Here is a 58595-nt window from a genome sequence, read left to right as displayed (position 1 = left end):
TCCCCGTGAAGAAAAGCTGTTTTCACGTCCATCTGGAATAAGTCCATATCATCATGTGCAACCAAAGCAAGAACAGCCCTCAATGTAGTCATTTTGACCACAGGTGAGAAGATCTCATCAAAATCAATCCCCTTCTCTTGCTTGAAACCCTTTGCAACCAACCGTGCCTTATACTTAGGTGAGGAGTCTGCAGGTGCTACCTTAAGCTTGTAAACCCATTTGCATGGCAATACCTTCATCCCTGCAGGAAAAGACACCAAGTCCCATGTTGCATTTTTTTTCAGAGAGGCCATTTCAGATTGCATGGCTCTCTCCCACTTCAAATGATCATCCCTCTGCATAGCCTCCTTAAAGCATGAGGGCCCTCCACAATCTATAAGCAATACAAAGTCAACCCCAGGAACAAACCTGTCTGGAGGACGAGTTGGTCGTGTAGATTTTCTGACCCATGGAGCACCTGAAGCTAGCTGTCCAGCCTGCTCTTGTGGAAAAATAGGTGGATGTACCACCCCTTCCTGCTGTATTTCCATGTTCTGTTGCTCAATATTTTGTGGCTAAATTTGAGGCAACACTTCTGCCACCTCTTGAGGTTCAACATGAGCCTTTTCTACAGCATTTCGGGGCTGTTCTTGGGGCTGTATTTGCTGCTGTACAGCCCTTGGATTTTGCTGTCTATGATGCACATCATCTTCATCAATAACCCTTCTGAATTCCTGAGTCTTTGGGGCTGTTTTATACATGCATGTTTCATGAAAAATGACATCATTACTGCGTATAAGCTTTTTAGCTTCGGGATCCCACAATCTATAACCCCATTCACCACTGTCACCATAGCCCAAAAAGATGCATCTGCGAGACGTGGGATCAAGTTTGGTCCTATCTTCCCTGCGTATGTGCACAAACGCAACACAACCAAACACTCTCAAGTGCTTATATGAGGGAGGCTTTCCCGTCCATAATTCTTCAGGCACTTTGAGTCCCACTGTCCTATTAATCAAGTGAACAGCTGTTTGCACAGCTTCAGCCCAAAACCCATGGGGTAACGCAGCATGTGATAACATACTTCGAACCTTCTCTTGAATGGTTCGATTCAAATGCTCTGCAACACCATTTTTGGGGGGATTATAGGGAGGAGGTAACTCCCTTTTGATACCCTTACTATCACAAAACTCTTGAAAAGCATTTGACATGTATTCCCCACCATTATCGGAGCGTAAACACTTGAGTTTCTTGCTGGTCTAATTTTCAACCATAGCAAGAAACCTCTGAAAAATACCAAATACCTCACTCTTCAAGCGAAGAGGGTATGCCCACACCTTACGGGTGGCATCATCAATAAAAGTCACCATATAACGAGCTCCCCCCAGGGATGCCCTGAGAATGGAACCACTGCCATTCTTCTTGAATGTAAGAGAGAAAGGCAGTGATGCCATTCCCCCCTTCATGGTGATGGGATGCCTTGAGATTGGCACTAGTGTCATTCTTTCTTGAATGCAAGGGAGAATGGTAGTGGTGCCATTCTCCCCTTCCAGATGATGTGATGGGAGGCCTTGAGAATGGCAGTGGTGCCATTCTCTCCTTTTAGGTGATGGGGGTCCTTGAGAATGGCACGGGTGTCATTTTACCCTTCAATCAAGCTAAGCTAATGGTAGGCCTTAAGAATGGCATCACTCCCATTCTTCCTTAAATGTAAGGGAGAATGGTAGTGGTGCCATTTCCCCCTTCAAGGTGATAGTAGGCCTTGAGAATGGCACCACTACCATTCTTCCTTAAATGTAAAGGACATTGGGAGTGGTTCCATTCTCTTCTTCAAGGTGATGGGATGAGAGGCCTTGAGAATCGAAACAGTACCATTCTTCCCATTAAGGTGATGCCTAAGAATGGCAGCGGTGCCATTTTCCCCTTCAATCAAGGTGATGGGAAGCCTTGAGAATGGAACCACTGCCATTCTTCCTTGAATGTAAGAGAGAAAGACAGTGGTGCCATTTCCCCCCCCCCCTTTCAAGGTGATGGGATGCCTTGAGAATGACACCAGTGCCAATCTTCCCTTAATGACAGTGGTGCCATTCACCCTTTCGACGTGATGGAAGGCCTTGAGAATGGCACCACTGTCATTCTTCCTTGAATGTAAGGGAGAATGACACCACTGCCATTGTCCCTTACGTTGAAGGAAGAATGGAAGTGGTGCCATTCTAAAGGCCTCCCATCACCTTGAAGGGGTGAATGGAACCACTACCATTCTCCCTTACATTCATGGAGATTTGAATGGTAGTGGTGCCATTCTGAAGGCACCCATCATTTTGATAGAAGGGGAGAATGGCACCACTGCCATTCTTAGGGCCTCCCATCACCTTAAAGGGGAGAATGGCGCCACTACCATTCTAAAGGCCTCCCATCCCATCACCTTGAAGAGGTGAATGGGACCACTTCCATTCTCCCTATTGTTATTTGAAGAATGATGGTGGTGCTGTTCTCAAGGCCTCCCATCACCTTGAAGGGGAGAATGGTACCACTGCCATTCTCCCTTACATTCAAGGAAGAATGGCAGTGGTGCCATTCTAAAGGCCTTCCATTACCTTGAAGGGGGGAATGGCGCCACTGCTATTTTACCTTACATTCAAGGAAGAATGGCATTGATGCTATTCTCAAGGCCTCCCATAAGCTTGATTGAAGGTGAGAATAGCACCGCTGCCGTTCACAGGGCCTCCCATCACCTGAAAGGGAGAACCATTCTCAAGGCTTCCCATCCCATCACCTTGAAGGAGAGAATGGCACCACTGTCATTCTTCCTTAAACACATTATTCCTTGTGTTCAAGGAAGAATGGCAGTGGTGCCATTCTCAAGGCCTCCCATCACCTTGAAGGGGGGAATGGAACCACTGCCATTCTCCCTTACATTCAAGGAAGAATGGCAGTGATGCCATTTGCAAGGCCTCCAATCACCTTGATTGAAGGGGAGATTGGCACCACTTCCATTCTCAAGGCCTCCCATCCCATCATCTCTTGAAGGGGAGAATGGCACCACTGCCATTCTCAAGGCCTCCCATCCCATCATCTCTTGAAGGGGAGAATGGCACCATTGCCATTCTCCCATATGTTCAAGGATGAATGGCAATGGCTGCGATTCTTGAGGCCTCCCATCACCTTGAAGGGGAGAATGGCAATGGCTGCGATTCTTGAGGCCTCCCATCACCTTGAAGGGGAGAATGGCACCACTGCCATTCTCCCTTACATTCTTCCTTCTCCTTTTGGGCTAGCTCTCTTTTTTCTTTTTTTCTTTTTGGCTTGGCTAAATGACTAAGCTTTGGTTCATCTCAACAATGACATCCATTTTAGCTATTAACTCAGTGGGAGGAGGGTGGTAACATGTATCTTTCTGTAATTTCTCTCCCTTGAGCTTGTGATGTGCATCGAATGCAGCAACATAGTGCAGCAATAGTAGTCATCCTTTCTTGTAGCCTTTTTTGATGATTGGCTACATAACACATCTTTGCCATCTTTAAGGATATTCCTTAGTTTTTTAAGAATGTTCATTCCTTTCTTTAGATTAGGACTCAGTGTTGGTTTCATACCTGTTAGTCTCTGTGTTTTAGTTTCACTTCCCTAGGTATCTTTAGATATTGTTAGTTGTGTTTTGTTCATGGTTTTTGCAAAGTCAGTGTCACTTTTGGTTTTTATTTTAGACTCATCACCCACCGGTGCACTTATGTTAGAGTCATCCCATGTGGATTCAAGCTCACTATATCCAATCCCTTCAATATCAGAGTGTAGAGCACAAATCATTCGTTAATGCCACAACCTTTGGGAGTTCTTCACCATCATGTGTAACCCACATAGACCCTCTTGTTCCCCAACTATCAATTGTGGCCATCATGTGTATCTAATTTAGATCATCTTTAGGTTCTATGGGGCTTATTTTTCACCATCCTTATGGTGAGTCCTTCCCCACATCGGTCTCTTCTCTACAACTATAACAATATTTTAATGGATCTGAATGGATGGTGGTGTCAAAACAATTTTCCAATAATCCTCCATTACCCATAGGATGTACGCATCCCCGATAACAAGATCAACCCTAGTGATTGAATCATCGAATTAGAGGTAGACATGGTTCTTAGACCAGTCATGTACTGTCTTGGCTTCTCTCATGAAAGGACATCTTTCATAAGATTCAAGTTATTTACAAAAGTCCATAACAATAAAAGTATGTTTAACTCAATGTTTAAGCACCTTGATCTTAAGATCTTACAACAATCCAATAGATTTGGCAACCGTTCCATTAGCCATCTTGACAATAATATATAAAACTTCAATAATACATGCGACTTCACGATGCATCTTGCCCATCTTTTCCCATAATTTTTTGGTAATTATGCTTACTCCCTCACCTCCATCTAGGACTCCCATTCCTGTGATGCCGTTGGTAGACTGGTAGCAATGCATTAGACTCAGTTTATTGAGTGTAATTTTAACACAGACTTGGTGTTTTCTTCTTCCACTGGGGGTTTTGATACAGGCATGACTCAAGGTGTTTCCATCGCATAACGGGGGCATGCCTTATGCATGTCGGCCCGTGAATGGTGGTAATCCCATGTTGAGTTCTCCATTAAGAAGAGCTTTCATTACTAAAACAACTCGAGATCTCCACTCAACTGGGTGGTTATAATTGTGCTTATCTATGGAGCCATAAAATCTAAGAGTTTAGGGATGTTTAGAGGCAAACCCATCACCCCCTTAAGATGGTGGTGAAATTCGAATATCCATCTTTGAGATAAGCTCAGGGTTATCATACTCTGATTGTCCCTTGAACCAATTAGGAATCAAACTATGAGTAGTGGATGCCTTAGTCTCTGCTATGATGACACTTGGCACTTTTAAGGGTTTGTGAGTCAGGTATTAAGGTGCTAGGGTGCATAGTGTCTGAGACTCTCTTCTATTTGGGTTTTGGTTCTAATTCTTCCCATGTCTTAGTAACTAAATCACAAAGCTCTTGGACTTGCTCAATCTCCTTTTCAAGGTCAAGATAAGAACCTAGTTTTACTTTACATGATTTAGTTTCAAGAGCTCTAGTTTCCTTTAGTGTTTGATTTTTTGTTTCCTTGGTTTTGGGTTGTCTATGTTCAAAATCAGCTCGTGTATCCAGGGAATCTAAGTCCTCATCTAGGCCCCTTATGAAGACTAGCTCTTATGGTGTTTTCAAGTTTTTTGTTTTCCGTTTCTCCTACTTTCCCATTCTTAAACCGATTTCTTTCTCCTATAGCTCTTCTTCTTTTTAGACCCTACTACCAAGGTAATGGATCGTTGGTCAAGTACATGTTGATTCTGAGCTTGTAGCCAAGTGATAGCATTTCAGGGTGTAAGATCAGATTTTTTTAAGGATTACCTTTTTGTTTGATAAATCACTCCAATCATGTTGAGTGGTGTAATGATGGGTCCCATTTGCAGATTTGCTATCATAGGTTTTTTGGGGTAGTTGTAATCCAATGAACTATGCCACAATGATTACAAGTGGCAGGTGGCATGTTTGAGGATGCAGCCTAGTTAAGTTGAGAAAACTTTATAGAGCACTTTGAGACTCGATGGGACCTTGGCAGTGGTAACACTAAAGAGGTATCCTTTTTCCTATAGCATTTATGTCCCAACCCCTTCCTACATTGGCACAAGCTAGTAAACTAGCTTGACTCCTCCCCTCCGATCAACTACATAATTGTCAGGGTGAAGTTTTATGGGATCCTCAAAGAAGTGCGTGATGGGTTTGATGTCAACCTCATATTCTTGATAATAATCAGTAGGCTCTTTAAATCTTACTTGTTGAAGTGGTGTAACACTTAGTGGTGGTGGTGGCTAAGGTCCTAAAACTAGTGGAGATAATGGTATGTTGGATGCACTGTTCAGGCTCTTGAATATAAGTTATTGTTCGGGATGCTTAACAATGGCATGATTTATTACAAGTACTAGGGCTAATGTTTGTGGTGGTGCTGGCAAGGCTAGCTATAATTTGGTTGTGTTAGAGAAATATCCTATAGATGGGTTCAACAATCTTGAGCTTCATGACCATATCACCCATAGAAGCTAGAGTTACCATTGTAACAACCTCTTAGAATAAGACATTCACTTGTGGTATTCCCTTCATGCGGTGGATCAAACACACCGGTGAAGCTCTCTCCTTGGGTACATGTGTCTATTATTAGGAGAGCATGAGCTTTTTAGTCTTCATTTCCTCTTGCAAAAAGCATGAGCTTTTTTAGTCTTCATTTCCTTTGATAAGTTAGTCCAAGTAATTTTCACTAAAGTACTACCTTGAGCTATAGATTTTACATTTATGGTGCTTTGACCACTGGTAAACAAACTTAGAATCTGAAGCTTTAACTCCCTTTATCATTAGATTATCCTCTAGCTAGATGGCATTAGTTGTGACTTCATCCTGCATGGTGATATCTCTAATGATCAAGCCATTATAGATATCCTTATGCTTAAGCCCATGGGAACCGCTCATGTAGTGCACAGTGAGAGTTCAAATGCTTAAGTCAACTAATAAAATCTCTCACTAACTCATCTTATTCTCTCTCACCTTTGTATAGTTGTGAAGCCACACTCCACAAGGCTTCTTTACGCACAAAATGCTATAGGAATAACCTTATAAGATCCGTAAAGTTCAGACACTCCAAACTCTCAGGGTTTGATACCAATCATCAGCCTTGCCATTTAGTGTAGGTGTTGGTCTTTGCAAGCTCATTCCTCTCACCTAGGGCTTCTTTACGCACAAAATGCTATAGGAATAACCTTCTGAGACTCGTAAAGTTCAGACACTCCTAAACTCTCAAGGTTCGATACCAATCATCAGCCTTGCCATTTAGTGTAGGTGTTGATCTTTGCAAGCTCATTCCTCTCACCTAGGGCTTCACAAACTTGATCAAAAATTTCAAGGTGTCTTCTAGGATTGCCCTCTTTGTTAAGTTTATGCATGAGCTTCATAATTTATGTAGGCTTTCCAAATCTACTCCGTTCATTATCTCGTACAGGCGTTATTCTCACAATGCTTGTGCGAAATCTACTGGATCGGTTGGTAGTGCAATTACTAGAGTAATTGGTATAAAAGGTGCAACATGTGGTATGAAGGGTGTTGCTTGCGGGCGGGGGGCGGGTGTAGTGGCATGAATCCAGATGGAGTAACATGATTGTGATAAGTGGAGGGTCATATAGAAGCTCCAATGGGTGCTGGTGAAATATGGGCTAATCATGCCAATGGTCTAGTTGTTTGCAAATATATGCCCCTTTCTCTTGGGTGCATTTGTGGCAATGGCAAAGTAGAGAGAGATGTAATTAATAGAGGATATAGCGTGAAGGCTTCTCCGGTGGCCCTAGTAGGTAATATGGATGTGTTAACTAGGCCTGGAGCTGCAGAGCGATCGTGGTTTCCACAATTGTGATTGAGGGCATGAGACTAATAGGTGACGTTGTGGAGGTGGTCACGACTGTTGTTATGAGTGGTGTAGTACTCAGCACCATAGGGTCTAGAATGGTGCTAGCAGTATCTTATGTAGGAACATCTCTACACTCTAGAAACAGGAAGCTCATGCTCTTTCACGGTCTTGGATCCCTATGTGACCTTATGGGAAAAAAACTGAAACTTGGGCTATTGTGTAGCTAGTGCAAAGGCATACCTTGAAAAGTCCAAAAGCATATGACTAGAAAGTCGAAGAGCTTTCATTGAAGCCTACACACATTCTCTAATTCCAATCTATAACCCAACCCACATTTTTTGGAGTACAGACGGTATATAGAGTCCATTCCAAGCTCACATGCAACCACATCAATATATTCCCAACTCATTTTAATTCAAGGGGGGAACGGCACCACTGCCTTTCTCTCTTATATTCAAAGATGAATGGCAGTGGTTCCATTCTCAGGGCATCCCATCATTTTAATTCAAGGGGAGAATGGAGCCATTGCCATTCTCAGGGCCTCCCATCACCTTAAAGGGGAGAATGGCATGACTGCCATTCTCAAGGCCTTCCATCCCATCACCATGAAAGGGAGAATGGCACCATTTCCATTCTCCCTCACGTTGAAGGAAGAATGGTAGTGGTGCCATTCTCAAGACCTCAATCGCCTTGAAGGGGGGAATGGCACCACTGCCATTCTCCCTTACTTTCAAGGAAGAATGGTAGTGGTGCCATTCTAAAGGCATCTCATAATTTTGATTGAAGGGGAGAATAGCACCACTGCCATTCTTAGGGCCTCCCATCACCTTAAAGGGGAGAATGGCACCACTGCCATTCTAAAGGCCTCCCGTCACCTTGAAGGGGAGAATGGCACCACTGCCATTCTAAAGGCCTCCCGTCACCTTGAAGGGGAGAATGGCACCACTACCATTCTCCCTTACATTCAAGGAAGAATGGCGTTGGTGCAATTCTCAAGGCTTCCCATCACCTTGATTGAAGGGGACAATGGCACTGCTGCCATTCTCAGGGCTTTACATCACCTTTTGATTGAAGGGGAGAATGGCACTGCTGCCATTCTCAGGGCCTCCCATCACCCTAAAGGGGAGAATGGCACCACTGCCATTGTCCCTTACATTCAAGGAAGAATGACAGTGGTGCCATTTTCAAGGCCTCCCATCACCTTAAAGGGGGAAATGGCACCACTCTCATTCTCGCTTACATTAAAGGAATAATGGCGTTGATGCCATTCTCCCATCACCTTGATTGAAGGGGAGAATGGTACCGTTGCCATTCTCAGGGCCTCCCATCACCTGAAAGGGGAAAATTGGCACCATTGCCATTCTCAAGGCCTCCTATCCCATCGTCTGGACGGGGTGAATAACACCGTTATTACCATTCTCCCTCTTACGTTCAAGGAAGAATGGTAGTGGGTGGCTGCCATTCTCAAGGCCTCTGATCACCTTGAAGGGGAGAATGGTAATAACACCGTTATTACCATTCTCCCTCTTACGTTCAAGGAAGAATGGTAGTGGGTGGCTGCCATTCTGAAGGCCTCCGATCACCTTGAAGGGGAGAATGGCACCACTGCCATTCTCCCTTACATTTAAGGAAGAATAGCACTAGTGCCATTCTCAAGGCATCCCATCACCTTGAAGGGGGGGAACGGCACCACTTCCTTTCTCTCTTATATTTAAGGAAGAATGGCAGTGGTTCCATTCTCAAGGCACATCTCATCATTTTAATTGAAAGGGAGAATAGGACCACTCCCATTCTAAAGGCCTCCCATCACCTTAAAGGGGAGAATGGCACGACTGCCATTCTCAAGGCCTTCCATCCCATCACGTTGAAGGGGAGAATGGCACCATTTCTATTTTCCCTTACGTTGAAGGAAGAATGGTAGTGGTCCATTCTCAAGGCCTCCCATCACCTTGAAGGGACGAATGGCACAACTACCATTCTCCCTTACATTCATGGCAGAATAGCAGTGGTGCCATTTTGAAGACACCCATCATTTTAATTGAAGGGGAGAATGGCATCATTGCCATTATTAGGGCCTCCCATCACCTTAAAGGGGAGAATGGCACCACTCCCATTCTAAAGGCCTCCCATTCCATCGCCTCAGGACCACTGCCATTCTCCCTTATGTTCTTTGAAGAATTGCAATGGTGCCATTCTCAAGGCTTCCCATCACCTTGAAGGGGAGAATGGTACCACTGCCATTCTCCCTTACATTCAAGGAAGAATGGTAGTGGTGCCATCGTCAAGGCCTCCCAGTGGCATAAGTATGGAAGCTATATATCTCAACATCATTGTTAGTATTATATGTAATGAAGAGGAATGTATTTCCTTTGAGGACATATAGAAAAATGAAAATGATGATTGGATGCATGCCATGTAGGATAAGTATGCCTTAATCCTCACTTAGGCTCAAGAGAAGGGCATGGATTATGATAAGATACCTTTACACCCACATCTCGTATGACTACAATCAACTGTATTATTGCATTGACAGCGCATCCTCCTAACTTAAATATCTAACTCTCAATGTAAAATATAAGAGAGGTTAATGAATTACCAATTGTTGTTATACTTGTGCAAAGAAGTATGACACCTAGATATGCACAATCATATGCTCTTATCCACACTAGCTTCTCCGGATACATATTGCAAAATGACCATATAGCTTGAAGATAGGCAGACGATATCAAGTCTTTATCAAATAACTGCATCATCTTGAATCTCGAGTCATCATGACTCAGGATGAGAGAAAAAAGTAAGCGACCTGACGAGACAAGAGAAACAAGTATGCAACATGATCATAATCAAGGAACTAAGTACATCCAAGCTAAAGTTAAAAGAGGTAAGAGAGCTATCGGGTAGTAACACGCATCGCTACCCAAGAAGAGAGCTAATTTGGTGTTCGATATATAGATACAATCATATGAGCACTGAGTGCTTGCATTTGTGACTCAAGCAAATTCTCTACTGTGCTCATTGTATGCGTTTAAGGAATCATGATTTCCCCATGTATAGGCTCCCAAGACTATAACCAGTGCCCTTGCATATGCCAAGGGAAAATTTAGCACTCCTTGTTATATGTATACAAGCTACATAAAATCCACCTCCGCCGTTATATCCTAAGGCAGCATGCCCCTATTAATGATAAATTATTGCATCCTTCATTGCTTGTATTTAGTGTGTGTTTAAATCAAAACAATTGCTCTATAACGTAGTGTGCTGTTGAGTCACAATTATTGTGGTCATAACTTAGTGTGCCTTTGAGCCGACTATTGGTCATTTCTTCCACAACCTCTTTCCAATTATATTGGGTGCTTTTACAAGAAGTTGAGATACCCCTACGTAAGGAGAAGAGCCAAATGCTCAATGTGTTAAAAGAGAATCCTAAGAACAATGCTGAGCTTCTGTGGAAGTGATGGGGCTTGGCTAAGGAGATTTAATTATTATAACAATTATGATAAAAGACAAAATTCACAATTCTTAGCATGTGTTTCACCAATAAATGTAGTCCTAGATTTAAGTGGCACTCTACACAAGTTCTATTGGGGACTCATACTACATAATTTTGTAAGAGAGCAAACAAACATTGATGTTGCAAAATAACCTCTTCAACAATGCATCTATGTGTTTCATATGCAGCATAACAATGCCATCATTACATTGCCAAAACTCAATGCCCAAGTAATAGTGCAACGATCCAAGATCTCAAAAGACTTCTCTAAATCAGCTAAAATATGATTATCATCATTAGGCCCTGTGATGAGCAGCATGTCATCAACGTATAAAACGATGACCAATAAAATAATCCTTAGTTCCCTTAATATAGAGGGTACTGTTTCAGTAGTTGGGCTGTTGCAAAAACCCTATGCAACCAAGTATGCATGTATCTTTTCATACTATACTTTGGGAGCTTGCTTAAGGCCATATAAAGCTTTCTTCAATCTGCATACTTTTGATTCCTGACTTTTCTAAACAAAACCACAAGGCTGAGATACATAGATCTCCTAATGCAAATCTCCATTCAAGAAAGCACTTTTGATATCTAACTGACGTACATTCCAATCTTTATGTGCTACAAATGTAATGATAATCTGCATGGTAGTCATACGACATGTGGGTGGTGCAAAGGTTTCACCATAGTTAATGCCTTTCTCTTGTGCATAACCCTTTGTAACAAGACTAGCTTTGTATCGCTCAACACTGCCATCTGCTTTACGTTTGAGATTATAAACCCATTTCGTGCCAATGGCCTTCTTGCGCCAAGAGGCAAGTTTACCAAATCCCTTGTATCATTTTTTAGTATCAAATCATACTCAGATTGCATAGCACTCATCCAATTTTCAGATTTCTTTGTGTCATCAAAGGAGACAGGTTCCTCTTCATCACATGAACTAGCAATAAGAGCATAACCTGCGTCAACAAGAGATGCATGATGAGAGCCTGCACGTGTTTTGCTAGGTGAAGGAATGGCCAATTTGTTGTCACGTAGTACTTGCACCAGCCATTTTGGCATACTTTTAGACTCCATAATTTCCCTTCTTTCTTCATCAATTACATCATCCACATTTGCCTCATCAATAGGCTGATCTATGAGCTCAAAAACATGCTAATTTGTAACCTGTGTGGGCTGATTTTCAGCATTCCTTGGATTACCCAAATGCTCTATATCAATGCATCCTGCGTGAAACAATGGAAGGAGAGTGGTGAATATGTCATGTGAACATAAATTTTGCTATTTTTTACATGAAAGCAAGGATTGAATTGCATCTTTCACAAATACAACATCTCTACTCACAAGAATCCTACTTGGTAGCAGGATGATAGAGACGGTAACCCTTACTTTTCGAGCTCTATCATCCTGCTTGGTAGCAGGATGATAGAGATGGTAACCCTTACTTTTCGAGCTCTATCATCCTGCTTGTTGGTAGCAGGATGATAGAGACGGTAACCCTTACTTTTCGAATTGTATCCCACAAAAATATATTTAACAGTTTTATCATCAAGCTTGCTACTACCAAGTTGCTTAGACGCAAGTGCATAAGCAAGACAACCAAAAATGCGTAAATGAGTCACATAGCGCTTTCAGCTCTTCAAAAGGCATAATTGAATGCAAAGCCTTTGTAGGACACCAATTCAAGACATATGTTGCACACATGGCTACTTCTAGCTCTAGAAACTATGAGGTAACTCCTGACCTTTGACCATACAACGTGCCATCTCCATGAGAGACCTGTTTTTACATTCCATCGTTTTGTTGAGATGCGTAGGGCACAGTACATTGGTGTTTTATCCCATTCTTAGACATGTATGCATGAAACTCCTTATACATATACTCCCTCCCCCCCCCTCGATCAGTACACACAGTGTACTAATCTTACATGCAGAAGCATTTTGAACCATAGCAGCAAAGTGCCTAAAGCACATAAGAACCTTTGATTTTTGTTTCAATAAATATACCCAGGTATGCCTAGAATAATCATCAATAAATGTGACAAAATAGAGGTGGCCCCCAATAGATGGTGTCCTCATAAGACCACATACATCACTGTGTATAAGCTATAATTTTTGCACAGCTCTAAATGAACCATCTTTGGATATGATGCCCGCTACATTTTTCCAAGAATACAGCCCTCACAAACATGTTTGATAGGGGCTTCAAGATGTGATAGCTCATACACCATGTCATGTTATGCAAACGTAGCAAACTATCAAACTTCAAGTGACCAAAGCGTGCATGCCACAACTTAGCATCGCCCATTTCTAATAATACCCAAGCAAGTAATCACGTAACCTGCAAAGTGTTGAGTGCTCTTTAATGTAACGAAGGTGGTTGCTAATAAGGTTGTTGACAATGGAGACCTGAAAGGTGTATGAAAGGAATGCAGAGTATAGTGAGTAGAAATTTTACTTGCAAGATGTAGAGATCGATGTCGTTGAAGTGAAGCCCATAGATGCTTTCTCATATATCTGCACGCCCGTCTATAGTAGTTCTGATGAAACTACTCTAGAATTTGATAAAGAACAATGTAAATTTGGTCCTCAAAGATGTCTGCAAAAAATCAAAAACCACGCGAACGATCCCCAAAACACACCCAGAACAAAAATTTGATTGAAAAAATCAGTACCAATACAAACTACTACACACTTCACAATCCTCTTTCTTCTCCCAAAAGGGCTCCTTGATCCGATTTAAGAAGACAGGTAACTTGGGGTAAGGGGTAGGTAATAGCACAAGGGCAAGGACCGTGTATGCTCTGATACCAAATGTTGGAAATAGGGTTGCAAGAATGCACGCATGTGCGCCCGCGCACACACGAGGCACACACACACACACTCGAGAAGCTCAAGCGAGCACATAATGAGATGATAGATAGATAATGAATGTGTGCTTTTCAAAGAAGATAAGTATACCCCAAGATGGGTGTATACTAGCATGGGGGAAAAAACCTCCTAAAGAGGGAAAAAGTGCCTTGGTTGGTCCTAGTGTGCTATACAAAGAAGATAAGTATACCCCAAGAAGATGGGTGTATACTAGCATGAGGGAAAAAGTACCTCGGCTGGTCCTAGGTGTTCACACACATCAATACCAAATATGGCTACACAAACACTTGGATAATGGGCATGGTCATGCAAAATGCACACTCTATGTAGGTATGTGTCCAAGGTTGCTTTAAATGAATATATGGCCAGCTACCTATCAACCCATTCTATTAGTCTTTGTGTGTAATATAGATGGTGTGGGGCTCTTGACACTCTCGTTTTATTTTTTAATGGGTTACATCGATGGATACTGACTATAAATTTACCTCTAATACAAATGTTAAAGGGCAAAGTGTCAAAAGGCATGCATTAAATACGGTGGTGACTAACTTTTCCCTCTATTCTCTCAATCAAAAAATTAATCGTGGACAAATTTATGCACTAGGAAGGACAAGTTAACAGAGTGATAGAAGGTTTTGCATGGAACAAATGATAATCCTACAAATGCACGTTGAACAAACACATGTGATAGAGATACTGTAAATAAGAAGTTCAATTCTTACAACCAATGAAATTAAATTGCTATGTAAAATACACATAAGTGGAGTGATAAATGCATAAAATTGTAATCTCCCCACCTGTGATCATCTACTTCACTACCACCTCTTACCTCACCACCTACCTCACCAACAATTGCAACTCCATCTAGCAACACAAGGAGGTTACCCATGATTGTGGAATCTCCACTAACACTTCATTGACACTCTTGATCTCTCCACCCTCATCTCCTTGGGTAATTGGAGATCCTTTAGTTTATAATTAGTTCATAATGTAGTGCAGTATGTCCTCTCTATTATAGTATGCAAAGTCTAGTATCATTACTCTTTTCTCTTACCACTTTTGTGTGCTCCTCTCGTTAAAATTATGTGTATGCTTGACATTCCATCATGCTCATCTAGATTGACTATGTGTAGGACTTTACAAAGGTTGGGATTGTCTCATGCATATGTAGGTCGTTGATAAAATTTTAATCAATTTTTTTTATCACATTAAGACACTCCTATATAAGGAAGGGTTGGAGCATTATATGGTAGTGTTGTGTGTGAACACACTTAGGACTGTCGGGGCACTTTTTCTCTCACTTTTTTTCCCCGTGCATATGTACACCCTCTTACCTACCCATTTTGGGGTGTGTACTTATCTTTTGTATCTGGCACACATTTGTTCATTCTAATCTAGTGAGCTTGTGTGCTCTCAAGCTTCTCTATCTTGTGTGTGTGCATTGTTGCAACCCTAACCCTAATTCCAACAATTGGTATCAGAGCTAGCTTCCAGTCAGTTTGGGGAGCCATCCAAGGTTGCGTGAATACTGAGTACTCATAGTGTGTTGAAAGATTTTGCATTTGCTAGAAAGTCATGGCTGGCACACTAGTGATGTATTCAACATGTTGTTTGTTGAGAACAAGCTTGATGGGACTAACTACCCATTGTGGTCGAGGCATGTATTGGTTACTAAATGCCTTTGGAATGTGGTAATTATGGTAGTGAAACTCGTCCTGTTTCACAACTGCCAGTGCAACCAAGTGCTGCGTAAATACATTTGAAGTAGAATCTGATACAGATGTGGCTCCTCCACATGCACCACCAGTACCTCCTACTGCTGCTCAAACGAGATGGGATGGAAGAGATGCACAAGCACATACATTGCTTGCACTTTCTATGAAGCGAAGCATTATTGCTCATATTCAATCATGTAAGACTTCAAAACAGGCATGGGATGCACTTGCTGCATTATACCAGTGCGCAATGAAGCATGTGTTGTATACTTGTGCAAATAGGTGGAGTCTGACCACATGAATGCGGGAGACTTAATGGACATCTTCTTGACCAAGATCAAAGATTTAAGGAGTAGCTTGCTAGTGTGGATGAGATATATCCTGATAGTACATTGGTGTCCACAGTTCTCAATGCATTGCCAGATTCTTATCAGAGTTTTGCCTCTACCCTTAGATTCATGATGAAGGGAAACAGTACCATTCTTCCCATTAAGGTGATGCCTAAGAATGGCAGCGGTGCCATTTTCCCCTTCAATCAAGGTGATGGGAAGCCTTGAGAATGGAACCACTGCCATTCTTCCTTGAATGTAAGAGAGAAAGACAGTGGTGCCATTTCCCCCCCCATTCAAGGTGATGGGATGCCTTGAGAATGACACCAGTGCCAATCTTCCCTTAATGACAGTGGTGCCATTCACCCTTTCGACGTGATGGAAGGCCTTGAGAATGGCACCACTGTCATTCTTCCTTGAATGTAAGGGAGAATGACACCACTGCCATTGTCCCTTACGTTGAAGGAAGAATGGAAGTGGTGCCATTCTAAAGGCCTCCCATCACCTTGAAGGGGTGAATGGAACCACTACCATTCTCCCTTACATTCATGGAGATTTGAATGGTAGTGGTGCCATTCTGAAGGCACCCATCATTTTGATAGAAGGGGAGAATGGCACCACTGCCATTCTTAGGGCCTCCCATCACCTTAAAGGGGAGAATGGCGCCACTACCATTCTAAAGGCCTCCCATCCCATCACCTTGAAGAGGTGAATGGGACCACTTCCATTCTCCCTATTGTTACTTGAAGAATGATGGTGGTGCTGTTCTCAAGGCCTCCCATCACCTTGAAGGGGAGAATGGTACCACTGCCATTCTCCCTTACATTCAAGGAAGAATGGGAGTGGTGCCATTCTAAAGGCCTTCCATTACCTTGAAGGGGGGAATGGCGCCACTGCTATTTTACCTTACATTCAAGGAAGAATGGCATTGATGCTATTCTCAAGGCCTCCCATAAGCTTGATTGAAGGTGAGAATAGCACTGCTGCCGTTCACAGGGCCTCCCATCACCTGAAAGGGAGAACCATTCTCAAGGCTTCCCATCCCATCACCTTGAAGAAGAGAATGGCACCACTGTCATTCTTCCTTAAACACATTATTCCTTGTGTTCAAGGAAGAATGGCAGTGGTGCCATTCTCAAGGCCTCCCATCACCTTGAAGGGGGGAATGGAACCATTGCCATTCTCCCTTACATTCAAGGAAGAATGGCAGTGATGCCATTTGCAAGGCCTCCAATCACCTTGATTGAAGGGGAGATTGGCACCACTTCCATTCTCAAGGCCTCCCATCCCATCATCTCTTGAAGGGGAGAATGGCACCACTGCCATTCTCAAGGCCTCCCATCCCATCATCTCTTGAAGGGGAGAATGGCACCATTGCCATTCTCCCATATGTTCAAGGATGAATGGCAATGGCTGCGATTCTTGAGGCCTCCCATCACCTTGAAGGGGAGAATGGCAATGGCTGCGATTCTTGAGGCCTCCCATCACCTTGAAGGGGAGAATGGCACCACTGCCATTCTCCCTTACATTCTTCCTTCTCCTTTTGGGCTAGCTCTCTTTTTTCTTTTTTTCTTTTTGGCTTGGCTAAATGACTAAGCTTTGGTTCATCTCAACAATGACATCCATTTTAGCTATTAACTCAGTGGGAGGAGGGTGGTAACATGTATCTTTCTGTAATTTCTCTCCCTTGAGCTTGTGATGTGCATCGAATGCAGCAACATAGTGCAGCAATAGTAGTCATCCTTTCTTGTAGCCTTTTTTGATGATTGGCTACATAACACATCTTTGCCATCTTTAAGGATATTCCTTAGTTTTTTAAGAATGTTCATTCCTTTCTTTAGATTAGGACTTAGTGTTGGTTTCATACCTGTTAGTCTCTGTGTTTTAGTTTCACTTCCCTAGGTATCTTTAGATATTGTTAGTTGTGTTTTGTTCATGGTTTTTGCAAAGTCAGTGTCACTTTTGGTTTTTATTTTAGACTCATCACCCACCGGTGCACTTATGTTAGAGTCATCCCATGTGGATTCAAGCTCACTATATCCAATCCCTTCAATATCAGAGTGTAGAGCACAAATCATTCGTTAATGCCACAACCTTTGGGAGTTCTTCACCATCATGTGTAACCCACATAGACCCTCTTGTTCCCCAGCGATCAATTGTGGCCATCATGTGTATCTAATTTAGATCATCTTTAGGTTCTATGGGGCTTATTTTTCACCATCCTTATGGTGAGTCCTTCCCCACATCGGTCTCTTCTCTACAACTATAACAATATTTTAATGGATCTGAATGGATGGTGGTGTCAAAACAATTTTCCAATAATCCTCCATTACCCATAGGATGTACGCATCCCCGATAACAAGATCAACCCTAGTGATTGAATCATCGAATTAGAGGTAGACATGGTTCTTAGACCAGTCATGTACTGTCTTGGCTTCTCTCATGAAAGGACATCTTTCATAAGATTCAAGTTATTTACAAAAGTCCATAACAATAAAAGTATGTTTAACTCAATGTTTAAGCACCTTGATCTTAAGATCTTACAACAATCCAATAGATTTGGCAACCGTTCCATTAGCCATCTTGACAATAATATATAAAACTTCAATAATACATGCGACTTCACGATGCATCTTGCCCATCTTTTCCCATAATTTTTTGGTAATTATGCTTACTCCCTCACCTCCATCTAGGACTCCCATTCCTGTGATGCCGTTGGTAGACTGGTAGCAATGCATTAGACTCAGTTTATTGAGTGTAATTTTAACACAGACTTGGTGTTTTCTTCTTCCACTGGGGGTTTTGATACGGGCATGACTCAAGGTGTTTCCATCGCATAACGGGGGCATGCCTTATGCATGTCGGCCCGTGAATGGTGGTAATCCCATGTTGAGTTCTCCATTAAGAAGAGCTTTCATTACTAAAACAACTCGAGATCTCCACTCAACTGGGTGGTTATAATTGTGCTTATCTATGGAGCCATAAAATCTAAGAGTTTAGGGATGTTTAGAGGCAAACCCATCACCCCCTTAAGATGGTGGTGAAATTCGAATATCCATCTTTGAGATAAGCTCAGGGTTATCATACTCTGATTGTCCCTTGAACCAATTAGGAATCAAACTATGAGTAGTGGATGCCTTAGTCTCTGCTATGATGACACTTGGCACTTTTAAGGGTTTGTGAGTCAGGTATTAAGGTGCTAGGGTGCATAGTGTCTGAGACTCTCTTCTATTTGGGTTTTGGTTCTAATTCTTCCCATGTCTTAGTAACTAAATCACAAAGCTCTTGGACTTGCTCAATCTCCTTTTCAAGGTCAAGATAAGAACCTAGTTTTACTTTACATGATTTAGTTTCAAGAGCTCTAGTTTCCTTTAGTGTTTGATTTTTTGTTTCCTTGGTTTTGGTTTGTCTATGTTCAAAATCAGCTCGTGTATCCAGGGAATCTAAGTCCTCATCTAGGCCCCTTATGAAGACTAGCTCTTATGGTGTTTTCAAGTTTTTTGTTTTCCGTTTCTCCTACTTTCCCATTCTTAAACCGATTTCTTTCTCCTATAGCTCTTCTTCTTTTTAGACCCTACTACCAAGGTAATGGATCGTTGGTCAAGTACATGTTGATTCTGAGCTTGTAGCCAAGTGATAGCATTTCAGGGTGTAAGATCAGATTTTTTTAAGGATTACCTTTTTGTTTGATAAATCACTCCAATCATGTTGAGTGGTGTAATGATGGGTCCCATTTGCAGATTTGCTATCATAGGTTTTTTGGGGTAGTTGTAATCCAATGAACTATGCCACAATGATTACAAGTGGCAGGTGGCATGTTTGAGGATGCAGCCTAGTTAAGTTGAGAAAACTTTATAGAGCACTTTGAGACTCGATGGGACCTTGGCAGTGGTAACACTAAAGAGGTATCCTTTTTCCTATAGCATTTATGTCCCGACCCCTTCCTACATTGGCACAAGCTAGTAAACTAGCTTGACTCCTCCCCTCCGATCAACTACATAATTGTCAGGGTGAAGTTTTATGGGATCCTCAAAGAAGTGCGTGATGGGTTTGATGTCAACCTCATATTCTTGATAATAATCAGTAGGCTCTTTAAATCTTACTTGTTGAAGTGGTGTAACACTTAGTGGTGGTGGTGGCTAAGGTCCTAAAACTAGTGGAGATAATGGTATGTTGGATGCACTGTTCAGGCTCTTGAATATAAGTTATTGTTCGGGATGCTTAACAATGGCATGATTTATTACAAGTACTAGGGCTAATGTTTGTGGTGGTGCTGGCAAGGCTAGCTATAATTTGGTTGTGTTAGAGAAATATCCTATAGATGGGTTCAACAATCTTGAGCTTCATGACCATATCACCCATAGAAGCTAGAGTTACCATTGTAACAACCTCTTAGAATAAGACATTCACTTGTGGTATTCCCTTCATGCGGTGGATCAAACACACCGGTGAAGCTCTCTCCTTGGGTACCTGTGTACATTATTAGGAGAGCATGAGCTTTTTAGTCTTCATTTCCTCTTGCAAAAAGCATGAGCTTTTTTAGTCTTCATTTCCTTTGATAAGTTAGTCCAAGTAATTTTCACTAAAGTACTACCTTGAGCTATAGATTTTACATTTATGGTGCTTTGACCACTGGTAAACAAACTTAGAATCTAAAGCTTTAACTCCCTTTATCATTAGATTATCCTCTAGCTAGATGGCATTAGTTGTGACTTCATCCTGCATGGTGATATCTCTAATGACCAAGCCATTATAGATATCCTTATGCTTAAGCCCATGGGAACCGCTCATGTAGTGCACAGTGAGAGTTCAAATGCTTAAGTCAACTAATAAAATCTCTCACTAACTCATCTTATTCTCTCTCACCTTTGTATAGTTGTGAAGCCACACTCCACAAGGCTTCTTTACGCACAAAATGCTATAGGAATAACCTTATAAGATCCGTAAAGTTCAGACACTCCAAACTCTCAAGGTTTGATACCAATCATCAGCCTTGCCATTTAGTGTAGGTGTTGGTCTTTGCAAGCTCATTCCTCTCACCTAGGGCTTCTTTACGCACAAAATGCTATAGGAATAACCTTCTGAGACTCGTAAAGTTCAGACACTCCTAAACTCTCAAGGTTCGATGCCAATCATCAGCCTTGCCATTTAGTGTAGGTGTTGGTCTTTGCAAGCTCATTCCTCTCACCTAGGGCTTCACAAACTTGATCAAAAATTTCAAGGTGTCTTCTAGGATTGCCCTCTTTGTTAAGTTTATGCATGAGCTTCATAATTTATGTAGGCTTTCCAAATCTACTCCGTTCATTATCTCGTACAGGCGTTATTCTCACAATGCTTGTGCGAAATCTACTGGATCGGTTGGTAGTGCAATTCCTAGAGTAATTGGTATAAAAGGTGCAACATGTGGTATGAAGGGTGTTGCTTGCGGGCGGGGGGCGGGTGTAGTGGCATGAATCCAGATGGAGTAACATGATTGTGATAAGTGGAGGGTCATATAGAAGCTCCAATGGGTGCTGGTGAAATATGGGCTAATCATGCCAATGGTCTAGTTGTTTGCAAATATATGCCCCTTTCTCTTGGGTGCATTTGTGGCAATGGCAAAGTAGAGAGAGATGTAATTAATAGAGGATGTAGCGTGAAGGCTTCTCCGGTGGCCCTAGTAGGTAATATGGATGTGTTAACTAGGCCTGGAGCTGCAGAGCGATCGTGGTTTCCACAATTGTGATTGAGGGCATGAGACTAATAGGTGACGTTGTGGAGGTGGTCACGACTGTTGTTATGCGTGGTGTAGTACTCAGCACCATAGGGTCTAGAATGGTGCTAGCAGTATCTTATGTAGGAACATCTCTACACTCTAGAAACAAGAAGCTCATGCTCTTTCACGGTCTTGGATCCCTATGTGACCTTATGGGAAAAAAACTGAAACTTGGGCTATTGTGTAGCTAGTGCAAAGGCATACCTTGAAAAGTCCAAAAGCATATGACTAGAAAGTCGAAGAGCTTTCATTGAAGCCTACACACATTCTCTAATTCCAATCTATAACCCAACCCACATTTTTTGGAGTACAGACGGTATATAGAGTCCATTCCAAGCTCACATGCAACCACACCAATATATTCCCAACTCATTTTAATTCAAGGGGGGAACGGCACCACTGCCTTTCTCTCTTATATTCAAAGATGAATGGCAGTGGTTCCATTCTCAGGGCATCCCGTCATTTTAATTCAAGGGGAGAATGGAGCCATTGCCATTCTCAGGGCCTCCCATCACCTTAAAGGGGAGAATGGCATGACTGCCATTCTCAAGGCCTTCCATCCCATCACCATGAAAGGGAGAATGGCACCATTTCCATTCTCCCTCACGTTGAAGGAAGAATGGTAGTGGTGCCATTCTCAAGACCTCAATCGCCTTGAAGGGGGGAATGGCACCACTGCCATTCTCCCTTACTTTCAAGGAAGAATGGTAGTGGTGCCATTCTAAAGGCATCTCATAATTTTGATTGAAGGGGAGAATGGCACCACTGCCATTCTTAGGGCCTCCCATCACCTTAAAGGGGAGAATGGCACCACTGCCATTCTAAAGGCCTCCCGTCACCTTGAAGGGGAGAATGGCACCACTGCCATTCTAAAGGCCTCCCGTCACCTTGAAGGGGAGAATGGCACCACTACCATTCTCCCTTACATTCAAGGAAGAATGGCGTTGGTGCAATTCTCAAGGCTTCCCATCACCTTGATTGAAGGGGACAATGGCACTGCTGCCATTCTCAGGGATTTACATCACCTTTTGATTGAAGGGGAGAATGGCACTGCTGCCATTCTCAGGGCCTCCCATCACCCTAAAGGGGAGAATGGCACCACTGCCATTGTCCCTTACATTCAAGGAAGAATGACAGTGGTGCCATTTTCAAGGCCTCCCATCACCTTAAAGGGGGAAATGGCACCACTCTCATTCTCGCTTACATTAAAGGAATAATGGCGTTGATGCCATTCTCCCATCACCTTGATTGAAGGGGAGAATGGTACCGTTGCCATTCTCAGGGCCTCCCATCACCTGAAAGGGGAAAATTGGCACCATTGCCATTCTCAAGGCCTCCTATCCCATCGTCTGGACGGGGTGAATAACACCGTTATTACCATTCTCCCTCTTACGTTCAAGGAAGAATGGTAGTGGGTGGCTGCCATTCTCAAGGCCTCCGATCACCTTGAAGGGGAGAATGGTAATAACACCGTTATTACCATTCTCCCTCTTACGTTCAAGGAAGAATGGTAGTGGGTGGCTGCCATTCTCAAGGCCTCCGATCACCTTGAAGGGGAGAATGGCACCACTGCCATTCTCCCTTACATTTAAGGAAGAATAGCACTAGTGCCATTCTCAAGGCATCCCATCACCTTGAAGGGGGGGAACGGCACCACTTCCTTTCTCTCTTATATTTAAGGAAGAATGGCAGTGGTTCCATTCTCAAGGCACATCCCATCATTTTAATTGAAAGGGAGAATAGGACCACTCCCATTCTAAAGGCCTCCCATCACCTTAAAGGGGAGAATGGCACGACTGCCATTCTCAAGGCCTTCCATCCCATCACGTTGAAGGGGAGAATGGCACCATTTCTATTTTCCCTTACGTTGAAGGAAGAATGGTAGTGGTGCCATTCTCAAGGCCTCCCATCACCTTGAAGGGAGGAATGGCACAACTACCATTCTCCCTTACATTCATGGAAGAATAGCAGTGGTGCCATTTTGAAGACACCCATCATTTTAATTGAAGGGGAGAATGGCATCATTGCCATTATTAGGGCCTCCCATCACCTTAAAGGGGAGAATGGCACCACTCCCATTCTAAAGGCCTCCCATTCCATCGCCTCGGGACCACTGCCATTCTCCCTTATGTTCTTTGAAGAATTGCAATGGTGCCATTCTCAAGGCTTCCCATCACCTTGAAGGGGAGAATGGTACCACTGCCATTCTCCCTTACATTCAAGGAAGAATAGTAGTGGTGCCATCGTCAAGGCCTCCCAGTGGCTTAAGTATGGAAGCTATACCCAGGCAGGTCATTAATGTCCACTGTAACACTAGTTGAGCTCGATATCTCAACATCATTGTTAGTATTATATGTAATGAAGAGGAATGTATTTCCTTTGAGGACATATAGAAAAATGAAAATGATGATTGGATGCATGCCATGTAGGATAAGTATGCCTTAATCCTCACTTAGGCTCAAGAGAAGGGCATGGATTATGATAAGATACCTTTACACCCACATCTCGTATGACTACAATCAACTGTATTATTGCATTGACAGCGCATCCTCCTAACTTAAATATCTAACTCTCAATGTAAAATATAAGAGAGGTTAATGAATTACCAATTGTTGTTATACTTGTGCAAAGAAGTATGACACCTAGATATGCACAATCATATGCTCTTATCCACACTAGCTTCTCCGGATACATATTGCAAAATGACCATATAGCTTGAAGATAGGCAGACGATATCAAGTCTTTATCAAATAACTGCACCATCTTGAATCTCGAGTCATCATGACTCAGGATGAGAGAAAAAAGTAAGCGACATGACGAGACGAGAGAAACAAGTATGCAACATGATCATAATCAAGGAACTAAGTACATCCAAGCTAAAGTTAAAAGAGGTAAGAGAGCTATCGGGTAGTAGCACACATCGCTACCCAAGAAGAGAGCTAATTTGGTGTTCGATATATAGATACAATCATATGAGCACTGAGTGCTTGCATTTGTGACTCAAGCAAATTCTCTACTGTGCTCATTGTATGCGTTTAAGGAATCATGATTTCCCCATGTATAGGCTCCCAAGACTATAACCAGTGCCCTTGCATATGCCAAGGGAAAATTTAGCACTCCTTGTTATATGTATACAAGCTACATAAAATCCACCTCCGTTATATCCTAAGGCAGCATGCCCCTATTAATGATAAATTATTGCATCCTTCATTGCTTGTATTTAGTGTGTGTTTAAATCAAAACAATTGCTCTATAACGTAGTGTGCTATTGAGTCACAATTATTGTGGTCATAACTTAGTGTGCCTTTGAGCCGACTATTGGTCATTTCTTCCACAACCTCTTTCCAATTATATTGGGTGCTTTTACAAGAAGTTGAGATACCCCTACGTAAGGAGAAGAGCCAAATGCTCAATGTGTTAAAAGAGAATCCTAAGAACAATGCTGAGCTTCTGTGGAAGTGATGGGGCTTGGCTAAGGAGATTTAATTGTTATAACAATTATGATAAAAGACAAAATTCACAATTCTTAGCATGTGTTTCACCAATAAATGTAGTCCTAGATTTAAGTGGCACTCTACACAAGTTCTATTGGGGACTCATACTACATAATTTTGTAAGAGAGCAAACAAACATTGATGTTGCAAAATAACCTCTTCAACAATGCATCTATGTGTTTCATATGCAGCATAACAATGCCATCATTACATTGCCAAAACTCAATGCCCAAGTAATAGTGCAACGATCCAAGATCTCAAAAGACCTCTATATCAGCTAAAATATGATAATCATCATTAGGACCTGTGATGAGCAGCATGTCATCAACGTATAAAACGATGACCAATAAAATAATCCTTAGTTCCCTTAATATAGAGGGTACTGTTTCAGTAGTTGGGCTGTTGCAAAAACCCTATGCAACCAAGTATGCATGTATCTTTTCATACTATACTTTGGGAGCTTGCTTAAGGCCATATAAAGCTTTCTTCAATCTGCATACTTTTGATTCCTGACTTTTCTAAACAAAACCACAAGGCTGAGATACATAGATCTCCTAATGCAAATCTCCATTCAAGAAAGCACTTTTGATATCTAACTGACGTACATTCCAATCTTTATGTGCTACAAATGTAATGATAATCTGCATGGTAGTCATACGACATGTGGGTGGTGCAAAGGTTTCACCATAGTTAATGCCTTTCTCTTGTGCATAACCCTTTGTAACAAGACTAGCTTTGTATCGCTCAACACTGCCATCTGCTTTACGTTTGAGATTATAAACCCATTTCGTGCCAATGGCCTTCTTGCGCCAAGAGGCAAGTTTACCAAATCCCTTGTATCATTTTTTAGTATCAAATCATACTCAGATTGCATAGCACTCATCCAATTTTCAGATTTCTTTGTGTCATCAAAGGAGACAGGTTCCTCTTCATCACATGAACTAGCAATAAGAGCATAACCTGCGTCAACAAGAGATGCATGATGAGAGCCTGCACGTGTTTTGCTAGGTGAAGGAATGGCCAATTTGTTGTCACGTAGTACTTGCACCAGCCATTTTGGCATACTTTTAGACTCCATAATTTCCCTTCTTTCTTCATCAATTACATCATCCACATTTGCCTCATCAATAGGCTGATCTATGAGCTCAAAAACATGCTGATTTGTAACCTGTGTGGGCTGATTTTCAGCATTCCTTGGATTACCCAAATGCTCTATATCAATGCATCCTGCATGAAACAATGGAAGGAGAGTCTTGAATATGTCATGTGAACATAAATTTTGCTATTTTTTACATGAAAGCAAGGATTGAATTGCATCTTTCACAAATACAATATCTCTACTCACAAGAATCCTACTTGGTAGTAGGATGATAGAGACGGTAACCCTTACTTTTCGAGCTCTATCATCCTACTTGGTAGCAGGATGATAGAGACGGTAACCCTTACTTTTCGAGCTCTATCATCCTGCTTGTTGGTAGCAGGATGATAGAGACGGTAACCCTTACTTTTCGAGCTGTATCCCACAAAAATATATTTAACAGTTTTATCATCAAGCTTGCTACTACCAAGTTGCTTAGACGCAAGTGCATAAGCAAGACAACCAAAAATGCGTAAATGAGTCACATAGCGCTTTCAGCTCTTCAAAAGGCATAATTGAATGCAAAGCCTTTGTAGGACACCAATTCAAGACATATGTTGCACACATGGCTACTTCTAGCTCTAGAAACTATGAGGTAACTCCTGACTTTTGACCATACAACGTGCCATCTCCATGAGAGACCTGTTTTTACATTCCATCATTTTGTGGAGATGCGTAGGGCACAGTACATTGGTGTTTTATCCCATTCTTAGACATGTATGCATGAAACTCCTTATACATATACTCCCTCCCCCCCCTCGATCAGTACACACAGTGTACTAATCTTACATGCAGAAGCATTTTGAACCATAGCAGCAAAGTGCCTAAAGCACATAAGAACCTTTGATTTTTGTTTCAATAAATATACCCAGGTATTCCTAAAATAATCATCAATAAATGTGACAAAATAGAGGTGGCCCCCAATAGATGGTGTCCTCATAAGACCACATACATCACTGTGTATAAGCTATAATTTTTGCACAGCTCTAAATGAACCATCTTTGGATATGATGCCCGCTACATTTTTCCAAGAATACAGCCCTCACAAACATGTTTGATAGGGGCTTCAAGATGTGATAGCTCATACACCATGTCATGTTATGCAAACGTAGCAAACTATCAAACTTCAAGTGACCAAAGCGTGCATGCCACAACTTAGCATCGCCCATTTCTAATAATACCCAAGCAAGTAATCACGTAACCTGCAAAGTGTTGAGTGCTCTTTAATGTAACGAAGGTGGTTGCTAATAAGGTTGTTGACAATGGAGACCTGAAAGGTGTATGAAAGGAATGCAGAGTATAGTGAGTAGAAATTTTACTTGCAAGATGTAGAGATCGATGTCGTTGAAGTGAAGCCCATAGATGCTTTCTCATATATCTGCACGCCCGTCTATAGTAGTTCTGATGAAACTACTCTAGAATTTGATAAAGAACAATGTAAATTTGGTCCTCAAAGATGTCTGCAAAAAATCAAAAACCGCGCGAACGATCCCCAAAACACACCCAGAACAAAAATTTGATTGAAAAAATCAGTACCAATACAAACTACTACACACTTCACAATCCTCTTTCTTCTCCCAAAAGGGCTCCTTGATCCGATTTAAGAAGACAGGTAACTTGGGGTAAGGGGTAGGTAATAGCACAAGGGCAAGGACCGTGTATGCTCTGATACCAAATGTTGGAAATAGGGTTGCAAGAATGCATGCATGTGCGCCCGCGCACACACGAGGCACACACACACACACTCGAGAAGCTCAAGCGAGCACATAATGAGATGATAGATAGATAATGAATGTGTGCTTTTCAAAGAAGATAAGTATACCCCAAGATGGGTGTATACTAGCATGGGGGAAAAAACCTCCTAAAGAGGGAAAAAGTGCCTTGGTTGGTCCTAGTGTGCTATACAAAGAAGATAAGTATACCCCAAGAAGATGGGTGTATACTAGCATGAGGGAAAAAGTACCTCGGCTGGTCCTAGGTGTTCACACACATCAATACCAAATATGGCTACACAAACACTTGGATAATGGGCATGGTCATGCAAAATGCACACTCTATGTAGGTATGTGTCCAAGGTTGCTTTAAATGAATATATGGCCAGCTACCTATCAACCCATTCTATTAGTCTTTGTGTGTAATATAGATGGTGTGGGGCTCTTGACACTCTCGTTTTATTTTTTAATGGGTTACATCGATGGATACTGACTATAAATTTACCTCTAATACAAATGTTAAAGGGCAAAGTGTCAAAAGGCATGCATTAAATACGGTGGTGACTAACTTTTCCCTCTATTCTCTCAATCAAAAAATTAATCGTGGACAAATTTATGCACTAGGAAGGACAAGTTAACAGAGTGATAGAAGGTTTTGCATGGAACAAATGATAATCCTACAAATGCACGTTGAACAAAATCATGTGATAGAGATACTGTAAATAAGAAGTTCAATTCTTACGACCAATGAAATTAAATTGCTATGTAAAATACACATAAGTGGAGTGATAAATGCATAAAAATTGTAATCTCCCCACCTGTGATCATCTACTTCACTACCACCTCTTACTTCACCACCTACCTCACCAACAATGGCAACTCCATCTAGCAACACAAGGAGGTTACCCATGATTGTGGAATCTCCACTAACACTTCATTGACACTTTTGATCTCTCCACCCTCATCTCCTTGGGTAATTGGAGATCCTTTAGTTTATAATTAGTTCATAATGTAGTGCAGTATGTCCTCTCTATTATAGTATGCAAAGTCTAGTATCATTACTCTTTTCTCTTACCACTTTTGTGTGCTCCTCTCGTTAAAATTATGTGTATGCTTGACATTCCATCATGCTCATCTAGATTGACTATGTGTAGGACTTTACAAAGGTTGGGATTGTCTCATGCATATGTAGGTCGTTGATAAAATTTTAATCAATTTTTTTTATCACATTAAGACACTCCTATATAAGGAAGGGTTGGAGCATTATATGGTAGTGTTGTGTGTGAACACACTTAGGACTGTCGGGGCACTTTTTCTCTCACTTTTTTTCCCCGTGCATATGTACACCCTCTTACCTACCCATTTTGGGGTGTGTACTTATCTTTTGTATCTGGCACACATTTGTTCATTCTAATCTAGTGAGCTTGTGTGCTCTCAAGCTTCTCTATCTTGTGTGTGTGCATTGTTGCAACCCTAACCCTAATTCCAACAATTGGTATCAGAGCTAGCTTCCAGTCAGTTTTGGGAGCCATCCAAGGTTGCGTGAATACTGAGTACTTATAGTGTGTTGAAAGATTTTGCATTTGCTAGAAAGTCATGGCTGGCGCACTAGTGATGTATTCAACATGTTGTTTGTTGAGAACAAGCTTGATGGGACTAACTACCCATTGTGGTCGAGGCATGTATTGGTTACTAAATGCCTTTGGAATGTGGTAATTATGGTAGTGAAACTCGTCCTGTTTCACAACTGCCAGTGCAACCAAGTGCTGCGTAAATACATTTGAAGTAGAATCTGATACAGATGTGGCTCCTCCACATGCACCACCAGTACCTCCTACTGCTGCTCAAACGAGATGGGATGGAAGAGATGCACAAGCACATACATTGCTTGCACTTTCTATGAAGCGAAGCATTATTGCTCATATTCAATCATGTAAGACTTCAAAACAGGCATGGGATGCACTTGCTGCATTATACCAGTGCGCAATGAAGCATGTGTTGTATACTTGCGCAAATAGGTGGAGTCTGACCACATGAATGCGGGAGACTTAATGGACATCTTCTTGACCAAGATCAAAGATTTAAGGAGCAGCTTGCTAGTGTGGATGAGATATATCCTGATAGTACATTGGTGTCCACAGTTCTCAATGCATTGCCAGATTCTTATCAGAGTTTTGCCTCTACCCTTAGATTCATGATGAAGGGAAATCTAAATGCCCTTACATTTGATGAGCTGTTTTCAGTACTCTTACAAAGAAGAGCAGTCTAGGCAAAACAAATCTAATATGCGAGTTGGTGACCAAGCATTTGTTGCCAAGGGAAAGCTTCTTCACATGGTGGATATAAGCCAAAATCAGAATCCTTAGGTAAGGATGCAGAGAAAGAAGGTGATAAGCCTAAAAAGAAGAGCAAGTGTCACTATTACAGGGAAACCAGGGCACTACATACATGAGTGCAAGAAAAGACTAGAGAAGGAGAAAAAGAAGGAATCGGGCATGGTTGTGCCTCATGCATCTGCACCAAGTGCAGAGAAGAAGAAATTTGCAAGTTTTGCTCAAGATGGTTGGGCATGGACTATACATTGCAGTATAACCCTTCTATTCATGATGTATGCATGTTAGTGGCAGCATCGGATGCTTGGTACTTTGACAGTGGTGCTAGTAAGCACATTAGTTCACAAAAAGGTTTGTTCTCATGTTTGGAATCTGTCCCAAGTGTAGGAACCGTCACATGTGCAAATGGTTCCTTATATCCTGTCAAAGGAGTTAGTAGAGTTGTGCTCACTGCTACAAATGGGGGCGTATTTACTCTTTCAAAAGTTTTATATGTGCCAGACATTAAGAAGGACTTGCTGTCAGTTTTAGCCTTAGCCTTGTTAGTCTTGATGGTGAAATTTGTGGATGACAAATGTACAGTTCAGGATAGAAATGATGGTTATTCTTTCATTGCCTCAGGTACCTTGTTTCATGGCCTATACAAGATGGATGTATTTGAGAAGTCAAAGGCATGATATGGTGTTTGAGTTGCCAACTCCTAGGTAGGAAGCATTGGCGTGCTGTTAAGCGGGGTTTCCGCTATATATAGGGCACTCAATATTTGGATTGTTTTATCCAAAAGGGGGTGAGTCACAGCTGCATGCTTTTAGTGATTCAGATTGGGTTGGATGTTATGACACACACGAGTGTCCACTAGTGGGTTTTACTTTCGCCTTGGTGATTCATGTATATCATGGCTAGCAAAGAAGCAGCCTACAGCGGCGACTTCCAGCTATGAAGCTAAGTACAGGGCAACTTTTACAACTACAGTTGAGTGTGTGTGGCTTAGACATCTTATGGCTAATTTGGGTGTTGGACAGTCGTCTAGCACTACCATTTTCACCGACAGTCAGAGCGTATTAGCAGTTGCAAGGAACCCAGTGTTTCATGCTCGCACTAAGCACATTGAGGTGCATTACCACTATGTCAAGGAAAGACTCTCTACACCAGAGATCAGCTTGGTCTATGTGCCTACACATGATAATATGGCAGATTTATTCACGAAGGCTCTTCCTCGTAAAAAGTTCGAAGCTTTTCATAAAGCTTTGGGCTTACTGCCTTTTCAGGATTGATCAGCCATACCCTATACATGTTCACATCATCACTCCAGGGGGGATTTGTAGCATTATATAATAGTGATGTGTGTGAACACACTTAGAACTGCCAAGGCACTTTTTCCCTCACTACAAGGAGGTTTTTTTCCCCATGCGTATGTACACCCTCTTATCTACTCATTTTGGGGTGTGTACTTATCTTTTGTATCCGGCACACATTTGTTCATTCGAATCTAGTGAGTTTGTGTGCTCTCAAGCTTCTCTATCTCATGTGTGTGCATTGTTATAACCCTAACCCTAATTCCAACAAGGGTACACTACAAAGCATCTAAAGCCTATAGTAAGGAAGGGTAGTCTTATAGTAAGGAATGGTACACTACAAAGAATCTAAAGCCTATAGTAAGGAAGGGTAGTCCTATAGTAAGGAAGGGTACACTACAAAGTATCTAAAGCCTATCAACTTGTAGCTAATGACTTATATTATAAAAACAGTAGATGAGCTTTATACTAGATCCTTAGTAGCAATACTTGCCAAAAAAGATGTGATTTTCTATGAGCGATGTCAAGCGATGCTAATGGAATTTGTTAGAAATTGCATAACAATAACAATGGTCATTCAATGAATCCAAATAAAGTCACATGTATTACAACAAATTGCATCTCTTATGTCATCATTGAATTATTTTCTCTCATTGCATATTGGTATAAGCTATCACACACAACCTCAATGCATATTAGTTTAAGCTATCTCACTACATATTGGTATCAATCCTATCACACCCAACCTCATCTATCACTCTCTCAAGTAAGGTGAACCTCATCCATCATACCAAAGTAAGATAAATGTTATTTCATTTACTCTCCTCGTCATCTCCTCCTCTTTTGTTATTCTCGTGATTGCTAACTACTCATGTATTTTTATATGCTGGGCATGTGAGTTGTTCTTTTACAAGTTTCATAATCGAAACCTTAAGAAGGACGTGTCTTTTTCTTTGTAGTGGAGTTGGTGAGAGATTCAAAGTTTGACAAATTTAGAACCCCAACCTTTTCAAATTTCATCAATTATTATATGATTACCGCGTGAATCTTTGGCAAATACTTACGCCTAGTTTATCATTGGCATGACTTTATGTAGTTGACCATCTAAATATACCTCCTTATCTCCATGCATATGCCATCCTTTAAGTAAGCCTCTCACATGAACCCAAAGGGCCTTTTGATTGCCTTAATTTATTTCCCTCAATGTTGGCTGTGACTTTTGATTTGATGTGAAATCTTCCTTAACCATCATCTTTATGCTACTTCATCACTTCTTTCACTTTTCGAACAAACCCTTCTTTTTCTAGGGTCCCATAGTTTGTTTTCTAAGGTTGCAAGATGATTTACAAGTTCATCAAGCCATAAGTGTAGACTTCCCTTTTTAGAGTTTGTCGATTTATTCAAGTAGTTATTATCTAGAGCACTCATTTTGTCAGGTGGTCAGATATCTTCTTGGGGGTGATGCCAAAGCACCCACAAAGGAATTCTTGAATTACATGTAAAACCCGCTCTTAAAGTTACAGGTGAACCCCTTCTTATAGAAGTGAGAATAAGGTACCTCTTGTGTGGTGAAGAACTGCTAGGGTGTGTGTCTAGGTGTTTGTCATGTTGGAGATAGGGGTGTTATCCTGTAGTGACAATTATGGCTACTGCAAGTTGGTGTTGATGCAAAGAAAAATGATTGGTAAGAGGCGTGTAAAAGTCAAGTTATGGTTTATATGCAAATTGGACATAGTGATGGAAGATAGGGAGTGTGCACTGAAGTCGTGTAGAGCATTGTTATGTGTAGAGCATTGATACAAAAGAATATGCATACTATTCATGGCACAATTGCATATTACAAGAAAGACGACTTAGATAAACCTCATTAGAAGGACATATCTCATATATTAGTGTTAAAGACATCGAAGTAGGAGTTGAATTACATGAAATATGGTGCTCATGAGATGAATAATAGAGTATGTCTTACACTTAACCCGACATTTTATTTAGGGTATTCATGTTTTGAAAATTGAATCTAAAACATGCATTGGGTAAATAATTTTGCATTGAATGATAAAGGTAGCAAGTACTATCCTTCTTCAAATTGGGTTCTTATAAAGGGAAAGGAATGGAGAAGAGCACAAAAGTCGCTTTATGAAAATTAATGGCTTATTTTATCCTAAACAACAGTGAGAGACATTTATGAGATTTTTCATCTTTCATCAAAATTATGATGACTCACACCCTAGATCAGATAGGTTCATTAACAAGCGAAAAAGTAATGAAAATGAATCAAATGGCATGTAAGAAACAAGGGAAATTATTCTGAACAAAACAATAGAGAACATGATTGAATTAAGGCATGAAGATCCACCCCATATAGACCAGGAAAGAAGCTTGTAAAACTCATTAATTTGGAAAGTGATGATGATGACAATGGAAATGAGCAAAAATTTACGAGTATAACGATATTGCTTTGCAGAACAAAAAGTGGGATTGCAATTTTTTGATTTTACAAAAAAGATTCTAAATCCATATGAATTTGTGTTAGGGAATTTAAAAAACATGTATGGCGTTATATTTTGCTTTGGTTGTTCTAGAACTTCAAGAGCCATTGACACATTATATTGTTACTCATTACTCACAAATTATATGCTTAGGTTTTGGCTCTTCCAAAGTTGCGGATTGCTAGTATTATGATTTGTGTCTTTATTGTTCAATTTTTTTTTTCCTAAGGTGCCGGACGCCCAAGCGGGCGCTTGCATGTGAAAGGAGTATATGATCTCAAGTCCAGGTTTCGACCAGTTCCATTGCTTCATCTCCAGCGTGCGACGTGCTGAGCAAGCAAAGCGTTTGTTTTTCTCATCGTCGACGACCGGCTCAGCTTAGACTTATCTGTGTTTTTTTCTCACCATGGCTACAAGTAAGGCTTACTGTTGCCTTCAATTTCTTGCTATGGCGCCAAGGTCTGCTGTTCTTTTTGAGTTTCGCGCAGCACTCGAACAGGAGATTCTGCGGAAGACTTTTGCCCATGAATTTTAGGGTTTTCGATATGCTTTTCTGTTTGAATTTTAACCTGATATTAATGAAACTATGGCGCTCTTAGATGACCTGATGCCGATCGCATCCTACGGAAATTTTGTTGAAGGATTCATCTGTGGCTTTTGAAGGATTTCTGAAGCTTTTGTTTGGCGCGTTTTGTTCAGGGACTCAGTTCGAGAATAGTAGCGAAATCGGAGTGTTTTCAAAACTTACCAACGCGTATTGCCTGACCGCCATTGGAGGATCAGAGAACTTTTTCAGGTATTTCCTTATGACATCCTTTGATTTTCCTCTTTTTTTGGTGTGATTTCAAATCTTTTTATTTCTTATCTTTTGTTCGTGAATCAATTTTTTCATAAAATCATGGCATCTAGCTTTCTAATTCGTTTATGCCACTTTGATGCTCCAGTACCTTTGAAGCTGAGCTAGCTGAAACCATCCCAGTTGTCAAGGTTTCCATTGCAGGAATGAGGGTGATTGGTCGAATGTGTGTCGGTAAGCCCGTTGGCTTCAATTATTCTGTCTCTTTAAGCGATGCAGTAAGTTGATACATCCTTTCAGTGCTTCAGGTAACAAGAACGGTTTACTCTTGCCCAACTCTACTACAGATCAAGGTACAGTTGCAGGCCTTTGTAATTCTTCACTCTCGTTGTGCCTCAAGGTATTGAGCTTATGATTACCTTGAACGTCTTGCAGAGTTGCAGCACATCCGGAACTCCTTGCCAGACACTGTTGTAGTACAGCGAATTGATGAGCGCTTGTCGGCACTTGGAAACTGCATTGCCTGCAATGACTACGTGGCATTGATTCATACGGATCTTGATAGAGTATGTGCTCGGTGCTTTCTGATGACAGTTTTGAATCTCAATAATAAATCGTGGCCACCTATTAGTTATTTCAAATGGGAGGAAAATACATGTTTTGTATATGGTGTCTATGCAAGGGTTGGTTAAGAAGGTGTGGGGGGGGGGGGGGGGGGACTAATCCTGGAAATGTAGTTCAATTAGACTATGCTACAATAAAATTTATATCAAGTAAAGAAGATTGTACATTTGTACTCCTATTGGAGCTTGCATGAGCTTCTGGTGCACGCTGACATGAAGAGTGATGCAATCTGCTTTGATCTGACTTGAAAGATGTTTTCCAAGGTGGCTCTTTTTGCCACTGGTGATCACAACTAGATTACACCAGAATATCTGACGATTGTGGGCACCAGTGGGACCCGACCAATGTGCATCAAACTTATGGACACCGGTGGAACGGATTAGTCCACACCCAAAAATATCTGGCATCGGTGAACCTAGTCCATTCAACAAGAAGACCACTTTATTGAAACAATCCATATGGATTGTAAGATCCTCCCAGGAAGTCACCTAAATCACAGGATAAACACAAGGTTAGTACAAACCATAGTTAACGGGAGGTATGAGGGTTTCGTTCAGACTGAAAAATAACTGTGGAAATTTATACATATACAGAATATGACTCACGTCATGACTCATACATAATACATATAGCAAACACAGATTGATCATGATTCATCATTGTATACGAAAGCATGCTGCATGAATGAACATTCAACAGCCAACAATGATTATAGCACTAAGTAGAAGCATAGACGAATAATGACTCAAACGAGATTACATATGAATCATGTAAATGAAATCCGTGCACGCCCTCTGGAGTCATCAATGATAAACCATGTCACAAACTCACATGATTCATGAAGAGACTAGAGTAAGTTGTGCCACTCCCACCATATCTTGCATTCATAGCATCGAAGGTCACGTTGTACCATAGAGGAGAGCTATTCCTTCGCATGATGAGATTCGAGAGAGAATAGGCTACAAGCAAGAATAAGAAGAGAGTGGGTGAAGGCCCAAGGGTGACAGGCAGCAGACTCACCTTCACTTGGTCCCTTTGAAGATGTAGGAGTCTCATCGAACACCACATTGCAGCTCACAATAACTTTACCGGCTTGTTGATCATAAAGACGATATGCCTTGGACATAGAACTATATCCAAGAAAAGTCATACGCTGAGACTTGGAGTCCAACTCAAAGCGATGCTCCTTGGGCACATGTACATACGCCGAACAACCAAATACTCGCAAATGAACAATCGAGGGCTTCTTACCATGGAAAGCCTCATATGGAGTTTTATCTGGAAGTGTAGCTATAGGAGACCTATTTTGAATATAGACAATAGTAGAAACCGCCTCAGCCCAGAAACGTCGAGGTAAAGAGGAGTGCACAAGCATAACATGGGCCATCTCCATGATAGTTCGATTCTTCCTCTCTACAACTCCATTCTGTGATGGAGAGTATGTTGTAGTAAGTTGTCTTTGAATGCCTTGATCCTTGCAATACTATTGAAATCTAAGTAAATATGGTGAAGTCATCCACAATCACAAGCATGTACAATGTCTTGCTCAAAGACACAGTACTCGTCGGTCCACACAAGTACACAAGTCTGCATGAACAAGAGCACGTGATGTCAAAGATCTGTGTGTTGCCTCTTTCGGAAAGGCTGATCGGTGTTGCTTCCCTTGTAAGCAAGAGGAACATACAGAATCTGGAGCCTTGATGGTCAGTAAACCCTTGACCAATCCATCTTTTGAAGCTCACTGAAGAAGTTGATAGCTCAAATGGCCGAACTGAGCATGCCAAAGAGCAAAGAAGAACCATGAGAGAGGAAAGCGATCAATTTGTATAAGCCACTATCCTGGACTCCCTGAGCCAAGATGTTACTAGTCTCCTTATCATGAATAGTAATCTCGTGGCAAGAGAAGATCACCTTTGCACCTTGAGCTATAAGAGCACTCACTGACAGAAGGTTAAATGCTAAATCCGGAATGTAAAGAACATTAGAGAAGTACCTCTTGTCGTCGGAGGAGCGGAAGATGGGAATGGTGCCATGTCCATAAATTGGCACAGTAGAAGTATCACCCAAGGTGATAGTGCCCGTCTTGGCAGTCAATCGATTCTCCCCTTCATCTCGAGCAACCAAAGCTCCATTAGAACCACGAGCCTCAAAGGGAGATTCAATTTGCATAATGGAGGGAAGCACTTCCTTCCAAGTAACTTGAACACTAGGAGGAGAAGAAACAACAGACTGAAAATAAGCATAAAACCTCTTTGGAAGCTTGGAGAGAAGCCGAATAGCCATATCTTGAGTAGAGATATTCTTGCCACATACAACAAGCTTGTCCTGGAGATATTTCATCTTCGTGATGGAAGCAGATAAAGAAGGAAAGGCAGAGACCGAAAGATTCATAAGCTGCTTTTCCAAAGCCAAAATCCATCTCGGAGACTTAATCTCGTAAAGATCTGCAAGGGCCTTCCAAACTTAATGTGCCGCATCTATTGTACGCACATAAGAGAGAACTGAATCTTGACAATTCAACATGAGAAAGGAGAAAACACGATGATCATTTGCCTCCCAAGCATCAACGTGTGCGTGGGTCACACCAACTGTAGAGAGGGTGGGAAATGTGGCATTGGCAGTTGTGACTAGCCAGTCCAGAGATCCACTCCACACAAGGCCGACTTCACCTTCACCGCGCACAATGTATGGTTGGAGCCATCCAACGTGGCAGACTCAAAAAACATATGAAGCAGGTGAGGCAGCCATGACTAAACTCAGGCTCAACTCTCAGAAAAGAAAACGCACAACTCAGAAGAAAGAAGTGTTACCACAGGTACCAAGATGCCTCAAAGCAACCAGCGGCCAGCCACACCAAATTCCTTATGCAAGAGATGTGTCCACTAGAGAGGAAAACACAGCCAAGAAGGGGTTGCTGTCCTGAAAAAACAAGCCGACCAGCTTCCACTAGGCTCAGAGTGCATACGTTGATGAGGAAATACATGTTGCCTGCTACGATAGAGTGCTAGGAAGAGGAAACCCAACCAGTGTTAGCACATTCATCCCCAGTTTCTGCTCATTTATGGTGCCCATTTGGTACCTTTTTGCATGGCCCTTGCTTGTGGGCTGGCCACCCCTTTTTCTAGTATTTTTCTGGGATTTATCCCAGCCTTTCTGGAATTTTCCAGTCGGCCTTGTCCAGTAGCTCCAGTCGGCCTGTTTTGCAGCTCCAGTTGGCCAGCTTCCTCCTCTACTATAAATAAATAGTGGGTGTTGGCCTCTCATTTCTCATTCAGTCTTATACATATTTTGCTCCCTCACTTATGAGACTTGTAGTGTCTCTTGCTTGGGACTGTTTTTTTCAGTATATTCAGCATAGTTCTCTCCATATCTCTCTCTCTCTCTCTTGCACTCTCTGTTCAGCACATTCTAGTGCCACTTTGCTTCCGCTCTGTGCACTCGTTCATGGTATCAAAGCTCCCGGTTTAGAAACCTCTTTGCTGCCCCGGATTCAGCCCTGTTTTCAGCACCTTCTCCTTTGCGTTTTCTCTCAGATTTGCAGCCCTTTGCTGCTGCGTTTTCTGGACTGAACGGGCTGGTTGCTACGCCCTTCAGTTTGGCTTCATCAATACAGCCTTCAGGTACTGTTTGACCAGTTTTCTTCTCTTCCACGTGGAGTTTGGGACATAGGCGGCCTGTTTTCTTGAGGACAGCAGCTTCCTTTGCTGCGTTTTTTCTCTCCCGTGGGTTTGCTCCTTTGCAGAGGGGGTCTTTCGTGTTGCAGGCTTTGGTGGCTTTTTTGGTACCTGTGGAGATTGCGTGTGGACCTTTCCTGGTACCTGTTGTTGTTGCCTTCTTTTGTCTTTGACAAAGGATGACTTCTTCGGCTTCTCGGGTTATGTTCAGCATCTAGTGCTGAGAGGGGGTGTTAGCACATTCATTCCCAGTTTTTGCTCATTTATGGTGCCCATTTGGTCCCTTTTTGCATGGCCCTTGCTTGTGGGCTGGCCACCCCTTTTTCTAAACCCTCGGCTGAATCTGAGATCAAGACAATGTCGTCGCCATATAGCAATATGGGCACTAGTGTTTGAGCCAAAGGTGAACCTCTACCTCCGAAACTATCCACAAATACTGCAATCTCATCAATGTATAGGCCTAAGAGTGTAGGTGAGAGTTGGCAGCCTTGCTTAACCCCAATAGTGCTACATATATCTCCCGAGGTCCCACCGGGTGCGCGTACTCGGCCGAGTACTGCCTCATATAGTGCCATCACACCCCATATCATCTCATGTGAGAATTGGAGCTCTTGCAAGTGTCCTATGAGACGGGATCGAGGGACGGAGTCAAAGGCTTTGCGGAAATCCACAAAGCAGCAATACACATGTCTCTTTGAGGACCTCATCTCCTATATGATAGCCCGTAAAGTAAAGATATGGTCCAGCGTGGAGAAGTTTCTCCTGAAGCCTGCCTGGCCTAATGCCTTGTTTGCCATCCTCTCTGACATAGAGTTCATCATGTCCTCTAGTACTGCCCCATAGATTTTGGCCATTGCGTGACCAATCATGATAGTCTTGTAGTTACCTGGGTCCGTGGGGTCTCCTGCTTTGTGGATGGGGACAATGGTGTTGGTAGTCCAGGAGGGTGGGAAGCCTTCACAGAGTGCTCTGTTAAAAAGAATGGCTAGAATGGGAGCCAATACATGGTGCCCGTGGGCAAAATGTTCCGCGCGTAGATCTTCATGATCTTTTGCTCTCCCATTAAGCAATTTTTTTTTTTTTTTGGAGAGAGAGAGAGAGAGAGAGAGAGAGAGAGAGAGAGAGAGAGAGAGAGAGCCAAAAGGTGAAGCCAAAAGGCTGAATATACTGGAATGAATACAATCCCGAGCAAGAGACCTAATAGTCTCATAAGTGAAGGATACGAAAGGGAGCAAGTGTGTCGACACATGAACCACACAACTCAGTGAATGAACATATGAATGGGAGAGGCCAACCCACCTATCTATAGGTAAGGGGTTGGTTGTCTGGACATCAAAAAGTTGACCTAGGAAAAATGCCAAGAAAAAGAGGGAAAATAAGGGTGGCCAGCCCTCAATCAAGGGCCGTCAAAGGTATGCATGATGGAGTTGATGGTTTATTTATGGGGACGAAGTGCCTGCAATCAAAGGGCAAGTTAGAGTCAAAGAGAGTCCATGCGATCGAGGCTAAGGTAAAATTAGGTTGTAGTTTCAAAATGAAAGTTTACAGTCCTACGGACCTAATAGGATATATGGTTCAGTCATGGAAAAATTCTACACATTCTTTTTGATCCTAGGAGTACTCACAGCTTCATGAATGCCAGGTTTATGAAGTTACGAGTGAAGATGCAGCCAAGTGATCACCAATAATGTGTGTCGACATGTCGTGGGGCGCATGGTTTTGGAATGAGCGAGTTGACTTTAACTATATAGAGCTAAAAAAGCCATTGGATTTCATGATTATGAATCTGGACAGAGTAGATGTTATTATAGGAAAAGAGTGGTTCCATAACCATGATGTATAGATAGACTGGAAGGGTCATGAGCCGGTTGGAAGAGGATATGATTGCTCGACAGTTGTCAATATCTTAGGATGGGACCACCTTACAGGATTAGCCAGTTGGAAGAGGATATGATTGCTCGATGGTTGTCAATATCTCAAGATGGGACAGATTTGTAAGAGTAAATTTCCTTGGGGAGCACCAGTACTTTTGAAGCACAAGGAGGACAAAAGTTAGAGAATGTGTGTCAACTTTAAAAAGTTGAATAAAGTTCCGATAAGAATATGTATCTTTTTTGTAGAGCGGATGATTCAATTGATAGGTTGCAGGGAACTGTCTATTACAAAGATAGACCTATTGGTTATCACCAGATATGGATGGATGAGGAAGGCGTCTTCAAGACGAGATTCCGCACACTTTATGGCCATAATGAGCTTCTTGTGTTTCCTTTTGGACTCACAAATGCTCCTGCAACTTTCTAGCAGATAATGAATGATTTAGGGAAATTCGTGGTCGTGTTTCTAGATGATATCTTGATATACAATCATCCTCTGGAGGAGCACGTTGATTGTCTCCAAATTGTCTGGAGTATTTTGAGGCAAGAGAGTCCAACGTCAAACTCATCACGTGACTGTGATAGATTTTGGCTCTTGTGTGCAGCCAAAGCAACAACGGTATGAATGGTAACTCATATGTGAACTAGGAGCATAAAAGTCAATGCCCTCACGCCGAGCATAACCTTTGGTGACCAAAAGAGCCTTATGACGATCAATAGAATCATTAGGCTTACGTTCAATCTTATATCCCCCTCTCGATCTATACGCAAAGCAACAAGCTTATGGCCACAAGCATTTTCAGCCAAGGGTAAAAAAGCATGGAAGAATGCAAACACATCTGATTTGGTTTTCAAGCCATACACCCAAGTGAACTGAGTGTAGTCATCAATGAAAGTGACAAAATATAGATGTCCCCCAAGAGATGGAGCCCGCATAGGGCCACAAACATCACCAATGTACAAGCTACGATGCGAGTAGCTCGCATAGTGCCATCTTTGGGAAAAGAATGTCGATGCATCTTTCCAAGTAAACAACCGTCGCATACCTGCTTAACAGAGAGCTGCAAAGGAGGCAACTCATGAACCATGTTATGACCAATCACCAAACTGAGCATGCCACAACTCAGTGTCACGTAAAATTTTAGGGGTAGAGACAACCATAGCATCATTAGACTCTTGTATCTTGTCATACATCTCAACCTTGTACAAACCATTGCACAATGTACTGGACATGACAATAGAAGCTGCATCTCGACGGTCATGAACTGAGGCTTGAGCAATAGTGATGAGAAAACCAAACTTTAAACCTAGTTTTAGCAAGAGCAGATACAGAGATGAGATTCTTATGAATTTGAGGTACATACAATGTGTTATGTAAAGTGAAAATGTCACCATTGCATGCTATCAAATCTACATCCCTAATGCCTTTAATGGCATACGATGCATTACTGTACCACCTTTAGGTGCATCGTGCGAAGTGGCAAACCGCTTCTTACATGAAGTGATGTGCTTTGTAGCACCGCTATCAAAGTACCAATCATATAAGTGAGTCTTGGGTTATTATCGATTCATTGTGGTCTTGACCTGGACCAAGAGGCTTACTCTTGCATGGACGTGGTGGATCACGGGTAGTCTTGCCGAGGATCCTTGTGGGTAAGCACCGGTGGTATGGGACCATCATTGGGGTCTTTTTTGGTCCTCAAGCCTCGATTCACATTTCAATATTGAATATACTTGCAGGTCCTTGTGATCAATGAATGATTGGGCATCTCAAAAGATTGCCTTTCAGTGGACATTGAGGGTTTGCAGTGACATTTTCTTGGGGTAGATTGTTAGTTTGCTTTTAGTCATGGCTAAAAATGATGTATTCAGTATGCTCTTTGCCGAGGACAAGCTAACTATCCCATGTGGGCATATGTGATGAAGCATGTACTGGTTGCAAAGAATTTATGGGTATATGTAATTGGTGCTAAGTTATGACCTCAATGAAGCTCATGTAGCCTATCTCTAGAAAGAGCTTGACATAGAGCATATGACGGAGGGTAATTCCCGTGTTACGGATTTGCCAGAGCAGTTAATCAATATTGATGAGGTGATATCTCACAATTCACTTGTTTCTACAGTTCTCGATACTCTTTCGCTCTTGATGAAGAGAAATTTAGATTTGGTCACATTTGATGATTTGGCAGCTCTCTTGTTCAGGAAGAGCAATCTCGGTCCAACTAGAATAGTATGATTGCTGCAGATCAAGCCTTTGCAACCTCTTTTCGTGGCAAAGGAAAATCTAGAGCATCTTCTAGTGCTAAGCCTAAGGGCAAGGCACCTGCCCATTCAGATCCTCTTGCCTCAAAAGAGGGTGGGGACAAAAAGAAACGGTGTAACTATTGCAGAAAAAACCTAGACATGTCATTGAAGAATGTAGAAAGCGTATTGCGAGTGAGCAAAAGAAAAAGCAGCAAGGTTTGGTGGCTACCACAGGTGACAATAAGGAAGAGGCCAACTTGGCCCATGATGGCTATGCGTTGCTTGTCACATGTAGTACTCCGTCTATGCCTTCTTCTTGTATGTCAGTTCAGTTTCTGATGCTAGTGCTTATTGTTGTTATAAATAACAATCCACTGATCCAGTCTCCTCCCAAGGATCACCTAATACACATCCATAAACAAGATTAGAGAAACCAAATAAAAGGGGTGTAGGCAAGCTCACCACCCAACCTAGGGCCTAAGGTTCCACTCCCATGAGTCCATGCCAGTGCGTCTTGGCGTCCCATACCACCAATGCCGCTTGCCCACAAGGGCCCTCGGCAAGGCTGCATGTGATCCACCATGTCCATGGTAGGAGTAAGCCTCTTGGTCTAGGTCCAGACCACAATGAATCAATAATGACTCATTTTTATAGTTCTTATTGTTGCTATAAATAACAGTCCAATCATAAATAGCCAATAACCTTGGATTTATTAAATCTGAACCCTAGCCACTTGAATCCGCTTGCTTTCCCTAATCCTAGGGCGGCCTGCCCCTGCCCGCTCCCCCCCTAGTGGGCCAACCCTGTTGGATCAGTCCCTAAAGTACAACATCCAGCCTATACGTGTCCTCCACCTCCTCTCTGGTCCCAGCCATCTACACCTGTCCAGGTTCTGTCTAGCTTGCTCAAACTGCTGAGTATCATCTAAATTTCTAAGTGCAGTGCTCTGCTGAGGATATTTCAGCCTCCTCCTTTATGGATTGAACTGAGACATTGCGAAATGAGTTACAGCAAACAGCTATTCTGATTCACTCTTTTACCTTGGTTCAGCAGATAGCGATTGCACTCCTCTTAGTGGCTTTTGCAGAGGACGTTTCACTTAGGAGAGGTCAAGTTTAGATTGAGTTTCCCTTACATGTGCACTCACAGCGGTAAGCCCTCCTGCCATAACATAAAGTTTCTTTACTCTTTAATATGTTCGGCTGCCTATTGGGACGTGGATGATCTTTCTGCCCATGCTTTGGTGCTGACCATTACAGACGACTTGTGATTCACCACCTGTTCCCAGTGGGGTAGTTCTTGCAGCTTGCTCATCATATTTTTATTTTTATTTTTTTCTTCAAAAGCTGAATATTCTAATGCAGACTTTGCTACCTTTTTAATAGGGTTCCTTAGTATCTAAACTAGACTTAGTTACAAAGGGATCTTTTTTAGGAAGTAATTTTAAAAGTGGAGCATCTTAGATCCTTGTTTGTATGGTTTTTGCAGGAAACAGAGGAGCTAATAGCTGATGTGCTAAATGTGGAGGTTTTTAGACAGACAATTGCTGGCAACATTCTGGTTGGGAGCTACTGCACTTTTTCCAATAGAGGGGGTTTGGTATGTACATGTTCTTGCTTTGTTCTCTGATTTATCATTGGTCATGGAGTTCCATTCAGGCATTAAGATTCCTGCTCATGGCGGGGAGAGGGGGACCATCATAACCACCTGTTAGGCTTGGATGAGCAATCTTACCGTCCAAGCAATGGGGATTTGCGTGTCTAGCCTCTTTATGGGCTTTACTTTGTTTGCCTTTTTAAGGTGGTGTTGTTCAAGTTGCATTTTCTGGCTTTTTAAAGGAAGGAATAGCAGCTTGTTTAATTGTCATGTTTCTGAACCAGGTTCATCCTCACACATCTGTAGAAGATTTGGATGAGTTGTCTTCCTTGCTGCAAGTGCCTTTGGTAGCTGGGACTGTGAACAGAGGATGTGAGGTGATTGGAGCAGGCTTAGTCGTGAATGACTGGACGGCTTTCTGTGGATTCGATACTACTGCAACCGAGCTTTCTGTAATAGAAAGTGTATTCAAGCTCAGGGAGGCTCAACCTAGTGCTATTGTGCAGGAGATGCGGGCATCACTGATTGATACCCTGGCATAACACATTGAGTGGAATAAATGTTGCTAAAGCTTGTTTAAGGGTCCTCCTTTGTTAAAGGGCAAGATTTGTGGGCCAATAGTCTCGTATCTGAAAGCAGTCTATTCATGCTAAGTCAAAATGCCCTTCCTCCATGCTTGTGTTAAAAATATTGTACTCTTTTTGTGGGTGCTGTGGTGGCCCTCTTGGTACTTATTTCATTGATTTTGTTTAGGAGGTCAGACAAGCCCTCTCTAGTACAGGTCCTTTGTCTGCAAGAAGGGGTTATGGTGTAGGCGTCGAATGCTTCCTCTCTACATCCGTTGTCTGTAGGGGAGTATCCTTGTGTCTCGAGGCAAGGGTTCTATTAATGGTAAGAGGAAGGCTAGCATAGGTCTTGAGGCCAAAGTTGTACATAATGCTTACAATCTATAAGCCCATAAAAAAGATGAAAATGAAGTAGGAATGTGTGAATGTTGTATGGTGGGTGCTAGGATCCTGCTCTTGGAGGATCATGAACATGCTTTTAAGGCCATGAGATGACATGGATGCTTGAGAAGGGGTTGCTTGCTGATTCCTTTCATGCGGCTAAGAAGCACCTTTGATTCCACTTTGGTTCTGGCTGTATCCATGCCCTTACGATATTTACTTATGTCATTTCTGAAACCTCTTGTGTGTTTTTGACTATCTAGTTTGCTTGTGGTTGCCCATGGTTCCAAAATGGTTGTAATGTGCTTGCAGAGAGGAAGGTGGTTTGTAGGAACAGGCTGTAGGGTTTGGATAGTGCAAAGCCTATGGGGGATCAAACATGTCCATAGTGTGTGTGTGCGCGTGCAGAGAGAGAGATAGAGAACAACGAAAAGATTAGAGAGAACATAATGGTTACACGACTTATGGACAATGCTTTGATTGAAGTTATCACCCAAGTACAATGCCTTTTTGTAGGTTTGAAACCTTATCTTTTGACTCAACACAATCACACATAGATACACACTTTTATGAGGGTTCACACGTAAGTAGGTGTTCACACACATATACATGAATAATGCCACACACATACATGTGAACACACAACCCTCTGGGGACAAAATACGAACACAAGTGGACACATGTGAACACTTAAACATGGGTATATGCATGAAGCTCTAAATGCCTCCCTTTGGAGTGAGGGTTGCATGATTAAGAAAATTGACACAACGAGATCTATGACTAAACCACGTCTCCAATTCAAACATGTTTTGCAATGCCAACTTCTCTATGGTTGGGGACGATGAAGCTAATGACAAAAGTGTTTTTTGTTTGAGTCTCAGAACAAGTTTGCTCATCTTTGACCTTGCCTCCCAAAAAAAAAAAAAGCTTAGAAGAGGCTTAAGTTTGAGGATGACACAGGCCCAACCAAGTATGCAAAATTCAAATTCGCAAATGAGCATGGCTCATTTGCAACCGAACTTTTGAGCATGGCTTAGAAGTTCCATGTCTAAGCATGGTTGCATGTAGACTCAGCGGTCTAGGGGACCAGGTACCTCATCTTGGAACTTCCCTTCTAGGCCTAGTTTATGGGAGCTCCATCTAGAACATTATATATTGGTCTCTCTAATGAACCCCCTTTCACATTGAACATGGAGATCGAGGATGATGGAGCTTTGTATAAATCAAGGTATACAAGCACATAAAACATTTATAGCATATCCTTTTCGGGGGACATCTCTATTGAAAATTTAAGAACTTCCGCTCAAGTTGTTATGGCAATGTGGTTTGTGCCTTGTGCAGGATTGATGAGGATGATAAAGAACTCGGTATTGAGGCTCATGTCGGTGATATGGAAGCATTTGATGAAGACCTACAAAAGTGCATGCATCCAAAAAGTGCTTTCCCCATGTGAATGGTCCCTTAGGCTTAGTAAGGTTTTGAATTTATGGCCCTTAAAAAAAAAGAAATATACAAAACCCCCTTATGTAGAGGACTTTCCACACCAAGCGGGAGCTGGCGTCAATTTGCGAGGCCACGAAACATGGCATACATTTATAGGGGTGTTCACACCTATGAAAGTGTTCACACATATACATGAATAAGGCTATATAGGTGGACATGCATACATATGAATTCATAACCCTTTGGGAATAGTACACGGACACAAGTGGGTACACATGTGAACACAAACATGGGTACATACGTGAAGCTCCGAATACCCAACATGGTTGTCATCCATCTCGATGCTGTAGCATACATGAAGACTAGCCATAGAAACCAATTCATTTCTTGGTGAAGGATTGTTTGAATAAAAAGGCAAGAGCATCATTATCCCCAAGAAGTAACGACTCCTATCCATACCCCAATCTCCACAACTACTATGGTTAGTCAAGCAACACAACTACCTCCACCTCCAATATAGTTAGCCAAAAGCTAAAATGCAAGTAACAGTGGGTTTTGGATCTAGAGTTTGAATAAACCAAGTTGTATAAGTGCTATGGGTATATAGGTGGTCCATGTGTTGTTGTATTGACAGTAGTAGCGTGAAAGGCGTTCTTGCTCATTTAGCCACTTAATGGAACTTGCATTTATTGACATCAATAGAGAGAGGTGTGCCTCGCCCAAGGCTCGAGTTGTCCCACTCATGTTTGCATCCATTGTATATACAAAAAAATGGCTATGAAATGACCAATGGTATTAATGTAGATTCATTAGGTCCCTGCTATACAGGGGTATGATGGTGTTCTTTGACCAAATAGACCACTATCGCAAACTAGCCTACAGCTTAGCTTTGTTTTTGTGTCCATTCCAAGCTATATGGGTCACCCAATCTTGCTGGTGTTGATTAAGAGGTCAGACTCTAAAAAACATAATGTTTTAGAGTTATTGGATGTGTTTGTTTCTATGTTTACTTTTGATTTGAACTTTACTTTGTATTAGGGCATTCTATTTCATCTATTGGTAGGGTAAACCTTGGTTTTTTTGGCAATTTGCATGAAATTGGAGTCTAAGAGACTTAGATTCTGTAAGGTTCCTCCCTTTAAAAATGGGAGAAACACTTAAGATAGTCCGCTAAGTCTTATCTTAGGAAAAATTTCCTATTCATCGACACCTTGACCCTGTAGAGATTCAAGGATACGATTTATAAGTATTACCTAGCTCTATCCCGTAGGGGGAGCGTGATTTCCTAAACATCAAATCACCCATAGGGCAATTGATCAAAAATTGGGCAACTACTAGACTTGATTTCTAGGGACAACGCTTTTTTTCTCATCTTATGCAAGGCACAGCCGCTGGCCTAGTCTTCTTGAATAGAGTTGCCCAAGAACCTAACTATCTAACGTAGGGCTTTCACTTAATTTGTTGGAAAGCTACCCGACTAATCGGGTCCACCCGTCTGTAGGATGGTGCCGTCAGGGCATTCCATCCTCCCACTTTCCACCCTACTCACGCATCAATTTGTTTTCTAATTAATACTACCACACTGTTTGACATAAATAAGCATATTCCTTAATTAGGACCCTTCTTCACAAGGTTCGTTATAACAGCCTTCTTACACAATACAATCATACCAAAGACATTATATAAAAAGTTTATACATGAATCCATTTCCATACAAGCCAATCCGGCTCTCTTATTCTTATTCTGCCCGATGATCTAGAATTCGGCCTTCCAGCCTCTACATGCTGGGCAAAACCCTACGGGACCATACACCTCATCGTCGGCCGCTGGCGAGGACTCAAGCCGGCCTGTCGCCCTCTCAGGCTCCATCGCTCGATCCTCCCGCCCCTCAGAGGGATGTCTGCGCACTAGGGTGGGCTTATTTACCGCACTAGCCTGGGCCCTCAGAACTAGGCAGCCTCATAATCTCTCGCCTCAATCGGCGATCCTTATTCTCCCAAAGGTATGAGGGATACCTTGGGCCATTCCCGGGCTTTGCTAATGACGCCGCCCGGCTACACAAGCACGGAACGGAGTTAGCGTTGAAGCCAAAAGAAATCTTGAATTCCAAAGATAACAACTTCAATGCAATTTTCTAAGTATAGCATTCACAATTCATGAAGATAGCAATTTCAACGCAATTTATCGAAAACAACATCACATAATTCGTAATTTCATATAACTTTTATGTCCTCGTTTTAAAAGAAAAAGACATCATTCATTAATACTAATTTAAGGAAAATTCTCTTCTTTTGAAAATTAACCAAGCTAACCTGGCCACCGTTTCCTTGAGGGACTTGAAAAGGGAGGACTGGAGCCGCATTGGGCGCATCTCCCTCCATCTCGTTGTTACGTGCGCCTCTTGAGGCAATATTTTTCCGTCTCTGGGATGAGGCCATCTTAGGCGTCGCCTTGCAGAGCTCGCTGCTGCGATCGAAACGCTTCAGTCGGATCTGAATTCCGAGCTCGTTTGCTCACCGTACGAGCAAAAGAATATGGCGCACGAACCCTCGCTTGAGCCAAAAATCCCTTACTAAAGTCTACGCAAATGGGGGGGGGGGATTGTGAGATGTCCTTAAGGCCAAAGGCAAAAACGTGAAGAGGGCTGGGAGGGGTTGCTGCAAGCCTCTCTGTAAGTCTATTCACACGGGGGGGGGGGGGGGGGAGAGAGAGAGAGAGAGAGAGAGAGAGAGAAGAGTTAAGGACACCATGGCAAGAGGAGGATGGAGGAAAATTGGCTTATCTGAAAAGAGCCAAATGAGGGGGTGTGAGAGGGGTGGCTGCAAGGGCGGCTGTACTTGCAGCAAGTACGCTACGGCGGTACGGACGACAGCACAACAGGGCATACGCTACACAGAAGTGCGTGCCGACTGGGGAGCACCCCGGGGGTTTAAATAGCTGAGGGGTGAGGGTGCGGGCGCTGCGCAAAGCAGGGACGAAAGGACGGTGTACCTTCAAAGGCTATGGATCAGTGGCCTGCATGGGTCTACCGGAAAGGTACGGTATCGGTTGTCTGGGAAAGGAGTGGTACGCATGTACCTTATCCGGTCTGGGGTGTCCGCCCAAGGGTACGCGTGGACCAAACAGTGGGCGGCCGTCCTTTGGTTCTTGGGCGGCCATTGTACGGGCGCCCTAGTAAGTGTGTATGGACCAAATTTTTGGGGCGGGGTACCAAATTTGGGGTGCTCGCCTCGATTTGCGTGCCGCGGGGGGCGAAATTTTTTTTTGTCCGGGAGGTTCTCCTAGTCGCAGGGGTTCAGACCGTTCGTCAATCGGACGTGTGGTCGTGCATTTATTAAGGTTTAAAGGTCGCCGTTTTCTAACTAAAATGATTGAAATTAGCGTATAGGCTTGATCCGGTGTCCGTTTTGGATGCTGTAAAATCCTATATTAGGGTAAAATCGCGCGCAGATTCCAAATTTGGGCTCAGAATTTGAAGATTCTAAGTGGAAATGACTCAAATAATAAAATTATTGATATTTATACCATAAAAACTCATAATTACATGGACATTTCTTTATTAGTGAAGATGGGTACGTTACATCCTTCCCCCCTTAAAGAAATCGAGATGTCCTCATCTCGTTATGAATTGGGGATAATCCTTTAAGAGTGTAGCTTCATCTTCCCAAGTTGCATCCTCTTCAGGGTAATCTTTCCACTGAACTAGATGTTCTACAAGAGTTCTATTTCGGAGTTGCCTTTCCCTAGAATCTATGATGCTATTGGGCTGTAATTCAAGGACTCCTTGAGTAGGGATTACAACTTGTTCATCATCAAGAATATGATCGAGACTGGGGACATATGGCTTTAACAAACTTACATGAAATACATTATGGACTTTGATATGGGCTGGAAGTTGGAGTTTATAGGCACTTTTACCTAGACACTTGATAACTGTATAAGGACCACAATACCTAGGGCTGAGCTTCTTATATTTCCCAAGTGATAGAGAACTTCGTTTGGGGCGCACTCGTAGAAGAACTTTGTCTCCTTCCTTGAAGATCCTTTCAGACCTCTTGTTGTCAGCATAATGCTTTTGTCGATCTTGGGCAGCTTTAATATCCCTTTGGATAGCTTTGGTTTGTTCCTCCATATCTTCGAGCATTTTCCTAGATGCCTCAACTCTTATGGTCGGATCAGAGAAATTTAGAGGAGACAAGCATTCTTGCCCATAAAGTGCTTTGAATGGTGACATTCCTATGCTTTGATGATAAGACGCATTGTAGGCAAATTCTACCAGAGGAAGGTATTGAATCCACCTTCTGGGTTCCCGTCCACAGTATGCTCTGAGAATGTCTTCAATTACTTGATTGACTCTTTCAGTCTGGCCATCGATCTCTGGGTGATAAGCTGTGCTAAAGCAAAGTTGAGTCCCCAGAGCTTGAAATAAAGACTGCCAGAATTTTGAAGTGAAGTCAGAATCCCGATCACTTACTATCCTTTTTGGGAGACCATGAAGTTTGAGGACTTCCTTGATGAATATTCGAGCAATCATCAGAAGCTTTGAAGGTCTTTTTTGCTGGTATAAGGTGAGCTACTTTGGTAAGTAAGTCCACTACTACTAGAATGGAGTCATATCCTCCTTGAACAGTGGGGAGACTTGTGACAAAATCCATACTAATGCACTCCCACTTCATTTGGGGAATATCTAAGAGTTGAAGCTTTCCAGGCATCTTGACCCTTTCAGCCTTGATCCTTTGGCATGAGAGACATTGTTTCAAGTACCGAAGCACATCATTTTTCAAGCCTGCCCAATGAAAGCTCCTTCTTATCGCATTTAATGTTTTTGCATAACCTGGGTGTCCTGCAACAGGGCTATCATGAGCTTCATGGAGGATTAGTTTCTTTAAAGCAGGATCCTTAGGGATACATAGCCTGTGATTGAAGTAGAGGCTTCCTTCATGAGTGGAGTATCCCTTGATTAGATTCTTCTCTTTCTCTGAATGTCCCCCTTCTTCTACTAACTTTATCATCCTTTGATAATCTGGGTCATGAGATGAGACTTCTTCCACCTTGACCAGTATGGGATTATTTGGCATTGAAATTGCATTCAAGAAAGATTTGCGGCTAAGTGCATCAGCTACCACATTATCTTTCCCAGGGCGGAATTTGATGTCGAAATCATATTCTTGTAGAATTTCAATCCATCTCCTTTGTCGCATGAGGTTAGGCTGGGTGAAGATCCACTTTAGACTTTTGTGGTCAGTTACAAGCTGGAATTTGCCTCCCAAGAGATAATGTCTCCATAATTTGAGGCAATGAACAACTGCTAAGAGTTCCAAATCATGGGTGGCATAGTTTGCTTCATATTGCTTCAGCTTGCGGGAAGTATAAGCGACTGGTCTTCCTTCTTGGCCTAAGACACCACCAAGTGCTAGACTACTAGCATCGGTAACCACTTCAAATTCCCTGGAGAAATCAGGAAGCTTTAAGACTGGGGCAGAAGTAATAATGACTTTCAGCTGATCAAAGCTGTTTTGATGGATTGGCAGCCACACTATTTTGCAATCCTTCTTAAGAAGATCTGTCAAGGGTGCAGCTACCAAGGCATAATCTTTGATAAAAATCCTATACCAACCCGTGATTCCCAAGAATCCACGAACTTCACGAACTGATTTAGGGGGTGGCCATTCTGAGATGCCATCTTTGGAGACGATGAATCCAAGATACTCAATTTGATGAGTAAAGAAGGTACATTTGCTCTTCTTGGCATAGAGTTTGTGTCTGTGCAGCAATTGCAGAACTCTACGCACATGCTCCTCATGCTCTTCCATTGATTTGGAGTAGATTAGGATGTCATCAAAGAAAACAAGCACAAACTCATCCAAGTACGGGCGGAATATATCTTGCATTAGGCGGTTGAAGGTTGCAGGAGCATTGGTTAACCCGAATGACATTACAGTAAACTCATAGTGGCCATAACGGGTATTAAAGGCTGTTTTGGGTATATCTGCTTCCTTGACTTTGATCTGATAGTAACCAGACCTCAAATCTATTTTTGAGAAACTTTGGCCCCATGAAGCCTGTCAAGAAGTTCATCGATGCGAGGGATAGGATACTTATTCTTGACAGTGACTTGATTTAGCCCTCGATAATCTATGCAGAGGCGGAGAGTCCCGTCCTTCTTTTTTTGGAAAAGAACAGGTGCTCCCCACGGAGAGCTACTGAGGCGTACAAATCCTTGTTCAATGAGTTGGGAAAGTTGCTCCTTAAGTTCAATGGCTTCAGGAAGGGACATTTTATAGGGAGTTTTTGAGACGGGTTGAGCTCCAGGGATCACCTCGATTTCATGGTCGACTTCTCGAGGAGGCGGTAACCCTGTAAGCTCGTCAGGGAAGATGTCAAAGAATTCTTGGAGCCAAGAGGGTTCTGTCTCCATACTAGGTTCAATGACTTTGTTGAGTTTGACTAAGAAAACTTGCTGGCCCTTACGTGTCCCCTTGAGAAGATGTTTTGCCTTGACTACCCTAGACTTAGGTTTTCCTGTGATTCCCTAAACAGATATTACTTGGCCATGCTCATTTTCAAAAGTGATACTCCCCTGGTTACAATGAATGCTAGCTTTGTTTGTAATAAACCAATCCATCCCAAGGATTCCATCATAAATTCCTAGTGGCAAGACTCTAAAGTGACCATGAGTTTGCTCATTACCCAGCTCAAAATCAAGGTTTCCTATAGAGTGGCGAGATACTACTTCTTTCCCACTGGCTAACTCTACAATCATTTTTCTAGCTGATTTTTGACTCAAGTTTAATTTTTGCAAGCACCTAGGAGAAAGGAATGAATGGGTACTGCCACAATCAATCAAAAGCTGAAATGGCTTACCGTGATGAGTGGCGGGGGCTTGGATTACACCAAATTGTTTATTCGGACCTTGGTGTTCTACTGCCGCATGGACGGTGGCGCGCTCTTCTTCAGCCTCTTCCAAGGTTGGTTCTTCAATTATAACACAGGCAGTTCTAGCAACTGTTCCTTCGCGGCCTCTGCCACGACCACTGCCTCTTGCACCTTGGTGGGTAGGGGTTCCACGGCCTTGATTTCCTCTGTTACCTTGGGGGAATGATGTTGCCATCTTGGGACAGTTGGCTCTAAAGTGTCCCGGCTCATTGCACTCAAAACACAGAGGGCCTTCTCTGGAAGAAGCAGCATACGAGCGGGGGGCAAAAGAGTTGCCTTGTCGCCCTCTGTTGTAGTAGGGGAAATTCTGTTGAGGTTTCTTGTAGGGTTGATATCTAAGGTTTGCCTCAGGGTAAGATCTCTTTTGATTCTTCGGTTTGTTAGCCTTCATTTCTTTCACAAGGGGCTTTGCTCGTATGAGAGCATCCTGTAAAGTGGTTGGCCTCATTGCTTCAAGGCGGGAATCTAGGGGTTCATTTAGCCCTTGGCAGAAACGAGCCACTTGCTGGGAAGTAGTCATAGCTGGGGCATACTTCCGAAGGGTAATGAATTTGGAATAGTAGTCCTCAAGAGTTAAGCTGCACTGTCTAAGACTAAAGAACTCATTCACCTTTATGGATTCATGGGATGGAGGAAGATATCTTTCCTTCACTGCCTGCTTGATGTCTTCCCACGTTTGAGAATGCTCGGTGACTCCTTGTCACGGCACCACTGTTTCCACCAGAGTTTAGCATCTCCAGTGAGGCGAAACCGTGCGAGCATAGACTGATTTGCTACTCCAGTACCGGCAGCAGAGAAATAATCGTCCATCGCCTCAATCCAGACTTCAGCATCCTTCTCAACCTTTGAACCTTCTCCTTTAAAGGAGGGAGGTTGCATTTGCTTGAGCAGGAGCTTCTTCTCCTGGGTATCGGTATAAAGCGCATTGGGAAGTGGAGGGTGGTCATCCTGGCCATCATCGTAAAAATAATTTTTAAGATTACAAGATTCATATTTGCACAACGCTTAATTTTTGGAGAGCAAAACCATTGAAATTATTTTATTTCCAAATATTTACAAGGACAAGTTTTATTACAAAGATCTGAGACTAATATAATTAGTCTTATTTGACATCAAGGGAAATTCCTAGGCTTCACTATGACATAAGGGTAGAGCGGTCCACATATGTGAAATATGGGGGTTCCGCTGTAGTTTCTAAGACTCTAAAAACTGATGGTAAGGGTGGTAAACTCTGGATTGGGGTGGGTCCCAACACTGCTACTCTATCAGCAGGTAAGACCTGCATCACTTTGTCATACACCCAACGATCCTGAGGTATGCGAACCCCATCTATAGTCACCGAGGTGTCGTCCCTGGGGGTACCGACGAACCAAAATAAGCGGACCATCTTCAGCTTCTCAATCCAACGAATCCGCTTAAGGTCGGTGGTGAGGTTCCCAATCTGATCTGCTCGGATGATGAAGTATCTCGGCCCACGACTCCAAAAATCTCTACCCCATCCTCTCTGAATACGAGAGAAATGAGGAAGGGATATCTTCTCTAATATCTGCACCATGGTGTCGCGGAACTCGAAATTCGAGGAATGACTAGCAGTCTCGAAGATGCATTGGAAAACTAGAAATTTGGAGTAGGCATCTTCCTCTTCCTACAATCATTCAAACATCAATTTAATTTATTTGTTTTAGTAGGATGTCTTTACTAATTATGTTAGGTAAAATATTTATTACAAAACAGTCCTTAAACTGCAATTCCTAGGAGCCAAACCTGCTCTGATACCAATTGTAAGGTTCCTCCCTTTAAAAATGGGAGAAACACTTAAGATAGTCCGCTAAGTCTTATCTTGGGAAAAATTTCCTATTCATCGACACCTTGACCCTGTAGAGATTCAAGGATACGATTTATAGGTATGACCTAGCTCTATCCCGCAGGGGGAGCGTGATTTCCTAAACATCAAATCACCCATAGGGCAATTGATCAAAAATTGGGCAACTACTAGACTTGATTTCTAGGGACAACGCTTTTTTCCTCATCTTATGCAAGGCACAGCCGCTGGCCTAGTCTTCTTGAATAGAGTTGCCCAAGAACCTAACTATCTAACGTAGGGCTTTCACTTAATTTGTTGGAAAGCTACCCGACTAATCGGGTCCACCCGTCCGTAGGATGGTGCCGTCAGGGCATTCCATCCTCCCACTTTCCACCCTACTCACGCATCAATTTGTTTTCTAATTAATACTACCACACTGTTTGACATAAATAAGCATATTCCTTAATTAGGGCCCTTCTTCACAAGGTTCGTTATAACAGCCTTCTTACACAATACAATCATACCAAAGACATTATATAAAAAGTTTATACATGAATCCATTTCCATACAAGCCAATCCGGCTCTCTTATTCTTATTCTGCCGATGATCTAGAATTCGGCCTTCCAGCCTCTACATGCTGGGCAAAACCCTACGGGACCATACACCTCATCGTCGGCTGCTGGCGAGGACTCAAGCCGGCCTGTCGCCCTCTCAGGCTCCATCGCTCGATCCTCCCGCCCCTCAGAGGAATGTCTGCGCACTAGGGTGGGCTTATTTACCGCACTAGCCTGGGCCCTCGAACTAGGCAGCCTCATAATCTCTCGCCTCAATCGGCGATCCTTATTCTCCCAAAGGTATGAGGGATACCTTGGGCCATTCCCGGGCTTTGCTAATGACGCCGCCCGGCTACACAAGCACGGAACGGAGTTAGCGTTGAAGCCAAAAGAAATCTTGAATTCCAAAGATAACAACTTCAATGCAATTTTCTAAGTATAGCATTCACAATTCATGAAGATAGCAATTTCAACGCAATTTATCGAAAACAACATCACATAATTCGTAATTTCATATAACTTTTATGTCCTCGTTTTAAAAGAAAAAGACACCATTCATTAATACTAATTTAAGGAAAATTCTCTTCTTTTGAAAATTAACCAAGCTAACCTGGCCACCGTTTCCTTGAGGGACTTGAAAAGGGAGGACTGGAGCCGCATTGGGCGCATCTCCCTCCATCTCGTTGTTACGTGCGCCTCTTGAGGCAATATTTTGCCGTCTCTGGGATGAGGCCATCTTAGGCGTCGCCTTGCAGAGCTCGCTGCTGCGATCGAAACGCTTCAGTCGGATCTGAATTCCGAGCTCGTTTGCTCACCGTACGAGCAAAAGAATATGGCGCACGAACCCTCGCTTGAGCCAAAAATCCCTTACTAAAGTTTACGCAAATGGGAGGGGGGGGGGGGGGGGGGAATTGTGAGATGTCCTTAAGGCCAAAGGCAAAAACGTGGAGAGGGCTGGGAGGGGTTGCTGCAAGCCTCTCTGTAAGTCTATTCACACGGGGGGGAGGGGGGGGGAGAAGAGTTAAGGACACCATGGCAAGAGGAGGATGGAGGAAAATTGGCTTATCTGAAAAGAGCCAAATGAGGGGGTGTGAGAGGGGTGGCTGCAAGGGCGGCTGTACTTGCAGCAAGTATGCTACGGCGGTACGGACGGCAGCACAACAGGGCATACGCTACACAGAAGTGCGTGCCGACTGGGGAGCACCCCGGGGGTTTATATAGCTGAGGGGTGAGGGTGCAGGCGCTGCGCAAAGCAGGGACGAAAGGACGGTGTACCTTCAAAGGCTATGGATCAGTGGCCTGCATGGGTCTACCGGAAAGGTACGGTATCGGTTGTCTGGGAAAGGAGTGGTACGCATGTACCTTATCCGGTCTGGGTGTCCGCCCAAGGGTACGCGTGGACCAAACAGTGGGCGGCCGTCCTTTGGTTCTTGGGCGGCCATTGTACGGGCGCCCTAGTAAGTGTGTACGGACCAAATTTTTGGGGCGGGGTACCAAATTTGGGGCGCCCGCCTCAATTTGTGTGCCGAACCGCCCCGGGGGCGAAAATTTTTTTTGTCCGGGAGGTTCTCCTGGTCGCAGGGGTTCAGACCGTTCGTCAATCGGACGTGTGGTCGTGCATTTATTAAGGTTTAAAGGTCGCCGTTTTCTAACTAAAATGATTGAAATTAGCGTATAGGCTTGATCCGGTGTCCGTTTTGGATGCTGTAAAATCCTATATTAGGGTAAAATCGCGCGCAGATTCCAAATTTGGGCTCAGAATTTGAAGATTCTAAGTGAAAATGACTCAAATAATAAAATTATTGATATTTATACCATAAAAACTCATAATTACATGGACATTTCTTTATTAGTGAAGATGGGTACGTTACAGATTCTCTTTGCTTTGATCCAAGAATTATCTTAGCAATTGTGATTAGGAGTGGAGTCCACTTTGAAAACATGAGCATTGAGCTCCATTAGGTTGAATTAGAGTGAGATTATCATTTTTTGTGCATGCATTTCATAAATTTTTCATAATTCATACATTGTTGCATGGAAAAACTAGAAGCATGTAGAA

The 58595-nt window shown here is 42.5% G+C and overlaps 1 protein-coding gene across 1 annotated transcript; it reads left to right on the top strand.

Annotated features, from left to right (window-relative positions):
- The first annotated feature begins 34294 nt into the window (after positions 1 to 34294).
- Positions 34295 to 45525, top strand: LOC147603019 (eukaryotic translation initiation factor 6-2-like). The gene is made up of 7 exons (XM_086797083.1): positions 34295 to 34460; positions 34744 to 34840; positions 34989 to 35074; positions 35149 to 35193; positions 35276 to 35406; positions 44745 to 44855; positions 45137 to 45525. The coding sequence occupies exons 1-7, from the start codon at positions 34451 to 34453 to the stop codon at positions 45392 to 45394; spliced, it is 738 nt and encodes a 245-aa protein (XP_086653209.1). The 5' UTR covers positions 34295 to 34450; the 3' UTR covers positions 45395 to 45525.
- Positions 45526 to 58595: the final 13070 nt, after the last annotated feature.

This window comes from Cibotium barometz, chromosome 65 (genome assembly GCF_041138505.1).
Source record: "Cibotium barometz isolate CiBa-2024 chromosome 65, ASM4113850v1, whole genome shotgun sequence".
Taxonomy (NCBI): Eukaryota; Viridiplantae; Streptophyta; class Polypodiopsida; order Cyatheales; family Cibotiaceae; genus Cibotium; species Cibotium barometz.
This window is presented reverse-complemented; position numbering and strand designations above follow the sequence as displayed.

Excerpts from the sequence above, each read along its gene's own strand:
- LOC147603019 (XM_086797083.1), top strand. Across the intron at positions 35,194-35,275 it reads CAACTCTACTACAGATCAAG|AGTTGCAGCACATCCGGAAC; the intron begins GTACAGTTGCAG and ends AACGTCTTGCAG. Across the intron at positions 44,856-45,136 it reads TTTCCAATAGAGGGGGTTTG|GTTCATCCTCACACATCTGT; the intron begins GTATGTACATGT and ends TTTCTGAACCAG.